Source organism: Trichechus manatus, unplaced genomic scaffold, assembly GCF_000243295.1.
Source record: "Trichechus manatus latirostris isolate Lorelei unplaced genomic scaffold, TriManLat1.0 scaffold00094, whole genome shotgun sequence".
Classification (NCBI taxonomy): domain Eukaryota; kingdom Metazoa; phylum Chordata; class Mammalia; order Sirenia; family Trichechidae; genus Trichechus; species Trichechus manatus.
In genome coordinates, this window is record NW_004444030.1 from 7,059,331 (window position 1) to 7,125,234 (window position 65,904).

Below are 65,904 nucleotides of genomic sequence, written 5' to 3' on the forward strand. Positions count from 1 at the left end.
TGGGCCAGGGCCAGGGAATGGTCATTTTTAACAAGTTCCTTCAGTGATTCTTTCACACATAACCGGTTGAGAAATTTCCATAGAGCAAAGAACAAGTGTCCAAGCCTCACACATTGCAGCCCAGGTTCTTCTCTTTACCCGAACAAAAACTTACTGAGTTATTGCTGTTGGCCCAGTGGCATTGTGTTATAAATCAAGTGGGTACAAGAAACATGTAATAAATAATTGGTGCCATTAAGCATCAAATAACCTCATGGAGAGGGAAAATATTTACATATTTAAAAAATGCAAGGCCATATAACCAAGTGCTGAATCTAAAAGATAAAAATCGAATCCTAAAGATAAGACAGGCACCATAGCCAAATGATATGAAGGCTGTAATCATGTTTACATTAAGACTATTTAAAGTGTACTTCCTGGTGTATTAGCTCATTTGATAGACACAGTAACTTGTAAGATTGATATTTATGTTATTTCCCATTTTACAAATAAAAAAGTCGAGAACAAGAGAAAGGAAGTGATTATTTCTACACTGCATAATTAATAAGTGACAGTTCCTCTGGTCCCTAATTCCATATTCTTTCCGAGGCCTTGCACTGAGAAGGGAAAGATCCATGTAGACTAGAATATTCTGTGACACATGCAAACAAAGGAAATCAAAGTATCAGAAAATATATCATGTAGAAAGAACTTCTAGGACTAGAAAAGTGCAAGCCAGATCAAGTCATGGAAGTTATCCCCAAGCATCAAATGCACACGGGTATGAATTCATCCTTACTTTCCTGTTCCCATCTTGTTACCCAACATCTCTTACTCTCATCCTCACCTCAACAACCATATACATTTGGGTAGTTAAATGAACAAAGTCCCCAAATATGACACACAGAAGCATGGTTACTTGGACTCAGGCATCTTCAAATTAGTCAATAAATTGATTTTACTGTCCACCTGCTCATGTTTCATCCTCTCAACCATTATTCTAGAATATTTATATATCTCGAGAAGGATATCGTATTTATTAATCATCCTATTTCTGTCCCTGTTGCAAATGCAACCCAATGAGCAAGAATCTTGTAGAATCACAAAGAATCCCGTTAATGATGGGCATTTGCATGGGTAATACTGAGACTACTGCTGCCTTTTCTACGAGTGCACTAGGTGACAATGAATCTAAGAAGGTCAGATTGGAAAGCCATCCATGAGACATGTTCAGAATTGGCAGCTAACAGTATGGATAATGACCAGTCAAAGCCTAACTTAAGGAGATTAGAGGTTCTGTCATGGGGTTTTATCATAAGCTTATTGGGTTAGGCCCAAAAATGACCCCCAAGAGATTCTACATCATATCCCTAGAACCTGTGAATGCTACCTTATATAGCAAAAGATGTGATTAAGTTAAGGATCTTGATAGAAGGACCTTATCCTGGATTATCCAGGTGGGCCCTAAATGCAGAGGCCTATCTATGGAAAATCGCACCAAGGGCAATTAGCTTTAAATTGCTGGATGATCTCTCACAGCTGGTGATGGAAACTTCAATGGCCAATAGAAACTGCTTGTTAGTGCCTCCTCCTCAAGCGGTGCCCAGGGCATGTGCCCTACCTGCCATATCTTAGTTACACCTCTGCCTAAATGCAGTCACACATATCCTTATCAGAGAGAGGCAGAGGAAGTTTTGAGAGAGAAAGACACACACAGCGGGGAACACAGAAGAATGTGACCCCAGAGGCAGAGATTGGAGTGATGTGACCACAGTCAAGGAATGCAGACAGCAACCAGAAGCTGGAAGTGTCAAAGAGCAGATTCTCTCTTAGAGCCTCCAGCGTAGCACAGTCCTGCTGACACCTTGATTTTAGACTTCTGGCCTCCAGAACTGTGAGAGAATACATTTCGGTTGTTTCAAGCCACCCAGTTTGTGCTAATTTGTTACAGCAACCCAAGGAAACTCATACACATGTATTATGGAAACTATGTCTCCCTGGATAAGTACCCTCCAGGAAGTAATATTTGATGCCCAAATTGCTGCTCGCCTCTGTGACAGCATCTTGGTACGTTTACACAAGGCTGTGTGGATCCATCTTTACCACATTTTCCCTGAAGAACATCTGTTTTTGATACCATGAAATGTTTTTCACATTTTTGCAGTAGGAATCTAAGGGAAAAAAAAAATTGTATTAAAAGAGACTTCCACCAAAGACTGGAAATTAAAACCACTTCCGTACATTTGAGCTATAATTCTGTTTTCACGGCTATTCTTGTGTATATTTGTTTAAATAATGGCTTTTATCTTTCCTTCTCAAATTTTTCTGTATCATTCTTCATCCCAAGACTAGATGTTCTACCAGAATATTTAAAATATGAACCATTCATCGACGTCTAGTACATATATATGTATGTATGTATATGTAGATATGTAAAAGTAGACTTTTGATGTAGGCTTATGCTTGGTTTCTTTTTTCAATTATGCTATCGAATTTCATAAGCTAATTGTTAAAATGTTTTAATAGCATTACAAAATTCAGTGAACTATTAGTTAGCTGCAGGAAGTAAAAAAAAGGAAGCAGTAAACCTAGTAGCTACAGTTTTTCAATTTTATTTTGAAAGTCAGTGAAACATTTGCAGGCTCTTGAGCTTTCTAATCAAGTTTTTCTTAAACCATCATAAAGATTCATTTAAAATCACTGAATATGCAACAGCTGGCACGAGGGAAATTTTTTTTAAATTTGCTGAATGGAAAATGGAAATCAGTTTGGAATTAAAATCGTGTGGTTGAATGGGGGGGTGCAGAGCAGTATGGGGAGACTAAGAATGAGTTTAGTAGTCAGGATTTGATGTTAAATCTATTTTGTTGGTTTATGGACATGCTAATAGTGATTCTTCTCTTTCATCAAAATGCTTCGGTGAAAAACGATAAAGAAATAGATATAAAAGTTCTTTAAGTTAATATTCTACATAAACTTAAAAAAATAAGAGAAAGTTTTGGAAGGCCTGATTCTGTTTTCAGATCTTAACTAAGGAAGATGTTGGAGGGAAATATTCCAAGTGAGAAATATATATGGATTATATCAGCCTTGAATTACGCTGTTGTTGTCGTCAGGTGCCGTCGAGTCAGTTCTAACTCGTTGTGACCCCACGCACAACAGAATGAAACACTGGCCCATCCTGCGCCATCCTCATAATCCTTGCTGTTTGAGCCCATTATTGCAGTCACTGTGTCAAACCATCTCAAGAGGGTCTTCCTCTTTTTTGCTGACCCTCTACTTTATCAAGCATGGTGTCCTTCTCCAGGCACTGGTCCTTCCTGATAACACGTCCAAAGTACTTGAGATGAAATCTCGCCATCCTTGCTTCTAAGGAGCATTCTGGCTGTACTTCTTCCAAGAAGATTTGCTCATTCTTCTGACAGTCCATGGTATATTCAATAGTCTTCGGGAGCACCATAATTCAAAGGCAACAATTCTTCTTCGGTCTTCCTTATTGATTGTCCCGCTTTCGCGTGCATGAGGCAATTGAAAATACCATGGCTTGGGTGAGGCACACTTTAGTCCTCAAAGTGACATCTTTGCTTTTTAGCAATTTAAAGAGGTCTTTTGCAGCAGATTTGCCCAGTGCAATATTCTTATTTGATTTCTTGACTGCTGCTCCCATGGGTGTTGATTGTGGAAATGAAATCCTTGACAACTTCAATCATTTCTCCATTTATCATGATGTTACTTATTGGTCCAGTTGTGAGGATTTTTGTTTTCTTTATGTTGAGATGTAATCCCTACTGAAGGCTGTAGTCTTAGATCTTCATCAGTAAGTGCTTCAAGTCCTCTTCACTTTCAGCAAGCAAAATTCTGTCATCTGCATATCTCAGGTTGTTAAGGAGTCTTCCCCGAATCCTGATGCTGTGTTCTTCTTCATATAGCCCAGCTTCTGGGAGTATTTGCTCAGCATACAGACTGAATAAGTATGGTGAAAGGATACAACCCTAATGCATGCCTTTCCTGATTTTAAACCACTCAGTACCCCCTTGTTCTATTTAAATGGTCTATGTACAGGTTCTGCATAAGCACAATTAAGTGTTCTGGAATCCCCATTCTTCATAATGTTATCCATAACTTGTTATGATCCATATAGTCGAATGTCTTTGCATAGTCAATAAAATACAGGTAAACAACTTTCTGATATTCTCTGCTTTCAGTCAAGATCTGTTTCACATCAGCAATGATAGCCCTCATTTTACCTCCTCTTGTGAATCCAGCTTGAATTTCTGGCATTTCCCTGTAGATGTACTGCTGCAACTGTATTTGAATTATCTTCAGCAAACTTTTACTTGCGTGTGATATTAATGATATTGTTCGATAACTTCCACATTCCGTTGAACTGTGCTATATATATCAAAAATTAACTATGTCCATGTAACATGACTCTTTTGTACCAACTTCAAGTGTTTGTCTTTCAAATCAAATTTACAGTTATTTACTTCTACATTTTCCTAAATCTTTACTTTTAAATTAGCTGCTAAAATCTCTACTTGAAGAACATACAGGATAAGGCCATTATTGTCTGCTGAGTTTCTTTGTTAATAATCCTTCCTAATTATTTTTGGAAGAGAAACATTGGAAGCACAGAAAGCAGCATTATAATAGTACATATTTGATGGGAAATTTTGGATGAACAGAAGGTAAATGGGTGCCAGACAGTACATTTATGGCATAGAGTAACTGAAAGTGTTTGATCTTTGTTGAGAGATGAGTAAATTCCAGCTGTGGAACAGATGTGCATTACCTAGCTCTGTCCCTAATAACTGTCTGACTTTCTACCAGGACTACTAATTGGAGGTTTGTTTAGTTACATACCCAGCTGTGTTTGGCTGCACCAGCCACTTACACACTTCAATTATCACCAAGTGTAAACATTGCGATGTCCCTATTTGTGATTTGCATTTGGATTTCTTATAAACTATTAGAAAAAGAAAACACACCAATGGAAACTGCATATTAGATCATCTCAAATTCTCAATGATTTCCCTGAAACCTTGGGAAACCCATCAGTGACATCTCTTCCAGACTAAAAGATAAACTACTCCTTCCTCAGTCTGCTTGAAGTCCTCCTTCTGCTTAAGTAGTCTTGGGCAATTCCCTTCTTGTCTCTGGGCTTCAGTGTCCTTGTCTATAAAAGTAGAGAGTTGGACCAGATCTCTAAATTCCCTCCCGTTTCAATATTCCATTTTTAATACTCAACCTTTAAAATTTATCCCATTCTTTTACCTTCTTCGTTTTTGCAATTTCTACTTCAAATTTTCCCATCTCACTGTTCAGGGTTTAAAATAGATTTGAATCTCTGAGAAGTAGCTCATACTCAACCACCAATGGCTCATATACGTGAAATATGTGATTAAAAATAAAAAGATTGCTTTTGCTCCAAATGCCAAACGAGTGATAGTGATAATCAATGAAACAAACACTATCGGGGTTGAGAGAAGGGTGAGCAAAGCGTGCACCAGGTGAGTGGAGGACTTCTTGGAGGACAGTGAGCCTTGATCTCAGCTTTGAAGGAAGAAGATAGTTTAGGTGAGCAGTGAAGAGGGTTGGAATCCAAGCAGAAACAGAAGGGGACATAGACCCAGAGTGACGGAAGGTAGCCTGTCTGTGATGCCCAGTGAAGGGACCGACTTTGCCAGTAGGGTGGAGAAATGAAAGAGAAGGGTGGGAGAAGAAGAGAAGTTCTGCCTGGATGGCCGTCCTTCAAGATTCAGGTCCAGCCTCACCTGTCAAGTCCTCCCAGACGCTCCCCTCTGCTCCCAAAGCCTCCAGCATATTTTGCTGCTAAAATGCTTACCATATCTCACTATAACTGCAACCCTTCTTAAATCTCTCCCCCAACTGGTTGTTGTCTTGCTATTTTTGTTTGTTCCTTTAGGAACCTCCAGCCCAAGAGAAATGGCCATGTGGGAGAATGGCGAGGCGCTTGCGTTTTGGAGTCAGACAAAACGAGGCTCTGACTCTGGCATGTAAAAGTTGTTATCTAACTTCTCTGGGCCTCAGTTTCTTCCCATGTAAATGGAGCTAATGATACCCACAGCATAAGATGTCATGAGAATGAAATTAGATGCTATGTATAAAGCACCTGGTACAGCACATGGCACTTTGCAAGTGCACAGTAAATAGCAGCTGCTGTGGTTTCTATAGTACCTGGCACTTGATAAACATCACAGGGAAGCTGTGCCGCTGGAAGGTGGATATGCCCAAGAGTGTAGAAGCTCGGAAAAGCAGCCTGAGGAGTTTAGATACTCCTGCCTCCATTACTAATAATTCTAATATAATGCTAAATAAGTCAAACCGTTAGACAGGTCACGGGGTGATTTTTTTTAGGCTTGAAAATTAACTCCTGGGGAGCAAATGAAACAGCAAAACAGTAGAAACAACAGTTAGCCACCTTAATTCTTCTCTGTCTCAGCAACGCAACCCTTCTTCATAGACTAATAGGACAAAACGGCTACAGTTGAAGCCCCAAGCCTATGCATTTCATTAAGATAAATTCAACGGCTGCCGTTCTGTAGTACTAAATATCCAAAGACTTAATTATTCCTGGATTACAAAGTAAGTATTGTACCTATCCATCATGGACAACTGTATATGAAAATCCAACATTAAGTGGCAGGAAGAAGGAAATACAAGTCTTAATATTTCGCTTAGGATTTGCTACCAATTTACTGACCTAACAAACAATGTTACTTTTGTTAAGCCTACATTTCCTCAATTAAAAGGACCATATAATCTGGAGAGGTGCAGATGGGAGTGGATCGGCGCTCACAAGTATTCTCAGTTTGCCCCTTTCTCCCAGCTAGGGGCAGCTCTTTCTCTTGCTGACTCAGTAGTTTTTCCCATGCCTTCCCCTCACTGGCATCCTTACCCACAACCTGCAAGGCCAGGCTGAACCCCCTCTTTATTCTGAGAAATACAAATCCCCTTTCTTCTAGTTCAACTAGGGTTTTCAGGTTGAGTCTGCAAAGAAAATAGGGAGCAGAAAAATCTCATAAAGCACAAGAACAGTTATGGGGAGTGCAAATTTCCTGACACTAACATTAATACCTGGTGAAGGCCTGGCATGGCTGCAACAGTTGAGGTGACTTCTAAAGCCAGGCCCCCTTTCATCACCTCAATGGATAAATCAGGTTCTTAATAATAATAGTTACCGTTTACTGTTAGTCTCTAATATTTTCATTTATCCACTTTAAAACATATTCCATTTATCACCAAAAAGCACAAAAGCCTTAAGAGGTTGGCACTCATCTATATTTAGTCTTCTATACGTTTTTCAGAAGAGGAAACTAAGGATCAAGTAGAAAGCAGTGGATCATAGATTTAGACCTAGGTTTGTCAGAATCCAAGGTCTTTTCTTCTACCCACAGTGCAATAGTGCCTTCTTAAATTTACATATCTAGTCCAAGGGAAGACTATCTTTGGATTGACCACTCTGCTTCAAGTCCTCCTACTAAGTCATCATCTCACCCTTCAGATTTAAGAAATGATAAAACCAGTTGCCATCGAAGTGACCCCAGATCATGGCAACGCCCTGTGTGTGACCGAGTAGAACTGTGCTCCATAGGGTTTACCATGGCTGATTTTTCAGAAGTAGATGTCAAGACCTTTCTTCTGAAGCACCTCTGGGTAGATTTGAACCTTCAGCCTTTTGGTTAGCAGCCAAGCACATTAACCATTTTCACCATCCAGGGATTCCTTAATACATGATGGTATGCCCCAATTATGACTCTTCCTCCCTCTTAACCACATGTTTATTTCCCCACTCATCCCTGCAGTGTGTCCATAGACTGCTCAGAACCCAGGCCTTACTTCTCTATGACACCCAGACATCTTAGAAGAAACTAGACACATGAAGGTCTTCATTGCCTTCTAGGACCTATCTCTAGTTCTCTCCCAGAAACTGCTTCCAGAATATAGTCTCTCTTTGTCCTTCCCACCATTCCTGGACCTCCTGATCTCTTTAGGCTCCCCATGTTCAAGAGGAAAGCATTTCCTGAACCAGAGTCCAAGCACATCACACTGACCTCTCTGCTGCTCTCCTAGAGACCCCGAGGGCCTACCTCACACCACCTACTCCTCTCTGGCATATTCCTCTTGCCTGGCAATTACCCTCCTGCTAGGCCTTTTGCTGAAGGAAGGGTGATGTCTTTTCTGACTATTGCCAAGCTGGTCTGAGAGCCTAGTACAACATGGCTCACTCCTGTGACTAGATGGAGAATGCTGTTTTCTCCCATTTGAGAAGACAAGAGACCATATGAGCTCCCTTGCACTGACTGGAAGAGATTTCAGAGCCCAGTGAAACAGAGCTTACCAGCTCAGTTTTGCTGACTTTCTCTGCTGACCCACGTCTTAGACATTCTCCCCAACCTCATGGTGTGCAAAATTCTCTCATGGTTTTACATACTGAAATGTCTTAAGCATATTCTTAATAAATATAATAGCCACTAAGGAAAGGGGCTGCCACTCATCTGTCAGTTTGTCATACTGTGGTGGCTTGCGTGTTTCTGTGATGCTGGAAGCTATGCCACCAGTATTTCAAATACCAGCAAGGTCACCCATGGTAGGCAGGTTTCAGTGGAGCTTCCAGACTAACACAGACTAGGGAGAAAATCCTGGTGATCTACTTCTGAAATTAGCCAATGAAAACTCTATGGATCACAAAATATTATCTGAGACTTCAACTTGCTTACTTTGGCCATGTCATCAGGAAAGACCAATTGCTAGAAAAGGATATCGTGTTTGGTTAAGTAGGGGGTCAGCCAAAATGAATGAAACCCTCAATGAGATGGATTGACAGAACTGTTGCAACAATGGACTCAAACATACTGTCATGAAGATAGCGCAGGACCTGGCAACGAAAGGAAAGTCGCCATGACTCAGAACCGCCGACTCAATGGCATCTAACAACAAAGGAAAGGGGAGGGAGTAATTTCCTTAGGCTCTTAAAATCAAAAACCAAACCCACTGCCGTCAAGTAGATTCCAACTTATAGCAACCCTATAGGACAAAGTAGAACTGCCCCATAGGGTTTCCAAGGCTGTAATCTTTATAGAAGCAGACTGCCATGTATTTCTCCCATAGAGGGGCTGGCAGATTTGAACCGCCAATCTTTTGGTTAGCAGCTGAGTGCTTAACCACTGCGCCAGCAGGGCATGTATTATGCCCTTACCTTCTTATAAAAATATGGAAAAAGATGTGTAGAACACAACCACAAATGCTCTCTCTTCCTAAGTACTAAGAACCAATTTTTAGTATTCCATGTTAAAGACACATGGAACGCTTTACTAGTATAGAAATCCAATTTTAATTAAGAAATTTTGATTAAGATCTACTCCCCCCAAAAGCCTGCTAAAACTTGGGCAATTTATATATTTGTGTTATTTCTCTTTGGTATTTTAATGATGGACCTGAACAACAATGAAAAAGCCAAGAAGAAAGAAGTAAAGAAGTTCACAAACTGATAACTCATGCCTTAAAAATAAGGAGATGGTCACATATAAATTCAGGGACAAAATCACAGCCACTGTAGCCATCAGCATGTCATCAAAACTAAGCATGTAGCACAAGTATGTTATATTGAATCCATGGATGGAAGAAGGTTAAGCTTTAGACCAAGCTTGAAGACATCTCAAGTTCTGAAGATCTGTCAGCAACAGAAAGTCAGCACCATTGCTACTACAGAAAAGACCCATGCTGTTCTCGGAGTTCTTAAAACTTACCATAAAATTTATTTTTCACCTCTTTGACACTCATAAACTTAACCCATCCTACAAAATGTCCTACTTCAGTAAGGTTTTCATACTTGCCTGGGCATAGTAAAATGTCATCACATGGCCCAATGTGTGTCTTTCTACTTTGCTAGTATTTTATTTTTCTTATGTTTCCTGATTTACTTGTTTTTTGTTTTTTGTCATCTTCATTAGTCTTATATTTTTATTGTGCTATGTTTTCTTTGTTCTTCTTATTCTCCTGTGCTGAATTCCTTTTGTTTGTGGATTTTTTTTTTCATTTGTTTTTGTAGGTTTTGTTTCTACTGAGACTTTATGTTTTTCCTCTTTATTTTGATGAGTAGGTTTGTTAATTTTCTTTGTGGTTACCATGAAAATTACCCTTATCTTTCTAAGTTTGAAGCAGTCTATTATTACTTGGTATCGCCTTGCCTTCCTCCCCATTAGAAGGTTCTATACGTACACCATTCATTCCCTCTTTTATTGTTCTGATGTTGTTGTCATTTATAGATTAACTGCTCTGATTCCCTGCTGCATTTCTTTTGGTTTTGGATAGTCCTTGAGAGTTCATTTTCTAGATTAGTATCTGGCTGGTACAATCCTGTGTCCTAGATTCAGCTTGTGAGCTGATGTTTGTTCTCAGATCGAAGGACTCCCTTTAATAATGCTTGTAAGTTTGGTTTGGTTTTATATATTCCCTTAATTTCTATTTATCTGGAAATGTCTTCATTTCACCATCATATTTGAACGAAAGTTTTGCAAGATATATTATTCTTGGCTGGCAATTTTTTTCTTTCAAGGTTTTATATATGTCATCCCATTGCCTTCTTGCCTGCATGGTTTCTGCCAAATAATCTGAGCTTACTCTTATTGTTTCTCCTCTGTATGTAACCTTTTGTTTTTCTCAAGCTGCTCTCAGGATTCTTTGTTTGTCTTTGGTTTTGGCGAGTGTGATTATGATATGCCTTGGTGATTTTCTTTTGGGGTCTATAACTATATGGAGTTCATTGAGCTTCTTGGATGGCCAGCTTTTCATCTTTCATGATATTGGGGAAGTTTTCTCTCAGCAGTTCTTCAATGATCCTCTCTGTGTTTTCTGTTTTCTCCCCCTGTTCTGGAACTCCCATCACTCACCAATTTTTGCTCTTGATTGTATCCCACATAATTCTCAGGGTCTCTTCATTTTTTTTTTTTTTTTCATTCTTTTCTGATTTTTCCTCAAACAGAGTTGTTTCCAAGTGTTTGTCTTCAATTTCACTGATCCTGTCTTCCACTGTTTCAAACTTCCTCCTCAGCTTTTCTATGACACTGTCCATTTCTGAAATCTTCTTGTTTATCTTTTGGATTTCTAATTGTTGTTTTTGTATGATTTCTAGTTGTGAATTTATTTTGGCATTTTGTTCATGCATTATTTTCCTGAATTCTTCCATTTTTTGCCTGTATTTTCCACGAACTTGTCTGCCTTTTCCATGAACTTGTCTACTTTTCCCTCATTTTTGTCTGCTTTTTGCTTCAACTCTTGGATAGCTCTGAATATTAGAGATTAGAATTCCCTATCAGGTAGTTCTAGTGCCTTTTCTTCTACTGGAAAGTCATCTGGTGTTTTATTTTGGAAGCCTACTAGAACCATTCTGTCCTGTTTTTGTAAATGTTTTGATATTGTCTGCTGTCTTCAGGGCATTTGGTAGTTTCCTCATGTATTGATTGTAGATTTGTTGGTTTCGTCCTGCTTTTTTGTTTTATTTGGCTATGTCTGAGCAGGGGGGCTGTGTGTTCTTTGGTGTATACTCATCTGTAAGCATGATACTTTTCACCTCCTTGTCCAATGGGCAGGGTCAGTCGCTCAGATATGGTACAGCAGGGCAGGTCTAGCTGAAGAGGAGTTGGTGGGATGGGTTGTTTGTGGCACTTACTGCAGCCACCAGGGCGGGCCAGTAATCAGTGCAGGGCAGGTTCTGGTAGGCCGTGCCTGTGCTGCTTGGTGGCGTGATGTTCAGTGCACAGTGCAGATAGGCAGGATGGAGGGGGGAGATTGTGATGTGTGGAACTAAGATGGGTACGGGAGAGAGGAGAGAGGAACAGAAGCCAAAAACATACAAACAAAAAATAGTGCTAGGGGAGCTTGCCATTGGAGTAGACAGATGAGAGACTATGAAATGGAGAAAAACAAAAAGGGGAAGAAGAAGAAAAAAAAGAAAAAAATGAATAAATAAAAATTAGAAAGAAAAAAGAAAAGAAAAGCTCCCAGGGATCCCACCAGTGCAGGTGTGAGGTCTGGGGAAGTTGTTCCCAGGCTGTGAAGTACAGCATGGCTAGAAAAGGTAGAGGAGTCACTCAGCATCGGGTATTCAGGGAACAGGAAGAGAAGGAAAGTATAGAGAGATGAGAAACTGAACAATGAAGAAAGACAAAAAGGGAAAAAGAGGGAAAAGAAAACAAAACAAATATAAAAAAAAGAACAAGAAAAACTCCCCAAAAAAAAACAGTAAAAAAGAAAACCACAAAAAAGAAATGTCCTCAGGGATCCCTCTGTTACATCTGCACAAACTGAGGTGGTAGGTCCCAAGCCGTGCAGTACTGCCTGGCTAGAACGGGCTCCCAATTCGAGAAAAGAAAAAGAAAACAAACAAACAATTCAAAACAATCCAAGAAAAAAAAGCCCCAGGCAGCACGGGCAGGGAAGCAGTTTCACATTTGAGCAGTGTTTCACAGCCTTTCAGGAAGAGGCAAAGATGGCGCACAGAGCCAGGTATTTGAGAGAAAGGAGGGGGAGGTGGTGAGAGGTAAGGAATAAATCTAAGGAAGCGGAGAAAAGCAACACCAGCAGCCAACAAATGGCACTAGGGAGCCAGCCAGTGCGGGCAGGTGGAATCCAAGTGACACCGGGGTGAAGCCAGTGCTTCCTGGCCAAGAGACTGTGGTGGCAGGAAGTGGAAGAGGCTGAGGGGGGGGTGAAGAAGGGTGGGGGGTGGGAAAGTGTATATCGCTGGTTACTGGTTGTTCTGTCTCCTGCTGGAAGCTCCATGAAGCTGCTTTCTCGTACCCCCTGTTCACTGATCTCTGATAGGAGTCCAAGATGGCGGATCCATGCTGTGTTAGCTAATAGGGGACCTCTGCATATATCTGTCCTTGCTCTGTGTTCTCTGTCAGTTTCTTATCCCATTCAGTGCTTGGCTGAGTTCTTTATCTCTTCATTTCATGCTTAGGGTTTCAGGATTGCTGTTTTCTCTGTTTGGCTTAGTCTTTTCGATCTTTACTGTAGAGGGACAGCGTGGTACTTCTGCCTATAGTGCCATGTTGCCCGGAAGTCCTAGTCTTATATTTTTAGAAGTACCTGTTGTTCTTTTTGTGTTTAATCTGATTATTGAATCTCCTAGGAAAACTGCAGTTTTCCTTTCATAAGTACATCTTTCTTCTGAACTTCCCCCAGAAGAATTCATTTCTTATTTGTAATTTTTGGTAGGTTATTGATGAAGGAGCCCTGGTGGCATAGTGGTTAAGAGCTTGGCTGCTAACCAAAAGGTCGGCAGTTCAAATCCACCAGCTGCTCCTTGGAAACCCTATCAGGCAGTTCTACTCTGTCCTATAGGGTTGCTATGAGTTCAAATCAACTCAACAGCAACAGGTTTGGTTTTTTGTTTTTCTTTGATAAAGAAAATCAATGTCTACTCTAGGCATGTCTCCCCCGCAACTTCTGCTCACTCTCATAGTAGAGTGCATTGCATATTGCAGGTTAAAGTGGCCAACTAGCCTCCTTCTTGAGCCTGGAAAGAATTAAAAAAGAAAAAAAAAATTTTTTCTGTTCAGGCAATGCCTTGTAAACCTAAAACACCAACGGTTGAATACATGGGTCCACCATGTATTCTTCACATTCATTTGAACGAATGTTATATTTTTTAATGCTTTCAAAATGGCCCATTGTCTGACATTAATTAGCCCACTGTCCTGCCCTGTTTAGAGAACTGAACCACATTTCCAGTACCTTCCATGTTCCCCACCCAACCACCTGCTCCTTCATAATCACAGAAATTAAAAAAAAAAGTGCAAACCAATTGCAAGCAACTTATTTTTTCAGCTGTTCTATTGGTTCTGAATTTTTTTTTTTTTTTTAATGTCATGAAATTTTAAATATTTCCTGGTGGCGAATTCTTTCACACAGCTTGCAAAAATAATCAGATTTTGCAGAGAAACAGCCATGCCATCCCATCTGGCATGCCTGAAATTCTGCACAAACTCTCTTCTGGCCAAAGAGTACAGGACCATTTATCAACACGCATCCCAGCGATTCCTATTGTTCTAACTTATCTGCATAAACACAAATAACATTCCAAAGGCACACCAAGACTCAGGGGTAAAAATGTGCCTCATTTTGTACATTAGGCAACAGAAATAAATTTCTCATGGAGACAGCCTGGATGTAATTTTGTGCCAAGTAGGAGAGTTTTAGCAGTAAAATTTCAAGAAATTGTCAGAAAGTTGGAATTCAGTAACCATGATAGCCTTCCAAAAGACATAAAATAGTTCATATGCCAGAAATTTAAAACACTTGGAATCATATTTTAAAAATTAGAAATTTACAATAAAGATGTAAGACCTAAAAGCTACTCATTTATTTTTATTAACTAGTTATTTTAATTGTAAAGTAATACATGGTAAAAATTGCAAACACTACAAAAGAGTGGAAGTGAAAATTAAAAGTATACTAACCTCTCCTGCCCGATCCCTTGGTTCTACTTCCCAGAAGTCACCACCCTTGAGCTTCATGTGTATTCTTCCAGAAATTTCCTAGGATATTTTATTAGAAATGAAGTTGTTGCACCAATACCTTAATGAACATCATAATCTATGTTACGTATTTACTTGTAATATTACATAAATGCAAAAATTAATATTTTCCTGGTAAATTCCCTTCCCTGAGAGAGAATTTAGCTATGGCTTTTAGTCTTCATTTTACCACTATATATCTGAAGGCCTTAAGCAGATCACATAATCCTTTTCTGGCTTAATTTTGTATCCGTAACATACAGGCATACCTCATTTTATTGCGCTTCACTTTATTGCTCTTCACAGATACTGTGTTTTTACAAATTGAAGGTTTGTGGTAACCCTGCATTGAACAAGTCTATCGGCACCATTTTTTCAACAGCATGTGCTCACTTCGTGTCTCTGTGTCACATTTTGGTAATGCTCACAATATTTCAAGCTTGTTCATTATTATTATATCTATTATGGTATTCGGAGCCCTGCTGTCGCAATGTTTAAGAGCTATGGCTGCTAACCAAAAGGTCGGCAGTTAGAATCCACCAGCTGCTCCTTGAAAATTCTATGGGCAGTTCTACTCTGTCCTATAGGGTGGCTATGAGTCGGAATTCACTCAACGGCAATGGGTTTGGTTTTAATTTTGATTTATTATGGTAATCTGTGATCAGCGATCTTTGATGTTACTATTGTAATTATTTAGGGGCGCCACACCCATATAAAACGGTGAACTTAATAAATAAATAAATGTAGTGTGTGTGCTGACTACACCACCCACCAGCTGTCGTTACCCCACCCTCCCATCTATCTCCCTCTCCTTGAGCCTCCCTATTCCCTGAGACACGACAGTATTGAAATTAGGCCAGTTAATAACCCTACAATAACCTGTAAGTGTTCTAATGAAAAGAAGAGTCACAAGTCTCTCACTTTAAATCAAAAGCTAGAAATGATTAAGCTTAGTAAGGAAGGCTTAGTAAGGAAGCCAAGATAGGCTGAAAGCTAGCCCTCTTGCACCAAACAGTTGGCCAAGTTGTGAATGCGAAGAAAAAGTTCTTGAAGGAAATTAAAAATGCTACTCCAGTGAACACACAGATGATAAGGAAATGAAACAGACTTATTGCTGATATGGAGAAAGTTTTAGTGGTCTGGATAGAAGATCAAACCGGTCACAATATTCCCTTAAGCCAAGGCCCTAAATCTCCTCAATTCTGTGAAGGCTGAGAGAGGTAAAGAAGCTGGAGAAGAAAAGTTTGAAGCTAGCAGAGGTTGGTTCATGAGGTTTAAGGAAAGGAGTCATCTCCATGATATAAAAGTGCAACGTGAAGCAGCAAGTGCTGATATAGAAGCTGTAGTAAGTTATCTAGAAGATCTAGCTAATTGATGAAGGTGGCAACACTAAACAGATTTTTAATGTAGATGAAACAGCCTTATGATGGAAGAAGATCCCATCTAAGACTTTATAGCTAGGGAGGAGAAATCAATGCCTGGCTTGAAAGCTTCAAGGGACAGCCTGATTCTCTTTTAGGGGCTAATGCAGCTGGTGATTTTAAGTTGAAGTCAATGCTCATTTATCATTCTGAAAATCCTAGGACACTTAAGAATTATGCTAAATCTACTCTGCCTGTGCTTCTGTAAATGGGACCACAAAAACTGGCTGACAGCACATCTGTTTACAACATGGTTTACATATTTTAAGCCTACTGTTAAGAACTTCTGCTCAGAAAAAAAGATTCCTTTCAAAATATTACTGCTCATTGACAATGCACCTGGTCATTCAAGAGCTCTGATGAAGATGTACAAGAAGATTAATGTTGTTTTCAAAGCCTGCTAACAACACGCATTCTGCAGTCCATGGATCAAGGACTAATTTCAACTTTCAAATCTTATTATTTAAGAAATACGTTTCATAAGGCTAAGCTGCCATGAATAGTGATTCCTCTGATGGATCTGGGCAAAGTAAATTGAAAACCTTCTAGAAAGGATTCATCATTCTAGGTGCCATTAAGAACATTTGTGATTCGTGGGAGCAGGTCAAAATATCAACATTAACAGGAGTTTGGAAGAAGCTGATTCCAACCTCATGGATGACTTTGAGGGGTTCAAGACTTCAGTGGAGAAAGTAACTGCAGATGTGGTAGAAACAGTAAGGGAACTAGAATTAGAAATGGAGCCTAAAGATGTGACTGAATTGCTGCAATCTCATGATAAAACTTTAAGAGATAAGGAGTTGCTTCTTATGGATGAGCAGAGAAAGTGGTTTCTTGAGATGGAATCTATTTCTGGTGAAGATGCTGTGAACATTGTTGAAATGACATCAAAGGATCATATTACATAAGAATATTACATAAACTTAGCTGATAAAACAGCAGCAGGATTTGAGAGGAATTGACTCCCATTTTGAAAGGAGTTCTACTGTGGGTAAAATGCTATCAAACAGCACTGCATGCTACAGAGAATCTTTCGTGAAAGGAAGAGTCCATCGATGTGGCAAACTTTACTGCTGTCTTATTTTAAGAAATTGCTACCGCCACCCAACCTTTAGCAACCACCACCCTGATCTGTCAGCAGCCATCAACATCGAGGCAAGACCCTCCACAAGGAAAAAGATTATGACTTGCTGAAGGCTCAGATAATGGTTAGCATATTTTAGCAATAAAGTATTTTTTAATTAAGGTACGTACATTTTTTTAGATGCAAGGCTGTTGCAAACCTAACAGACTACAGTACAGTGTAAATATAACTTTTTCATGCACTGTGAAACCAAAAAAATTCATGTGACTCACTTTATTGCAATATTGGCTTCATTGGGGTGGTCTGTACTGAACCCACTATGTCTCCAAGGTATGCCTATAATACCTACTGTCTCCAGAGGCCAGTGACAATGAAGACAAGGTGCACAAAACCTCAATGAGCTCTTTCTTTGTAAGATGAGTCCCCTATAACCTAGGCTTTGTAGCCATAAGCTAAATGTTTTCCATATATATGTTTCAATATATCTTCCTCAAGTAAAAATTTTATCGGTCTTAGAATTAAACCTGTACAGTATGCTATTAAATCACTTAAGAATGTAAGTTTTTTTTTTTTTCTTTGTAAATAGAATAGTCAGAACAAGGCGTGCCAGCTCCTTCTTTACACACTGTATCAGCGGGAGGGCAATAAAGAAGAAAAAAGAGAAAGAGCTTTGCTTCAGTGGAACTTCTGGGACAGGTTGCCAGCAGCCCTCAGCACCTAGGGGGCAAATATCAGCCCTTGCCAGGCCCCAGAACGATGCCAAATAGAAGTGGATATAAGTGTCACCTGCTGGCCTCCTGAAATCCCACCCACAAAGAGTACATACAGTCAGTCCCCCATCAGGGAGCCCTATTCAACTACAAGAGTGACACACCTACTCACCTTGTCTGACACTTCATTTTCAGCACCAGATTAAATTTCCTAGAGCACCACTTTCATCACATCTCAAACGGCTCGGGAAGGTCCAAAGGACAATTGCCTGCTATAGGACCAAGTCCAAACTCCCCGTATAATCTGGCCCCTGCACACCCCTTCAGCCGCTCTTCAGTCTTCTGACTTCCTGCTTGCATTTCCGTGACTTTGACATGCTGTGCCAAAAATTCCAGCCTTGGCTTTTCTCTCCGACTATAGTGCCTCTCACCCTACCTGCCTTCTGATTTCCTTTCAGCCTGCAAAACTGACTGATCACTCACATTATGATCTGTTTGGTCACATTCCCCCAAGACAGTAAGTCATGCCCCTCATCCCCTATCCCTGCTACCTGCCCTAAGTAGTGGTTGGATTAGATCTAGGTTGGCATCCAGGCAATCACTTATTAGCTTTGAGACCCTGCACCAGTCCTTTATACCATCCATTAGTGTCCTACAAATTAATGATAATAGCTTATGACAGTCATCTCATGGATTAATTGTGAGGGTTTAATAATAGAGGGCAGTGGTGATTTAGTGGTAGAATTCTCGCCTTCCACGAGGGAGACCCAGGTTTAATTCCAGGCCAATGCACCTCATGTATAGCCACCACTCATCTGTCAGTGGAGGCTTGAGTGTTGCTATGATGCTGAACAGGTTTCGGTGAAATTTACAGTCTAAGCTGGACTAGGAAGAAAAGCCTGGCAATCTACTTCTGAAAATCAGCCAATGAAAACTTTGCAGATCACAATGGTCCAGTTTGCAACTGGTCATGGGGATGGTGCAGGACTAGGTGGCATTTTATTTGGTTGTGCACGGGTCACTATGGTCGGGAGCTAACTCAACAACACCTAACAGCAATGAGATAATGTGTGTAAAGCATTTAATACAGTGCAGAGTACATAAAGCATACAAATGTTAGTTGTTATTAAAAATGATGCAATGCATAGACACATGATAACATTAGTAAAGTGCCTGACACAGAGTCTGACATGCAGTAGGTATTCAGGAAATGTTAGACTTCTAAATGCTTATTTTTATTATTGCAATAATTACATACATATTTATGCAGTTGTCTTCCCTATGAAACTGCGTGATGCCTAAGAACAGAATCATGTCGTATTCCTCTTTGTATTTCCAGAAATTACCATAATCTCGGGATCAGCCCACAATACATTTTTATTTCATCATTTCAGCCAGACTTCTGCTCTGACAAACCACTTGCTTGTTATCACAGTACTTGCAGAAGGGCTGTGCTTTCCCACCTCTGCATCTGGTTCCCAAAATTCCTCATTCCTAGGAACCTCCTTTCTCCTTCCTGCATCCTTTCATCCTTCAGCACCCAATTCAAATCCTCCACGCATTGATCACCCCTTTTCTGACTTGCAGAGTATGTGGAGCATAAGCCACTCACCTGGAAACAAGGCATGGCCTGCTCTGTACCATGAGCTCCTTTTTCCAGGCTACGTCTGTATCAGTTACTTAGTGCTTCATAAGGAACCATCCCAAACCGTAGTAGTTTCTACCAACAGTGGCTTATTTCTCACAATTTTGTGTGTTGGCTCGAAGTTCCTCTGCTGGTTTCCGAACCAGGGCTTACACATGCATTTAGCTGGAAGCTCAGTTAGCTAAGGTAGAAGGTCCAAGATGGCCTCCGTCACATGTCTGGCAGTTGGTGGCAGCCATGTCAGCAGGAGCACCTCAATTCTCTTCCACATGGTCACGCATCCTCCAGGGGGCTAGACTAGCTTTCTTATGAGGAGGTCATAGGTTAGCATGTTGAGCTGGCGAAAGTGAGAGCTGAAAATCCTTTTGAGGCTTAGATTCTAGAACTCCTACAATAGTACTTCCGCTGCGTTCTGTTGGTCAAAGCAAATTACAAGCCAGCCCAGATTCAAGGTGCAGAGAAATAGACTCTATATCTTGATGGGAGGAGCTGCAAAGAATGTGTGGCCGTATTTAATCTACCCAAGGTAGATTCTAATCCAACCCTTTGATTGCATCTTTTCTAGCACCTGCAGTGCCAAGCACCATGCCTTGCACACCAGAGGTACCCAAAACATATCTGTGATTTGACTGAGGGATTAGTGCAGAGGACTTACTTATTATGTCATTGCAAGGTGGAAGGAGCATTAATTTGGGAGTCACAGAGCCTTGGGTTTAAATCCTAGTTCTGTGATTTACCAAATGCATGACCTTGGGCATGTTACTTAACTTCTCTGATGCCTGTTGTTGTTAGCTGCTGCTGAGTCAGCCCCCAACTCATGGCAACCCCATGCACAACACAGCACGGATCATTGTGATCCACAAGTCTCTGATGCTTAGTTTCCTCTTGTATAAAACAGAGATGACAATATCTGCTTTATAATAAGATAACATTATATAAAACATCTGGCACATGGCAGATGCTCCTAACTGGAATTGCTATTCCTTATGGGGTATTTTTGTTATTTATGATTAAATTATGGAGCCCTGGTGGTTCAATGGTTAAACGCTTGGCTAATGACTGAAAGGCTGGTGGTTCAAACCCATCCAGTGGCTCTGCAGGAGGAAGACCTGGCAATCTGCTCCTGTAATGATTACAGCCTAGGAAACCCTATGAGGCAGTGCTACTCTGTCACATGAGGTCCATATGAATCAGAATCAACCTGATGGCACACAACAAAAGCAATATGATTACATTTCTATATAATTCAGACAAGTGACCCATAAATCAAAACCTATTTTAAACCTTGCAAAAATAGTAAGATGTATTAGAACATGTTTGGCACAGTTTAATCACTGAATAAAATTTCACACCAATGAGAATGTCCCTGATTCTACTACACACTTGTCACATTGCTATTAAATCATTTAAGAATCTAATTAAACCATCTAATTCTCTATGTCCATTTTCTTCTGGGGAGGAAGGTGTTCCAGCCTAACAGGAGTGCCCATTTAAAGGCTAACTGTGTAGCATTTTGGTATTAACTTTACATTCTTTTCAAAGTTAGAGAAAAATCATATGACTGATTTCGAATCTAAATTCACTTATTAAAATGTGAGGTTAGAATGTTCAATACAATATTATCAGCTCCACCTGCTCCCCAATCATAGTTAAAATGACAATGAGAAATTAAATGCATAAAGTACTATGAACTCCTTGAAGAGAGATACCAGATATTCACAAGTGGCTATAATGATTATTATTTCATCACTAATATTTTTAAGTTTAAAGAGGTACTTTCTAAACTACATAATTAGAATTAAAAAATAAATTATATAGCAATGTGTAATATCTTATGCTAATCAGAGATTTCTTCCCCAGTACATTTCAATATAGTCCTTCAGCTAGGTTGGCACCTAAAAATATTATCATAGGGTCATAAAAATGACTATGGCTGTGCTCAAGGGAAACTTCTAATCTTATCACTTTACTACCTTGGTGACCTATTAGTTCAAATTAACTCATTTTCATGGAGGGGCTTTTGGGGCAGCTGGGAGGCTGCTGTGTTAGCTACAGGAAGTTGCAGGTTGGCAAATTTCATTCAAATATAAACCTCTAAATTTGGCTACCTGGCCTTGCAGGATCCTGTTGTTTGCAGTATGCAAAATAAAATTATATACCATCTTGCTTGGTCAAAAGTTATGAGCTCTTCAACATTAATTTCAATATTATTTCTGGAGGATTCGTATGGTGAGAGGCAACTGTGTGGATATAATATCTTGAGCAAAAAAGAAAGAAATGTGAGTTTTCCCTTCATGTGGGAGATGACAGCTAGTGTGCATGGTGAAGGCTCACATTTTAGCCAGTCTGTCTCAAACTATATAATCTGGGAAAAGGATGGAGTAAATGCCAGCTCTGAAATTGGTCCAGCGAAATCCTTCCCAGTTCCAATGCAGGCACTTTAGAATTCTTCCACGTTCCGTGAGATAAGCTGAAGTGGCATTATCATTACTTTTCATATTTATCCATCCAAATATTTCCAGAGTCACCATAGAGGGGGCAGCACTAATTAGAGGAAGTCTACAGGTTGGACCATATGAAATTGCCATTTTTGTAGCCCCAAAACCAGCAAATATGATGGAAATGCTCTATATCATGATTGTGGTGGCAGGTACACAAGTATGCACAATTGTCAAAATTTATTAAATTGTACACTTAAAATTGGCAAATTTTGTCATATGTAAATTATACCTCAATAAAGCTAACAAGAAATAGAATACTCACTGAAGAATTTAGGAAGAAAAAAAAATATATATATATATATACAACCAATCGTTGTCGAGTAGATTCTGACTCATGGAGACCCCATGTGTTAGAGTAGAACTGTGATCCATAGGGTTTACAATGACTGATTCTTCAGAAATGGATCACCAGGCTTTTCTTTCAAAGCATCTCTGGGTGGACTCGAAATTCCAACCTTTTTTTAGCAGCTGAGCACGTTAACTGTTTGCACCACCCCCAGGGATACTCTCTCTCTCTATATATATATATATATATAGGTATAGACATAGATATATAGATATAGATATTGACATAGGCATATGCATAGATATAGACATAAACACAGACATAGACAAAGATAGACAGATAGATGATCGATAGATCGATAGATAGATAGATAGGGAAGTATCCCAGTCACACCTGACCCTCTTTGTGAGAGTGTATATAATTATGTAATCTCTCTGGATGTCCCCAAGTCCCCTTTATACTAAAACAATGAAATAAAAACTATGATGCTTTCCTTTTTTTTATTTTTGAGTTACTAAACTGCTTGGAAAGCAGTATGGTGTGGTGGTTAGAAATAGGCTCTGAAATCAGGAAAGCCCATGTCTGATTCCACCTGCCATCATCTCCAGCTTGCTCACCATCTGCACCACCCCAGCCAGCTCCATCCTAGGGGAGAACTTGGGTTATATACTCTGTGCTTCAGTTTCCTCATTAGTGAAATAAGAATATTACTTATCTTCTGAGGTTGTTGTGAGAATAAATGAGATAATATATATAATACATTTGACCATGTGTCTAACAGTGTGTTTATGAAAATACTATGAGGAAGTGCTTATGAAGTATTCATACGATAATTTAAATCTCCAATGCTCTCGGGTGAGGGTGACATGGGAGGTTGAGGAGAGGACTGAGCTGAAACCAAGGTATTGAATGATGAGGAGGTAAGCACACTAAAATGGAAGGCTCCTCTGAGGGCAAGTGTCAAAGGTGGCTTTATTCCTTGAGTCGTTGGAAAGCTTGGGTAGCTGAACCTAGGACTCCAGGATTAATCTGGTGAACCTGGCAGGGAGCAGGATCCCAGGAGATATAAACACAAATCCTTTGGAGAAAGGCAACCTCAAGTTAGAACCTCACATTTTCACAGATTAAGGTTAAAGAGATATGAGCTTCAATCAAAGATTACCAAATACATAAGAAAACAAATCACCATAGGTAAGAGTCAGTATAAACATTAAACTACCAGGACTTCAGATATTAGAGGTACAGATACATAACATAAAATAACTTGATGACTAATAAGCACTCAACAAGAGACTATCAAAAATTATCAAGCAGATGTTAGAAAGGATCACATGGAATTTACAGAAATTAAAAAACACAACAATTGTTGATCTAAGAAAGCACTCAACGTATGAGTTAAACAGCAAATTAACTACAGTTGAAGAAAGAACTAGTGAACTGAATGCAGATCAGAAGAAGTTGCCCAAAATTTAGAACAAAGGATCATGAAGATAGAAAAAAAATAAAGAGAGGTTAAGAGATACAGCAGATGAATTAAACTATCTGAAACACACCTATATAGAGTTCCAGGAGGAGAGAATAGATAGAATAGATGTAAGGCAATATTTGAAGAGATGATGGCTGACAATTTTCCAAAACTTATAAAAAAAAATAAGTTCATAAAGCACATCCTAAACCAAATAGGATAAATAAGAATAAATCTACCCCTCTAGATAAAATGAGATTAAATTGGAGAACTCGAAAGAAAAAGAGAGTATATTAAAACCAACCAGAGAGAAAAGAAAAATTGCCTACAAAGAATAACTATAAGATAAATTGCAGACGTCTCAACAGCAACCATGGAAGCTAAAAGACAGTGGAATAATATCTTTAATGTGCTGAGAGGAAAATAATTATAAAGCTACAATTGTGTGCTCAGAAATACCATACTTCAAGTACACAAGCAAAAGAAATTATATTTTCAAATAAATACTGAAACAGTTGACCACCAACCCCACCTACACTAAAGAAATTTTCTAAAGGATTATTTTAGAGAAGGAAAATGAATCCTGAAGGAAAAACTGAAATGAAAGAAGGAAGAGTAAGCAAAGAAAATGGTGAACAAGTAAGGAAATCTAACACATATTTACTTAATAAAATGATGATGGTGATGACGATGATGTCTAATATGTGAAATTTTAATTAAAAGAACTGAGCTAAAATATTAGAAAAGAGCATATATATGTAAATTAGGACAGAGGTCCTAAAAGTTAATGTTCTGAGGTTCTTGTCTGTCCAACAGAACATTTAAGACATTATTTGTGGACTTAGTTGAATACGCGTGGTAAAAATTTGATGGGTAACCACTAAAAAATGGAAATAGAGTATATAACTTCCAGAGCAGGTGCAGTACAGGGAAAATTGATATAGGAGAAACAAACAAGAGATTTCTCTTCATCAAATAATAAAGTAAAAGCAACTAGACTTGTAACTATGTCATCTTTGTAGAGTTGTGGGTATTCAAATCAGAAGAGTGCAGTGCTGGCAATTCTATAGTAATAATTAAACAGGGACAGAAGAAGAAGGAGGAGTATGAAAGATGCTAGGGGTTATTGTTTATATAGAAAAAAAACTTACAGCAGAGATGTCAAAATGTGAAGGGGCTGAGTCAGCCACAGTGCCATAACTAGGCTTTATCTATGCTTTGGACAGAGGCAGGAGGTAGAGCTAGGGCAGTCAATGAATGGGTGACTGACAGTTGTTGACGGGAGAATTGGGTGCTGATACTGATGTTCATCCAACTGAATATGTGTACTGTCTCTCACTGAAGTGTTGGCCAGAGGAGTCTAAGCGGAGCAGGGAGGGGAAGAAGCTGGGAAAAGAACAATGGGACATCTCCCTAGGCAGTACCCAGGAGGGCTACCAGCCTACCACACCCTACTTACACACGGAAGGAGGCTGAAGCAGAAGCCAGAGGGTACAGGTGTTGGCACAGGTCTCCAAGGAAAGACCCAGCCAGACCAGAGAGTAACGCTCAACGAGGTGGGCCCTGACAACACAAGATAATATCCCAGGCAGCCGTGCTTCTATGGTTTAAACATTGCCTCCTTTTCTTTCCACGCAAGATGTTAGGAGACCCTGATCTGCACCCACCTCTGACCTCTTCATGCACAAGAGTTACCTTCTGACACTTACAAGTGTTGATTTGTTAAATAGAAAAATACATAAATCAGACCACGTTCAGAGGAATATATCACAGATTTGAAGGGACATGAAAATATATCCTAATAACAATAGCTAACACTTATATACTCTTTACTTTGTGCCAAGAACTATTCTAGGTACTCGACACACATGATTTCATTTTGTCTTCATGGGCTCAAGATGACACAGCTAATAGAGGCAGAGCTAGGATTCAAAGACAAGCATTATCGTCCCACAGTCTTCATTTTAAACACTATGCTACTTCTGAGTGGTTGGAAGATATTTTACCTGGAGAAGATAGGATTCAAGGTTGGGAAATGATGGGTTGTCTTTAAATATTTGAAAGACTGTATGCGGAAGAAGGATTAAACTTATCCTCTATGGACCAATGAGATTATAACTAGGAAAGTGACTTTTTTCAGCTGAAGGTAAACGGAATTTTGTGAGAGTCAAGGTCCCCAAAGAAGAAATTGACTTTCTCATAGGGTGCTTAGTTCTCCATCACTGGAGGCTAAATGCACCTGTTTAATAAATGGTTAGAGAGAGGATTTAAGCATTGAATGTGTAGTTGAATGAGATGCATGTAAAACCTCTTCCAATTCTGAGAATCTATAGGACCTTAACAGTCAGAGCAAAGAACTCAGATTCAAAGAACTGGATGTTAAGGATGCTTAGCTTTAATAATGGCTACAGTTTCCATTTACTTTGCTCCTGGGCACCTTGGAGCCAGAATTTGCATTTGTGTATTTTAAGACTCTACACTCTTCCCTATTCCTCTTCACATGGATACTCCCTACCCTTCCTTCAAAGGCCAACTTAAACATCATCTCCTCCAAGGATTCCCCACCCCATCCCCTTCTAAAACCAGCCTAAGTGCCCCACATCACCCCATCCTTCCTGGTCATGCCACTTCTCACACCACAGTGAATTGTCTGTGTCCTTGTCAATCACCTCCCAACCCCTGTGCTCAGCAGACTGTGGGCTCTTTGAGGACTGTATCTTCATTCTGCATATTTTTATTGTGTCTATTACACACACTTTTCTGGGAACTGAGATCAATTCACAGTCAAGGTTGGGGAGCTGGAATTCTACAAGAAAACAGACAATACAAAAGCAATTGTTCTTCGTTGAAGTCAAATGCCAAGCATGGTGAGATAATATATATATTATCCTGTATGGACCAATGATATATACACCTTATAAAACCTAAACCAAACCCATTGCCATGGAGTCGATTTCAACTCATACATATTCGTATAAATTATATGTTTACATAATTAAATGTATGTTGTTGTTGTTATTAGATGCTGTCAAGTCAGTTCCAACTCATAGCCACCCTGTGTACAACAAAATGAAACACTGCCCTGTCCTGTACCATCCTCACAATGGTTGCTACGTTTGAGCCCACTGTTGCAGCCCCTGTGCCAATCAATCCGTCTTGTTGAGGGTCTTCCTCTTTTTCACTGACCCTCTACTTTACATTATGTCCTTCTCCAGGGACTGGTCTCTCCTGATAACATGTCCAAAGTATGTGAGACATAGTCTCACCATTCTTGCTTCTAAGGCCCATTCTGGCTGTACTTCTTGCAAGACCAATTTGTTCATTCTTTTGGCGGCCCATGGTATATTCAATATTCTTCAGAGGCATCAATTTTTCTTCTGTCTTCCTTATTCATTGTCTTAATGTATTTATGAAGTATGTATTTATATATCTATTTATATACAAATATGTGCTTATATATATAAATATATACAGGCACACTTAATTTTATTGCACTTTGCTTTAGTTCGCTTTGCAGATATTGCGATTTTTACAAATCGAAGGTTTGTGGCAACCCTGTGTTGAGCAAGTCTATCGGCACCATTTTTCCAACAGCATGCACTCACTTCATGTCTGTGTCACATTTTGGTAATTCTTGCAATATTTCAAACTTTTCATTATTATTATATCCATGATCTGTGATCAGTGATCTTTGATGTTACCAATGTAATTGTTTTGAGGTGCCACGACCCAAACCCGTATAAGAGGGTGAACTTAATCAATAAATGTTGTGTGTGTTCTGACTGCTCCGCTGACCAGCCGCTTCCCTACCTCTCTCCCTCCCCTCGGGCCTCCTTATTCCCTGAGACACGACACTATTGAAGTGAGGCCAATTAATAACCCTATAATGGCCTCTAAGTGTTCAAGTGAAAGGAAGAGTCATGTTTCTCTCGCTTTAAATCAAAAGCTAGAAATGATTAAGCTTAGTAAGGAGGGCATGGCGAAAACCAAGAAAGGCCAAAAGCTAGGCCTCTTGCACCAAACAGTTAGCCAAGATGTGAAAGCAAAGGACAAGTTCTTGAAGAAAATTAAAAGTTCTACTCCAGTGAACACACAAATGATAAGGAAGTGAAACAACCTCATTGTTGATATGGAGAAAGTTTTAGTGGTCTGGATAGAAGATCAAAACAGCCACAACGTTCCCTTAAACCAAAGCCCAGTCCTGAGCAAGGCCCTACCTCTCTTCAATTCTATGAAGTCTGAGAAAGTTAAAGAAGTTGCAGAAGAAAAGTCTGAAGTTAGCAGAGTTTGATTCATGAGGTTTAAGGAGAGAAGGCATCTCCATAACATAAAAGTGCAAGGCAAAGCAGCAAGTACTGATGTAGAAGCTGTAGCAAGTTATCCAGAATATCTAGATAAGATAATTGATGATGGTAGCTACACTAAATAACAAATTTTCAATGTAGACAAAACAGCTTTCTGTTAGAAGAAGATTCCATCTAGAACTTCCATAGCTGAAAAGGAGAAGTCAGTGCCTGGCTTCAAAGCTTCAAAGGACAGCTGAATTTCTTGTTAGGGGCTAATGCAGCTGGTGACTTTAAGTTGAAGCCAATGCTCATTTACATTCTGAAAATCCTAGGGCCCTTAAGAATTATGCCAAATCTACTCTGCCTGTGCTCTATAAAGGGATCAACAAAGCCTGGATGACAACACAGCTGTTTACAACATGGTTTTCTGCATATTTTAAGCCCACTGTTGAAAACTACTGCTCAGAAAAAAAGATTCCTTTCAAAATATTACTGCTCATTGATGATGCACCTGGTAACCTAAGAGCTCTGATGGAGATGCAGAAGAAGATTAATGTTGTTTTCAAAGCCTGCTAACACAACATCCATTCTGCAGCCCATGGATCAAGGAGTAATTTTAATTTTCAAGACTTATGAAGAAATACATTTCATAAGGCTATAGCTGCCACAGACTGTGATTCCTCTGATGGATCTAGGCAAAGTAAATTGAAAACCTCCTGGAAAGGATTCACCATTCTAGGTGCCATTAAGAACGTTTGTGATTCATGGCAGGAGGTCAACCTATCAACACTAATAGGAGTTTGGAAGAAGTTGATTCCAACCCTCATGGATGACTTTGAGGAGTTCAAGACGTCAGTGGAAGAAGTAACTGTAGATGTGGTGGAAATATGACAAGAACTGGAATTAGAAATGGAGCCTGAAGATGTGACTGAATTGCTGCAATCTCATGATAAAACTTCAGTGGATGAGGAGTTGCTTCTTATGGATTAGCAAAGAAAGTGGTTTGTTGATATGGAATCTACTCTTGGTGAAGAGGTTGTAAACATCATTGAAATGACAATGAAGGATTTAGAATATTACATAAGCTTAGTTGATAAAGCAGTGGCAGAGTTTGAGAGGACTGACTCCAGTTTTGAAAGGAGTTCTACTGTGGGTAAAATGCTATCAAACAGCATCTCATGCTACAGAGAAATCTTTCATGAAAGGAAGAGTCAATTGATGTGGCAAACTTCATTGTTGTCTTATTTTAAGAAATTGCCACCGCCACCCTGAACTTCAGCAACCACGACCCTGATCTGTCAGCAGCCATAAAAGTTTTATCATCAGCAGAGAGGCAAGACCCTCCACCAGCAAAAAGATTACGACTCACTGAAGGCTCAGATGATGGTTAGCATATTTTAGCAATAAAGTATTTTTTAATTAAGGTACATACATTTTTTGAGGCATAATGCTATTGCACAGTTAACAGACTACATATATAGTGTAAACATCACTTTTACATGCACTAGGAATCCAAAAAATTCATGTGACTCGCTTTATTGCCATATTTGCTTTATTGCAGTGGTCTGGAACAGAATCCGCAGTGTCTCCGAGGTATGCCTGCATATGTTTGATGATTAAAGCAAACAATACGTAACAATGAATAAACTCTTCAATTTCTAGCAAGTGTTTTTTGGCATATTTACCATTATCTAATAGGTTGGTGTGTCTCTGCCACTTGTAAAACTTCATTCCCTGGTATTTCAATTTCCACTCTCAGTTGACCACCCACCCCCTGCAGCCCACCACGTAATATTTCTGAGTACCAGAAAATGAAGGTTGTAAAATGTATTCCTGATTTTTTTTTTTTTTTAATTTAAACTTGCAACTGAAGAAAACACTCCCCTCTCTTTGCCTTCCAGGGCAGTGGCAGTTCTTCTCAGTCTCCATTTGTCCAGATGCCAGGTGAGTACTTTCATTCAATGAGCAATTCATTAATTCCCTTTTGAACTGAAATTGGACATTTGGGCTTCTATTCTTATACAACTTCCTTCCAGTACTAAATTAAATTTGCTCAATTGGTCGTCAAAAATATGGAAAGGGCAAATGCCACATTATCTATATTGTGACAACAATTTTAAAAATATATATGTCAAATGAAAAAAAATAATAATTTCTAAAACACAAAATCAGTGAAGACAAACCTTATCTGATCATTCTGGAATTTAGAACTCAGTCTGTCTTGAAGACAGCCTTTTTGATCCCTTGCCTAGCAGAAGCTTATTGGGCAAAGACAACAGCAATCAGGCCCCGGATATAATTTTAAAATGTTTAATGTTGTGACCCTGTGATCTGGTAGATAGGTTATACTCCTGCCTTAGAACAGAAAGGGAAAGAGAACTGAGGGCAGAGAGGGACTACCATTTCTTGGGGGCTCACTCTGTGTCAGGTACTTAGACGGTATTCTTTCAATACATATGCTCATTAAATACTCCTGTGGGAATGGAAAAATGGCATTCTTAATAATACTCCTGTACACACACACACACACACACACAATATCTTCCAGATCTCGAACTCAGAAGTGGCACAGCCCTTCTCTATAGTTTTATTACCTTCAGGAGTGGACAAGCAATGGAATAAAACCATATAAGAGCCACGTATCTGAATGTCTATAAACTGTATTTTCTGGTTGCTTCTGCTCCCTACTACAGAGGAAAATTTCTGCAACTTCTCTTTCCCCCATCTCTTCTTTTTCTCCTCTTTTTAAGAAGAAAAATACATGCTTCAGAGGGTAGAGGTCTTTTGCTCGTAGTTGTTTTTGTTTGGAAACTGGAAATATAGACTTGGGAGCCCAGAAGCCTTGTTTACATACTCTTCCTTCGGTTCTCAGCTTTAACCACTTCTGTGGATCTGAATACCTCACATAACACAGAACCTTATTCACTGATTTTCATTTCCACCTGCACAGACTTTTTCTTGGGAAGTACGCTTAGGATGAAAACTCTAACTGCAGCCTTCATATTCATGAGCAGATTAGAAGTCTGGGGCTATGGAATTTAAGATGAATGCAGAGTGAGTAGAATCATGCTATAGGTTTCTATGGGGAAGTTTGATTTCTTCTTCTGATGAGTACATTTACATGTAGTTGCTGAACACAGTATTATGCTACTGGGTTTGCTGAAAATGTATGACATAAGCTCTACCTCCATGGAATTTGCAGGTCAATTGGAAAGATGGTTATGTAACTCAGATGAAAGCATACTGAGTTAAGTATGAACTTTTACTTCGTGTGATGAGGACCAAAATCCCGAGTGTTTAGAGTTATGTATGACCGGGTCATGAAGACAAAGGAAAGGTGTCTTGACGAGTCTCCCTTCTCTCCCTGTGCAAGAGTGGGCAGGTAGGCAGGTGGGCCAAGCTCAGAGTGGTTCTCTGTGGTTGGAGGAAACATCAGGAAGACAAGCACTTTCAACTTCTTCCCACTCAGCCCTTCTGAGGCTCAGGGTGTTTTTCTCAGCTAGTTAGAACACACCTGCCACCAGTTGGAATACTTTTTGTTAAGCCACCAATTATACAGACCTTGAGTCTATGCCTCGAAGTACATTATAAATGATAATGTGTTTCCTGCTGTAACAAAATTACCAGGTCAGAAAGTGTTTAGCAAACACGTATCTTCTCTTTTGGAACCACAGCACTGGCCCTGCCTTAAATAATACTCTTATCAGTTTCAGCTTCTTTCCCTGTTTTCCACCAGGGGAAGCTTTCTGTCCTAGGCACACTCTTTCTAAGCTTTCAGTGTCCTGGTGAGATGCGGGTGGGATTCAGTACGGCCACAAGAGGGCAGCAAATAACACAACACTCTTCAAAGCCAGACAACACATTTTCTGTGGTTCTCTTGACTGTACAGAAGCCCTATCATCTCAAAGCAAGTCATTAATCTAATGTGTGCTAGGTGCTAGATACTGTTAAAGGTCAGTATACAAAGAAGTATAAGATAGTACAGCCTGCCTCTGATTTGAGATGGGGTTATAGCTATCACCTTATCTAGAGATACTGTATCTCAAACAACAAGAAAAAAAGTCTTCTGGAATGTTCTGTAGCCCAGAAGAAGCCAAGTGTTAATGATCTTGTGTATATAGAGATATAACTCAGATGCTGTAAAAGGAAAAAAAAAACAGCTTATTAGATAAAATTTAAATACCAAGGGTTTCTTTTATCTTACAAATCCAGCCTCTTACTAGCACAGTGCTTGACACAAAGTAGTTCACAATTAACGTATGTCGAATGAGAGAATGAGTGAATGATGGACCTGTTATTGTGCCATCTGAAATGAACTCTTCCCCAAAAGCAGAGTGAACTTTAAACATCTTAACTACTTGGACTGAACAGTTAAAAGAAGTAATGCAGAAATACTTTAAGCAATTTGAAACACTTAACTATTTAAATTTTAGCCTTGCTATCAGGCATGCGTAATCCCATTTCCCACGTGGAAAAACTCGGCTGCAACAGCGATGCCTTCACCTCACTATGAGAAATTTTTTGCTCATTTGTTTTTCCTTTGGCAACAGGTTCGCCGGTAACGTCGGGTTACTACGGTGTCAGAAGATCTTTCTTATCTGACTCAGACTACTACAACACTAAACAGTTTTCAAATGACGTCTACACCTCAAGTGTGGCTAAGCCCTTTTCCTGTGAGTCCTCCACAGGGCAGAGCTACCCGGGCCTCCTAGATTCCTACTTCCCGGAGCCCTACGGAGACTACCGCCCCACAGCCCTGACCCCCAACACCGGCTCCGTGTTCAGCGCCTCGCCTCTGCCGCCGCTCCTGCCGCCACCCTTTCCCGGCGACCCCACACACTTTGTGAGTATGCGGAAATTTCATTTTTAGGGAGAAACGTAAGGTCGGGGCTCACCTGGACCTAGCCTGGGCCCACGCACTTGGCAACCAGATTGAAGCCAGGCTGGCTCCCCCTGGAGGCCCCTGAGGCTACTCTGCAGCTGCCCCCACAGATGCTAGCACCACCAATCCTCCAGGATACAGGCAGGCGGGAGTCTTCCTCAAAGATCCCTGTCACAACAGCAAGAGGGTTTACCCAGTCGTTTGGAGGGGGAGCACCCACCAAAACGGGTAGCAAATGAGACTATTGAGAAGTCAGGATTTACATCCATTTTGTTAATACTCTACTGATTTTGCCAGATATTTCTCCACCCCATTAGTGCAAGGCATCATCATTTCCCTAGTGCATAAGCAAAGAGCGTTGAAGTTACATCTTAGACACATCTAGGTGGTAATCTCGCAGGACAGGCACATCTGCCCCCAATCAGGCTTCTCTTGCCCTCCCAGACCCCTGCCTCCCTCTTCCTCACAATATTTCTACCCTATTGAGCTCCAAAGAGGTCCCTTCACAAAAATCTGGAGAATGCTAATACCTTTCTTATACCAAAAAACCAAATCCATTGCCGTCAAGTCGATTCCGACTCATAGCGACCCTATAGGACAGAGTAGAACTGCCCCATAGGGTTTCCAAGGAGTGGCTGGTGGATTCATACTGGTGACCTTTTGGTTAGCAGCGGAGCTCTTAACCGCTGCACCACCAGGGCTCCACCCTTCTTATAGAGAAGTGTAAAGTCTTCACCACAAAGGAATGAATCTCTAAATATGAAATTTAAGACACAGAGTGGGGACTAATATTATCAAGTACCTACTCTGTGCCAGATTTTATGTACTTTCATTCATTTAACCCTAACAACTCAGGATTTAGTTATTAAAGCTCCATTTTACAGATGTACAAAGTGAGGTGCCCAAATATCAAGAAGATAGTAAGTGGCATGGCCATAAATTGAACCCAGATCTTTCCAGCTCCAGAAGTCTATGAGCTTCCTCCCTCTTTTTGCTCACTGTGGGCAGTTTAGTTTTTCTGACCTACTCTTGGTAGTTGGAAATCTACTTCTTCCATGAGTAAGCCAGGATCTGGCCTTCTGCACAGGGGAAATGGCACTATAGGGCCCAGAGTACTGTGAGGTTCAAAGAAGAATGCAAGACACAGTGCCCTGAAAACAGTAAAACGCTGCATAAATGTTCAGTTTTATTGTTGTCATACCAGCATTTCACTAATTTAATTTTTTTTTGGGGGGGGAAGGGGATTGTAATATATATAATACCAAAAAAACAGTTGCCGTTGAGTCAGTTCGACTCACGGCGACCCCATGTGTCAGAGTAGAACCGTGCTCCATAGGGTTTTCAATGTCTGATTTTTTGGAAGTAGATTTCCAGGCCTTTCCTTGGAGGCACCTCTGGAAGGACTCGATGTTTCCCTTCCTTTTGTTTAGCAGCTGAGCACGCTAAGTTTGCACCACCCAGGGGCTCCCTTGGTAACTACTGTTGTTGTCGTTAGGTGCCATCAAGACAGTTCCGACTCATGGCAGCCCCCTGTGTGTCAGAGTAGAATGCTCCATAGGGTTTTCAGTGACTGATTTTTTGCAAGTAGATTGTCAGGCCTTTCTTCCCAGGAGCCTCTGAGTGGATTCCAACCACCGACCTTTCAGTTCACCATCTGCACCACCCAGGGACTTCCTTAATATACATATTTTAAAAAACAAACAAAAACCGTTGGGGTGGAGTCGATTCCACCTCAATTCCGACTCACAGCGACCCTGTAAGATAGAGCAGAACTGCCCTATAGGGTTTCCCAGGAGCAGCTGGTGGATTCAAACTTTTGGTTTGCAGCTTTTGGGTTGCAGCTGAGCTCTTAACCACTGTGCCACCATAATTCTAGGGTAGAAGGGAAGTAAAGCTTTCACTGCTGGTGTCAAAATCCAGAAAGAAAGGCTCCCTGGTAAACCAGACTTTGGACAGCGGCGAGAGCACACGAAGTCTACTTACTCTGGAAGCCATGGTCCCATAGCGGCCTGCGTTGGGGAGGGAATCGCTCCACATCGGAGTATCGCCTACGAGTAACGCCAGTGACCTTTCCATTCTCCCCAGCGGGACTCGTGGGAGCAGACGGTGCCCGACGGTTTCAGCCAGCCTGACCTGGTGCCCGCAGACGCCCTGCAGACCTTGCCGCCCAGCGCCAGTTGCCTATCGCAGCTCGAACCCGGGAGCACTGCCCAGCACAGGAGCTCGAGCTGGGGGACCCCCCCGGCTGGGTCTCAGTCTTACTCGCTGCATGGGCTGGAGGAGCTGCACCACACGCCGGGGTACCCCACCCCACCCCCCTACCCTTTCACCCCTTTCATGACAGTGGCAAATGACCTAACGCCCAAGGCGGTGCCGCTCTCCACAGATGAGGGGGCAGACGCCCCTTCTCTTCACGACCCTTCTCCGTGGACGAAGGAAGATGGAGGCGTGGCGTGGGGGTCGTATGAATGCCGCTGAGTCTACTGAGGGGGTGGACAAAAGGACTTCTACTCTGCTTTCCTTTAGGTTGGGTTCTGTATTCCACAGATTATTTGAGGTGTGTCGGCACGTTGAGAACTGGATTTTCAGGATAAGCCATAATGCCACCCTTTGTTAGTGGACGATGGCGTTTATTTGTAATCCTCCCCATCAACACCCCCCTGAAATACAACAGAATGTTCATTAAATATCATGGACCATATTCTAGAAACCACCTTACAGTGAGGTCTTTTTGGAACTTTAGTAACCCATTACATTCTGAATTTTCTGTTAGCCTCAAAGTATCTTCTTTTTTTTGGGGGGGGGGACTGATATTTTTCCTGAAATTATATTAAAAAGTTTATGCAGATCATAATATATGCTGATGTTTCTGTTTGATTTTTCTAAATTATAAAATAGGTTATTCTTTAGTAAAGAGAGTGTATAGGATATAATGCTAGCTGGGGAAGGTAAAGGAAAACTCATTTTACACCATGTGACTTTAAAGAGTGAAGCGTTCTATACATTTCCCTCCTTGTGACAGCCAAGTAACAAATTATGATGTCATATAGAAATGTTTTGTTGTCATTAAAATAGAACAAAGTCAGGGGACCATCACTTCATAAATGCATAGTTTCAACTCTGCCCTAAAGAGCAGGATGCCCCCCAAATTAATCCAGTCCCAAAACAGTTGTTGTTGTTAGGTGCCGTCAAGTTGGTTCCGACTCATAACGACCCTATAGGACAGAGTAAAATTGCCCCATAGGGTTTCCAGGGAGCAGCTGGTGGATTTGAACTGACAACCTTTTGGTTAGCAGCCGAATTCTTAACCATTATGCGACTAGGGCTCCCCTAAAACAGTAGAGGCCAATTTTTTATTTTTGGATCAAGGGTGGCCTTAATTGAACTAGACATTATCTCTCTGATGCCATAAACATACAGTGATGAGAGTAGAAGAGTAAAATGGGCATTTTGTGATCAAATAAGAATGCACGTATTCTACAGAAAATATAAAACACAGGACTAGGCTGTTGGCAAGAAACAACAGTGGCGAAAGTAGCAAAGGGGCTTTGGAAGACATATCATCAGATGTGGGTCAGTAGCATGACACGCAGCATCCCTGATTATTAGAAAGAAGAACTTGCTCGTAACTCATTGGCCAGGAGTATACAGCTCTTGTTGTTGTTATTGTTAGTTGCCATCAAGTTGATTCTGACGCAGATGACCCCATGCGTGCAGAGTAGAACTGCTCCATAGAGTTTTCAAAGTTGTAACCTTTCAGAAGTAGATCCCCAGACTTGTCTTCCGAGACGCCTCTGGGTGGATTTGAACCACCAATCTTTCAGCTAGTAGTTGAGGACTTAACTCTTTGCACCACCCAGGGACTTCTGTACAACTCTTACGACGTATAAATTAAGAAACTGACATCTGAAGCATTAACCTATCTTGTGTAAGTTTTATTGGTATGGGTTCTTTTGCCAATTTAAGTTCCTAGAGTAATTCCCGGCAAGGACAGTGCAGGCCCACAGGTTACACCTGCAGCCTTCCTCCTATCTTCCGACTGCTTTCCTCCATTGCTTTACGTCTGTCTGAGCCCCTCTGCTACCTCCTAACTTGGTTCTTTCCCTCCATCTCCTGGGAGTCCAATGCTCTTCTTCTCCTCTGGGTTGCCCAAACCGCCCCCCCCCACACACACACACACACAACACTCTCCTTCACATCCTAGCCTCTGTTACAGTGTCTCACACTCTACCGCAGCTAGGTACTCGTTAAAATACCCATTGCCATACAGTGGATTCCAACTCATAGGGACCCTATAGGACAGTGTAGAACTGCTCCATGGGGTTTCCAAGGAGTAGCTGGTGAATTTGAACTGCCAACCTTTTGATTAGCAGCTGTAGCTCTTAACCAGTGTGCCACCACAGCTAGGTAAGGGTCCAGAAATTCAAGTAAGGGAATTCATTCACACTTGGAAGTGAATAATTGATATTCCTCTTCTCTCAGATTTCGAGGACATTTTCTGACTGAGCAAACTTCATATTTATGGAATGCCAGCAGAAATGCTTGCCTAGTGAGCCTTGCCTTTACCTCACACCTCTCAGCTCCCTCCTGGGAGCGCACTCACAGGGTAACAGGTGAAGAATGATCTGCTGGATGCCGCTCTCCCAGGTCTCCTGTGTCCTAAGTCTTCCTTCCCATCAGCTCCTTTTTAGCAGTCTAATCTTTAACTTTCCTACTATTTGTTTTTCAATGGACGGGGGCAATTTCCACTACAGGAAAGAGGGAAAAAAAGAAAACCAAACCAGTTGCTGTCGAGTCAATTCCAACTCATGGTGACCTCATGTGTGTAAGAGTAGAACTGTGCTCCATAGGATTTTCAAAGGCTGATTTTTTGAAGTAGATCACCAGGCCTTTCTACAGAAGCACTTTTGGGTAGACTTGAACCACCAGTCTTTTGGTCAGTAGCTGAATGCTTAACCATTTGCTCCACCCAGGAGACAGCAGCTGCTGTTTATTAAGGACAGTGTGACTGGGCACCTCTACCCTGGTTCCCAGCCTTGGCAGAGCCATCTGTCATCCAGTGGTCCCTCATGCCTGGATAGTGTGCCCCTTGGTGACTTTTGTTTGATTATAACACTAAATGTCAGGGAAGCTCATTTCTCTTAGTTGGCTGTTATCCACTCATGTATTACATTGTTCTAACAGCCTGAGGATGCACTGGATCTCAGGTAGAGCTGAGCAACCTGACCTTGGAACAGATGTGAGTTCAGTGAGGGAGGGCTACATTCTTCTTAAAGTGTCCAGTTCCTTTCATAAACCCGTTGCCATCGAGTGGATTCCGACTCCTAGCCACCCTATAGGACAGAGTAGAACTGCCTCATAGGGTTTCCAAAGAGTGGCTGGTAGATTCAAACTGCCAACCTTTTTTTTTTTTAATTGTGCTTTAGATGACGGTTTACAGAGTAAATTAGTTTCGCATTAAACAATTAATATACGTATATATATTTGTTTTGTGACACTGGTTGCCAACCCCATAACATGTCACCACTCTCCCTTTCTCGACCTTGGGTCCCCCATTGTCAGCTTTCCTGTCCCCTCCTGCCTTCTCATCCTTGCCCCTGGGCTGGTCTGCCCATTTAGTCTCAATTTTGTTTTATGGGCCTGTCTAATCTTTGGCTGAAGGGTGAACCTCAGGAGTGACTTCAGTACTGAGCTGAAAAAGTGTCCGGGGGCCATACTCTCAGGGTTTCTCCAGTCTCTGTCAGACCAGTAAGTCTGGTCTTTTCAAACTGCCGACCTTCGGTTAGCAGTCATAGCTCTTAACCACTGCACGGCCAGGGCTCCGATTCCTTTCACAGTGCTTGACAAAATAATTTATGTATTAAAAAAAGGAGAAATACACAGGCCCATGGTCTGTTTGTATCCATTTCAGTGACCTAATCTAACTGGGAGGTAGGGGGTGTGGGGGGGAGGCTAGTAATAATTTCAAAGGATAAATGATTTTTAAGAAGAATTATATTTAGCTTAAAAATACGTTTCTATGTTACATTATATTTTAATTTGGTCTTCTCTCATGGTTCTGGGAATTTATAACACTTCATTAAAAAAGTTAAATCAAGCTGCAAAATTATGACTTGGGAATTAATTATATTTTCCTATGCCATTTCCTGTTCAACCAGTTGCTGTCAAGTCAATTCGGACTCTTGGCAACCCCACGTGTGTCAGAGGAGAACTTACTCCGCAGGGTTTTCAATGGCTGATTTTTCAGAAATAATTACCAGATTTTTCTTCCAAGGCGGCCTTGGATGAACTCAAATCTCCAACCTTTCAGTTAGCAGCCGAGCACATTAACCATTTGCGGCACCTACGGACTCCTTTTCTCATTCAAATACTCCCTATTTTCTACCACGTGCGGCTTATCTTTTCATCATAACGCAGAGTACCAGCACAAACTGCACATTCTTTTCTCTCTCCCCTTCCTTAAACCTGCTCTACTTTGACTCGCAGCTTTCCTGGGAAAGCCAGAGAAAATGAAGAGTTTGGGTTCAAAAATCTACCTCTGTCAGTTTTTGCCGGGGCACAGGATGTATTTAAGATTAAAGTAAGCAGAGACCATGATGCCAAGTTCAAGCTACTTTAAAAACCTGACTAGATGATGTCAAAAAAAGCTGAAAGGAAAATTTGCCCATGCAAAAGCTGCAATGTAGATAATCGTCACGAAAGTCGCTGTAAATCGACATCATAGCATGCAGTTGAAAGTGTTTGTGCTTCTCCTACAGTGTTATTCAAACCCCAAAGAATGAGAAAAGAAAAGCTACATCTTTACCTCTTCTGTGTAATGAATGCTTTTAAAAGGTCATTATGACTTGCTACTAACCCCTCCTCCACAAAAGACACCCAGTGCTGTCCTGTCGATTTCAACTCAGAGCAACCATTTAGGACAGACTAGAACGCCCCACAGGGTTTCCAAGGCTGTAAATCTCTACCGATGCGGACACCACATTTTTCTCCCAGAGAGCCGATGGTGGGTTTGAACCACTGACCTTTCCGTTAGCAGCCAAGCACTTTTAACCACTGTGCCACTTGCTACAGCTCAGTTACATAGTACAATATGATGGTGCTATTGTGATAGGGAAAGAAAACTGAAGAATTCTATAAAGAAGTTCCACGAAAGGAAAAGAATTACTAACCCCAATAGCTTTATACACACACACACTCACACACAAAATATGAAAGCTTTCGCTGTGGTCCATTTTTCTATATGTAAATTTAAATAATACACGTTCTGGTTAATGGCTGAGTATGATTCTCCAAATATGTTATACACTAGTATTCATAAGGAATAAAAACATCAGTAACATTTTAAAGAACCAAAATAACAACTGACGTCCAAGGTTAAGCCATATTACATTATAGTGATTCTACCAGACACGTACCAAAACGATACTCCTTAGGTTCTATCAGTGGGTTCTGTCTAAAGTATTCTCTATATTCAAAACAGTACTACACTGTTCATGTTACACACCAGATTCAGTAATTATTGACTGTTGTTGGATGCTGTCAATTCCAGCTCATACTGACCCTATAGGACCCTATAGAACTGCCCCAGGAGTTTCCAAGGAGTGGCTGGTGGATTTGAACTGTCTACCTTTTGGTTAGCAGCTGAGCTCTTAACCACTACACCACCAGGGCTCCACTGCATCACTAGGGCTCCTTAAGCACCACCAGGGCTCCTTAACTATTGACTCCAGAGAAGTGCAAAACCATACACTCTAGCTAAACAGTGATTCTCTAGCTAAAGAGACTCCTCAAGGCTTCCCTTGAAGGTGACTCATGAATGGCTCACCTCTGTGTCCCCGGCACCTGGTTCAGTGCCCAGCAGGGTAAGTGTTCAGTAAATCTTTGGCAAATTGAACTAAGACTATACCACAAGATGAATAATTATTAAGACCCTGACTCTGGGGTTGACAACTCTGAGACCAGTTTATGTGAAAATCCTCACCACCTTTTGTACTTAATGTCAGTCTCTGTCTCTGCATATTCTGGCAATAGGTGGATATTGGACTTCAGCAGCAGTATATTTAAGATGATTTATTTAGTATTTGCTAAATGTCTTTTAAAAAGGTCAGTTACTGAAGGTTTGAAGTAGCACAGAGAAGAAATTCATATATTCATTTAGAATCTACCTGCACTACAATATAATTGCTAAGAGGTTTTAAAAATAAAATTTATTCAGTGTTTAGTATTATCCCTGGTGTGATTAAAACAAATATGAAATACAGATCAGGGTCTAGAATCTTCAAAGATGAGGTCAAGTAAATAATAATCAAATCTTCTAGTTATTTGTAAATGATGACATCAGGTTATATTTGATCTCCAATACAGAAGTATCCTCTAACCGTAACCCCTGATAAAGTGAGATGTGTAAGTTTGCAATTACACAATGTCATTGTCAGAGTATTACAAGCCTAAAAGAAAAGTAAAGAATTTCCCAAGTTACAAAAGGGGAAAAAAAAAAAAAATGTAGAGAAAGCAAATAATATCTAAGAATTAGCTTTTTTGTATTAGGAAAATTGATACATATTCCTGCTAACCTTTTCCCTAACCAAATATCTTAAGTGGAATATTCCAAAAGTTTTAATGCTTAATAAGTTCCTTTAATCATAAATGAAACATTACTTCAACCATATTGAAGTTTTATTTCTTAACCTGGTCATATACTCATAGATTTGCATCATGGTATTCTTTATACATTTTTTTAATGTCTTAAATATTACAAAGCAAAAAATTTTAAGTGAAAGATGTACTTTTAGAACAGTGTATGACGGTGTTTTCCTTATTTAAATGGTAAATTATTAAAGGCTGTCCCCCTGGGAATGTTTATAAGGAAAAGTTAAAACTCTGAATATATCTTATGGGAAGAGACCTACTGGTCATAAACCATTAAATAACCTTCATTTAATAGTCTTCCTGGTTATTTTCATATGGACTTGTTTCCTCCACGTATTCAGGTTTTGGAACTTGATATTTCCCACATGGGTTGGTAACAGTGTCCCAAAGTCAAGACGACAAAAGAACTTTGCATTCATAAAGAATTTAGAGCTTGTAGTCAAATTTAGAGGGAATAAGCTACTCCTTTTCCTTATATTGAAAGTCTTTACTATTCATGTGTCTATGTACAAAAAGTCTCCTACTTTCCAACTTTGGGGGAAAACTATAATGCTCTTAGGTGTCATTTACCTACAAAAGACTGCTAAAATTTCAGCTAAAACATTGATTAAAACTTTAAAAAGTATCCTATACTCATCATTCTGGTGCCGACTGACTAAAAAGTTTCTGAGCTCAGTGGCAGGGATGGTCAGAGATGTGAAAAACTGTGATATGTGACGAACTGAAGAATCTGCAGATGGTCAGCCTCAACGAGAGAAGGCTTGGGGTGTGGGGGGACAGGGAGGATGGCAGCACCTATACTGGGCCTGACTAGAGCTGCTAATCAATATATGCTGAATGAATAAATGAACCAACAAATGAACCAAACAAACCTATAATGGAAAAGCAGCAGTGTGGAAGCACAAGGAGAAGTACTCCGTGTTGCTCACCGAGCCCCTGATGGCAGAACCATGACTTATTTATCTTTGTATTCCTGGTGCTGGACACCACGCCTGGTAACATAGTTGGTGCTCAATAAATATCTAACTGGATTTTGACTCAGTCGATCATTATATTTAAAGCAATCCAATAGTGGAACCAGCTACCTCACAGATAATGAGCTCTCAATGACTCAACACACATTCTTCGGTGGGCCAGGAGCTCAGCCAAGTAATGGAGCCAGAGCTGGACCACCACCAGCAGAAATGTTGGAATGAGACTCTAAGTCCCTCTCAGCACCTCAAAGATCCCTCCCAACATCCAAACATCCAGATCCTATGTTACATTTTCAAGCAAGCGAGCCCACTATAGCCTCTGGAAACCCTACAACTTTTTTTCAGTCTTTTATTAAAACCCCAAAGAGACTGTCAGGGCTTCAGGGAAGACATCCTAGAGGTGACATTCAACGCCCCCAGCAAGGGGTAAGAGATCCCAGTCTGAGAGGCACCAAGTGCAATTAACATAATTAACCTCATCCTCACCCCTACAGCCTCCTCTTCCCCACCCTGGGGTTCCAGCCCTTACAGGACACTCTCAAGTCAGGATGCTGCCTTGTCTTAGTCTCCTCACACATACTAATAGTAAAACAAATAGCATATCAAAATACTTCCACATGCACAATGTTGAGAAGTGTGCTGGCATATCTTTTAGGTAATATTTTTCCAATGTTAGTTACAACTCAGTAGTTGTTGTTAGCTGTCGTCAGCCCGACTCACAGGGACCCTACGCACAACTGAATGAAACCCTGCCCAGTCCAGCACCACCCCCATGATTGACTGCAGATTGAACCATTGTGATCCCATAGGGTTTTCACTGGCTTATTTTGGTAAATAGATAGCCAGGTCTTTCTTCCTAGTCTATCTTAGTCTAGAAGCTCTGCTGAAACCTGTTTAGCATGATAGCAACTCACAAGCATCCACTGACAGATAGGTGGTAGCTGCACAAGGTACATTGGCTAGAAATTGAACCCAGGTCAACTGAACCTCGCGTGGAAGGTGAGAATTCTACCATTGAACCACCATTATACCCCATAACTCATTAGTCAGTCATTAAATTAACTTCGTGAATCCCAACCAACATAGATTTTTAATAAATAGAATAAATTGGAAAAGATGAAATAGAAAATATAGTATTGCACATACATCTATATATACTGTTCATGAAGTTTATTTAATAAATACATAGCTATTAAATATGGATATTGTTTTAGATATACATGTTTAGATGCATGAACATGTAGAAGGAAGTTCTTATTGTGGACTGAAGTCAAAAAGGTTTGTCAGCCTCTGTTAAAAAAGATCAGGAAGGCAGAACCCAACAATGGTTAAGAGCAAGGGCTCTGGAGTCAGACTTGTCAAAGTTTTAACCCCAATTCCGCCATTTATGGGCTTAATAATCTTGGGCAAGTTACTTAACTCCTCGAGCCTGTTTCCTTGTCTGTGAAATGGGGACACTATATGATACAGTGCCCGACATACAGCAAACACTTCATAAATGACAGCTTTAAAAATCCTCCTATAAGGCATATCCAAACCTATGGATGTCTGAGGGTCTCAGGGTAGACCTGGTTGCTCCATCCTCATCACATAAGTGGATCTGTGAGGACTCACAGGATCCATTTAGAAAGAATTCTGCCTTACTTACCCCATAAACATGGAGTATGGCTGAGGATTTGAAATTATAGAAATAGCAGAAACCAAAACTCCCTTAATGTTGCGCTAAAAACTGTGGAGCTTCCTTCTCAAAACAGGCCTCAGGCCTGGGGAGGTCCAGTTGTCTAAAGTTGCTGGCCAGCAACAGCACTGAGCAAGTGACTGTCCATCCCAGAGACAGGGGCCATACAGAAGCCCCCAGGATTGTTGCCACAGCTCAGGCAGAGGCTCCTGGAGGAAGGGACAGAGAGTTCTTTGCTGTTCCCACAGATGCCAGGACTTCCAAGGAGCTGGCCTCTCACTCAGCCCTACCTGCCTTCACAGAGTACCAAGTCAGCACCAACTGCAATGATGTTGCCAAGAGAACATGATGGCCTCCTGCCATCCCTACCCATCTCCACGTGAAAGGAGAGGTTAGGAAGGAGATGAGGCCTGAGAGAATGAGACAGCACCCCAAAGAGGGGAAAACAGAGATACGCAGTGGCCAGGGAGAAAAACAGCCACACACACCAGGAATGGAGAGAAACAGTGACAGCAAGAGAGAAAAAGTGTCTGGAAAGAAATTAAGACAAAGGGGGAAAACCAAGACAAAAGGACAATGAGGAAGATTTTTAAAAACAAAGAGAAAAATAAGAGTAAAGCAAAAAAGAGGAGAACGGAAGAGAAAAGAAGCAAGGGAAGACGCTATGGGGACCAAAAAAACCCAAAACACTACTGCCATCAAGTCAACCCCAACTCAGAGCAACCCTACAGGACAGAGCAGAACTGCCCCATAGGGTTTCCAAGGAGCAGCTAGTGGATTCAAACTGCTGACCTTTTGGTTAGCAGCCAAATGTTTAACCACTGTGCCACCAGGGCTCCTACAGGGACAAAAGGCCATCCTTAATTCCAAGCAGAGGCTCAGGCAGAGCATGGGTGGGGATGTTCAGACGCTGCTTTGCTCACTGTTCCTTCAGAAGGAGCAGTGCCCCAGGCAGGGAAGAGAGGAACTATGGGCTCTCTCCACTCCCTCCGTCCTTCCCTCTCCTCAAGATCTGGTCCTCAGGCCTGACTTCCGTCAGGGAAACCCAAGACGCAGGCTCAGGAGGCTTCAGAGGCTGAAAGACTGCAGCCGGCCTGGGACATACACACCCCATCCTGCCCTCCACGGCCAGGTATCCCCTCAGGTGTTCCTAGCCCTGACCGTCTCCCCCAAAGCCGTGGCTTCAGCAGCTGAGCAGTCCCTACCCAGCACAGATGCTTCTGTCTCATCACTCTCAGAGAGCCCCCTCCCCTCAACTCCATATGCTCCTCCCTGCACTGGACATAGTCCAGGGCATTCAGATGTTTTTCTGGGACAAAATACTTTTGTACTTTCAGAGCACTCAGGGAACAAAGAGCAGAGGCCCATACCTACCACCTGGCCTGGCATCATGGGAATATCTAGGCTTATTTGTACAGGGCACCCCACCCTGCTTCTCAGTCTTCTCCCTCTTCTAGTACTTCTGCCCTCTGGGTCTAGGAGAGGATTTGGCCTGGCACTCACTCCCTCTCTGGACCACACCTGTCTCCACAGGCTTCTAAACCACATGGAAGCAGCACAGCACACGTAGCTGGTGAGGGGTGAGGCCTGGACCAAGGGGGCAACCTGACCTCAAATCCCCTCTGGCTCTCACACCAAAGTGAGGAGCCTTGAACACAAATCCATGATCTTCTTACAGCTAAAATGAGCAAGAGCCAAGATTGTCCCCACTTCTCAACATTTACCTCTTAAGCAAAAAAGGCAGGGATAGCTCTAGGAGAAGAAAGAGGAGAGAACGAGAGGAAGCTTCACAGTGAAGAACCACCAGCCTCAGAAACTAAGAGCGGAAGGCGAGGCCTATTGGTATCCCCAGCTCCATGGGGAGGAGCAAAGGGTCTTAATGGGCTGAAACCCCAGTGTTTGGGGCCCAGGCAGAGAGCGGAGTAAATAGGGGGAGGGAAGCCTACACGTGGCCAGGTGGGGCCTGAAGGAGACCAGCCGCTGAGCAAAGGCCTCCACTGGGCCTCGGGCCTGCAACTTGGGCCCAGAGTCACTCCTGGCTGTGCCACACCCCCTGGCGGCCATGTTCACTCCCCAAAACCAGAGATTTTCCCTTAAAACGGTGACTGAGGATGTACTACTCAGTCTGGCCGGCCAGCCTGGCTGAGGTGGTCACAGAGGGCAGCCTAGGTCACTCAGGGCTCCTGCAGCTGCCTTTGAGGCAAAAACACAGAGCATCTTTGAGGACACCTGCTCTGTCTGTGGGAAGGTGGACAAAATGCTCAAAATACAATAAAAGCAAGGGCTAGGACCCAAAGGGGTCTCACTCCCTGTTTCTCTGGACTCTCTGTGGGGTGCTTGTGTGCAGGATTTCTGCAGAAGATAGTCCATTTTGTTAAGCCTTTGAATATTCAAATTGAAAGTATCGCGCAATCATTGATTGTCAAATCATGGGTTTCTAGAGGTTTTAAATACTTGGCATGAGGGGGAAAAAACTCAAACCTATACCCGAAGGTATAAAACATTAATTCTGTTTGTCTCCTGCTCCAGGGGCCCAGATGCAGCCGGATGCTTTGTGAAACTTTAAAAATGTTGCATCTCTGCTTCTCTCCCCTGCACAGGAGCCCTCCCAGGCGCCGAATCCCTGCAGCTGCAGCATCCAGCCACCGACCCAGCTTCAGCTGACCACGATGTCGGGTAACTCGACTGCTTCTCCCGGGGTAGGGTCACACGGGCCAGGGGCGTTTCAATCCCGGTGAATTTCCACAGCTTTTCCTGCATGGAACAGAGAGGCACAAAGTCAAGGCATGCAAGTCAGGGCCGGGGATCGGGAGAGGGCCACGCTGTGGCCGCTCCCACTCAGCGCCTGCTCCCCAGAACAGAGGCCCAGAGGCCGAGTTGGCCGCTCCGGACCCTTGTCCCCCGCCTGTCCTCCCACTTTTCCCCAGTTATATCTCTGGGACTTCCAGGCGCGGACTCCGCGCCCAGAAGCGGCGGCGGGGGGAGCTAGAGGCTCACGGCGAACCCTGGACGCTAGGAGGGCAAGCCGGCCCCACAGAGTTGAGCTGGGGTGGCCCCTGTGTGGACCCCGAGGCGCGCTCGCTGCCCGCGGAGCCCCGACGGGGACAAGGAAGTGGGGGGGCGGGGGCGGAGGAGACTGAACTGCCGAGAGGGCGCGGCGCCCAGGCCCTGCGGGTCGGCACGGGATTCACTGAGTCTGGGCGAGAAACAAGGCAATCTCGTTTCCTGGGGAGACCCCTAGTTTCCGGGACCTGGCCTGGGGGGCTCCCTGCTGTCCAGCTGCGATCCCCACAGTGACCAGGCGAGGCGCTGCCGGCCTAGGCACTGTCGCCTGGGGCCCAAACTGAAGGCGCGGCCGGCCAAGCCGTGGGGCCGGGCCCCTCTCCGTGCGATTCCGCCGAGCGCTCCCTCCAGGGTCGAGGTCAGGCCGCAGTCCCACTGGGGTCCTGCAGGCATCCCCGAAAGCTCTCGCGGCCTGGCTTGGCCTAGCAGCTCGGTCGGACCAACTCACTGCGGCTCAGCGGGACCTGGGGCCGCGGCGTGCGCCTCTCCCGGCGCACAGGCGCTCCCTTCCCGCGGACCCCTCGGGCGCGCGCTGGACTGCTCCCGCCAGCCCGGCAGTACAAGCCGGCCTGGCCTGGCTTGGTCCCGCCAGTCCGGATGGTGGCCTCTTACGGAGGGCGGACTCCCAGCAGAGTAGGCGATTCTGGGGAGCCTCCGGTTGGCATTCCTGGGAGCTCGCGCTGCGCGGACTCGACTCGGACCCTCAGGGCGCTGGGGCGATGCGCAGCCGAGAAAGGCCTGCCCGAGAGGGAGGGGTGGGGACGAGACGAGCAGAAGGGGACAGAAGAAGCGGGTGGACGAAGGAGGGGGAAGGAAAAGAGGGAGCAGCGCGGGACAGGCAGAGAAAATGGGCTAGAGAAACCGCCGAAGAAAAAGAGGGGAGGGAGTTCCCTGGGCTTGGCTCTCTGGCTGGCAAGCGCCTCACAGGACGATGGCCGGAGCTCGCCAAACTCTTCCTGCCTGCCGCTTACCCCAGGGCTGGCTTCCAGACCAAGGGCATATAGAGGCCGGAGCCTCCCAAGAAGCCACGCCTGGCCTGGTGGGGAAGGAAGGGACTCAGAGCTTCCACACCAGTGGGAAATTACAGTGGGGTGGGCTAGGTCAGCCTCGAGAGATCAGATCTCTAGCACTGGGCGCCTCCCCCCGCCGGTCACTGGGGCCAGAACCCCAAGTTGCCGCAGCTTAGTTAGCTAAGGTAGTGTGCTCCTCTGAGGTAGTCTCCACATTTCTGAGCAGGAAAACCTGTGTGCTATTGGTCTAGGGATGGGGCCCACCAGAGGTGGAAGGTCGCACAAATTTCCATGGGTTCTGTTTCCATGCCGGCTCTGAGATCTGCCCAGCCTCTCTTTATCTTTCCAAGTTTGAGAGATTTGGGTTTCTCTCCAGCTGTCTTCTAGCATTCTGTTTGCATTCTTCAAACCCAGAAAACTGGCTGCAGGTGCCGTATTCTATAAAGAGGACCCCATTGCCCACTCTGACACCCATACTTTGGACTTGACCAATGACTCAATTGCCTTTCCCCAGAAAAACCTAAGGTGTATCAAGGTGTCCGGGTGAAGATCACCGTGAAAGAGTTGCTGCAGCAGAGAAGGGCACACCAGGCAGCCTCAGGGGGAACTGTAAGCATAAACCCTTCACTTACTCCCCAGCCTGTCAGGCCTCACTCATCCGTGTGTCTAGGAAGCTGTCAAGGCCACCCTAGACTCCACTGTCTATCCCCAAACCTGGCCTTCCTCAGCTGTTCTTATAAATTCATCCCAGTTCACCACAGGAAGCCACAGAGAGCAGATGGGGGCATGGTGTAGGGCTCAGGATTTGAGGGAGCCCATCCCTCACTCATCAGAGTTGAATATAAGGGCTTGTTGATTCCCTGCAGGGAGAGGAGCAGCCTGAAGGTAAGTAAGTTGTTATTCTATCAGGAAAAACAATGCATGTGGCTTCACATACCCACAGAAAAGCTCTCCCAGAAATTCACTGCATTTTAGGCAGTCCTTCAAGGATAGCACCTTTTGGAGTATCCTCCCCTTCCTCATTCTTCTGGAACTCAGCTTCTGAGGTCATTTATCTGTAAATCACCAGTCACTGAAAGTCACTGAAAGTTCTGAAAGTAAAGGAGCCACATCTCTGCCTAGGAGACAGCTTGGAGTATAGAACCGTTTCCTGAAGATGTAATGAGGCCTTAAGTAGTTTGAGGTTATCACAAGATTGATCTGAGCAGTCATAAGGGTACCCTGACACTTTATATACCTTCTTAAAGCAGATAGGAGACCTGGTGATTCACGGGTTAAGAGCTTGGCTGCTAACCAAAAGGTCGGCAGTTCAAATCTACCAGCCACTCCTTGGAAACCCTATGGGGGTAGTTCTACTCAGTCGTTTAGGGTTGCTATGAGCCAGAATTGACTCAACGGCAACGGGTTTGGTTTGGTTTTCTGGACAGCAGATAAGTAGTGCCAAGGGCACAACAGCAGCAGAACCAAATAAACTAGGTAGGGTTATCCCCTGAGAGAGTAGTTCTTTGCTGAAAGCCCTGATCAAACAACTTGCTTGTGTGTTGGTTCCAACAGCTGGAGCCTGAACTGCCTGTGTTAGGATTGGTCTTGTCTGCAGCCTATTGGCATCTGTCCCACAGTGAGTTTTGTGCCTGGTGCTGTTTGTGTGCAATGCACAAATTCCATGTCTTCATGAAATGGGTCTTTGTAGGAAGAGGCAAATGATGTAGTGGCTGTGAGCACAAGTTCTAGAACTAGATAGACTGGGTTTAGATCTAAGCTCCTCCATAGTGTTTGTCCTTGAGCTAATTACTCAGTCTCTCTTGTCTTACTTTCTCATCTTTAAATTGGGAATAATAAGATTTTGTGAGAGGGCTTTCCACATGGTAAGTGCTCAATAAATGTTAGCTATTATAATTATTGGTGAAATGTGACTAACATAAAAAAGCCAATTATTCAGGAATGTTCATTGACACCCTTTTCTCAGAGTATAGAGTTCCAGTGTGACCGTTCTGGAATGTGGCACATACAGCACTACTTTAGCCTTTACTGGAGAAGTTAGCACCTCTGTGTGCAGAATTTCAGCTAACACAGTAAAACTTCCTTATATTTGTAGAAGGCTTTACAGTGTTTCTTCCTTAAAGCACTTTTGCACATACACTATTTCATTTTAATTCTTATACAACCAGGTGAGGTAAGTAGATTAGGGATCCATATACCTGTATTACAGCTAAAAAAAAAAAAAGTTTAAAATCTTAAAGTTACTAACGGCAGAGCTAAAAGTAGGAAGAAGATCTTCTTATTCTTACTGGAAAATACCCTTCCCACCTATTGGCTTTTTAAATCATCTTTCTGCAGGTTCAGGTACGCTGAGCAGGAGTCTGGTAACCTCATTCCCTTCAGCTCAGAGATGGTTCTAAAATCAATAAAACCAGATACAAGGGAACTGGGAAGTGCTTCTGGAGCAAAAAGAAAAGAAAATCAAGATGTTCATTAAAAATGCAATCTCTCATTGAGAAGTTTGGATGTACATGGTAGAATTCCATTTCAGACACACTTGAGGTAGTCGTGTTTGGCCATGACAGCTTGATTGCTGTGGTCTCTTTGGCCACTGTCCCCCCCGTTAGCCAGCTTCAGGAGCTGTAGCAAGGTAGAACACTTCACCTGTGTATCTGACCTGTACCTGATCAGTTTCTGATTCCTCAAGAAATTTGACTTTTTTTCTGAATTTCTTCCTTGAGAAATAATAAAGCAGTACATCCGAACCAATGCCTTGCAGGAACATGGCAGAAATGAGCCAGCTGCAGTTTGCTTCCTGGAAGATTATATCAGCCCATGCCCTTGCAGGCATATAGGAGGAACACATATAATTTAAATAGAAGAGCTAGATGTAAAATCCTTCACTAGGAGCCATCTAGAAGGAACAGGGTTTCTAGGAAAACTACCAGGGTGTACTCAATAGGCTAGGACGGCAGATGTTGTTGTTGTTAGTTGCTATCGAGTCAATTCCAAGTCATGGTGACCTCATGTGTGCACAGTAGAACCCTCCATATGGTTTTCAAGGCTGTAACCTTTCAGAAGCAGATCACCAGACCTGTCTTCAGGGCACCTCTGGGTAGGTTCAAACTGCCAACCTTTTAGCTAGTAGTTGAGCGCTTAACTGTTTGCGTCACCCAGGGACTCCTAGGATGGCAGATAACCAAAAACCAAAACCAAACCCATTGCTGTCTTGTTGATTCCAACTCATAGCAGAGTAGACCTGCCCCCGAGGGTTTCCAAGGAGCAGCTGGTGGATTTGAACTGCCGACCTTTTGGTTAGTAGCCGAGCTAACCTGGGGTAACTCATGCCTGTTCCCTGGCGTAGACCTTTCTGGTTTAACAGAGATGATCTCCAATTTGTTCAATTGTTGAAGGACGCCTTTGGGAAACTTTAAGCCAAGAAGTCAAATGTTACTAAGCAGGAAGTTTATCTTAATTTGTTAGAAAGTCAGAGTAGTATCCACACTTTGAAATTTCAAGAAGGCAATCGCGAATGGGAGTTCTAGATTGAGACAGATATCAGGCACTCAGCAGTGCCAGGAGAAACACGTGCGTGCCAAACTTGTAAACTTGATTACAAAAACTTACTTCAGCCAGATCAATTTGCAGACATACATACGAGAAAACACACACACAGTTCTTTCGCCTTTAGGGTAAAGGGAAACTTGAGTTAGTACTTATCAAAAGATGTAATTTACCCTTGTGTGTTTTGTTCTTTTAACCCTTAGTTTTTTTGAACAGCCTTGATGCGTTTTTATAGATTGTAGATTGTGGATTTTTTGTGCTGTTTGAAATCTTAAAGAGGTGCCTTTCTTTGTATTCTTGGAGCAGAGTAGAAAGTGAACCCATGACTAGAAAGATAATATCAAGTTGGATACTGTAAACATACCTCAGGGAGATAAAATGGGGAGGCAGAAAAACAGGCCAATCCGGGGGAGGAATGGGGTTAATGAGAGGTCTGCAGTGAAGCAGATTTTTTAAAACCTTCTCCTTCCAAGTCCTTTAGCTCAAGCTGCAGCCAAATATTTGCATAAAGAGCTGGTAACTGATTCCAGCTTCCTGGTTCATGACAGTACAGCATGGATCGTTTTCAAAATGAACACCACCTCCTGTTTCAGAACTGGCTGATGGTGCAGCTCTCCAAGTGGCTCTGTATAAGGGAGTGAGTGTATTCTGTAACCCGAGAGCGGTGTGGTGGTGATCAAGGCTTCCCAGCACAGAATCACAGAGCAATGCGAGTCCCTTTAAACTTTAAAGCCACCACCTGAAACCTACAAAAAAAAAAATCTAAATTACTTTGTTAATACAATTATCAATTCAACTGTGAAGTACAGGCTACGTTACTTTACATAGCCAAAAGGAGCAGTTGTATAAACTTCCAAGTATTTAGAGACAGTAGTGAAAAAAGCAACTTTTATAGAAAATCGTAAAAAATATACAAGGAGTTGAAATATTCCCCAGCCACTCAGTAGAATATAGATAGGTTCCTGCTCACTGAGTACAACTTTAATAAAATATTTTCTATTTTGATATTTCATAGATTATAAGAACATGTGACTATATTTAGCTATTCAGAATTAACAAAGTTAGGAATTGTTTCCTTTGGGAAAAGGAATTCCTACAGTTAAGCAGCCTGATGGTATAGGAAGATTTCTGAGGAAAATGATTGGCTAAGTGATAGACAGTTGAAGTTAAATAATTGTGAGTCTTTACTAATATTAAATTAAATAATTTAATAGAGATTCTTTGTTGAGCTTGCTCAAACTGTTAGAGTTTGGTAATACTAAAAATTGTTTACATTCATTTCTATCAAAATTAATAACCTTTAATATTTAATTTGGAGAGTCTGAATTAGGGGGATGAAAATCCCCAAGCCAACATTAAAATTAATTTAAATAAAATATTACATTGGTTGTATGTAATGAACAGCAACTCTTAGAAGAAAGAATATGGCTTTACCTTAGAGCAGAAGGAAGCATAGTTCACGTCAAAATGTCTTAGCTTTCCCTTGATAGAATTTTTATTTCACTTTGCATGATGAATCTCTTCTTGCTTTGGTAGCTGTCGGGAAGCAGCGGTATCCACCTTGCAGACCCAGTCGCACCATCTTCTGCAGGTCAGTTCAGCCAGCATTACAGTTCCCTCAAAAGCTATTTCAGAAGTCCATCTCGCAAGTCTTTCAGTGCTTGATTCAGGGGTTAAGATAGGCACCACCATTTAATTGGAATTCAACCAATCAGAAGGTGAAAAAGGCACAGTGACTCCAGATGCGAGCCCAGGGAGGAAACAAGCGCGCATTTGTGTCCTCCTTTCTGAACTGTCTATTCTGTCCAAAGGGTTTGTTCTTCACATTCACTTCCAGTTCCTCATCTCCAAGTAACTAGACTTAAAGATTAGAATTGTTTTCAGAAACTTGTTATCTTTTTTAGTGTCTTAGTAGATGGGATACAGAACATCCTGAGGTACCAGAATAATGCCTTTGCTGTTGTTCAATTGATTTCTAGCCGACAGGGGCTTCCCTCCCCCTTCTTTTCTCTCTCCCAGAAAGCAGTTCAAACAAGTGTAAGTTTTCTCAGCCCAATACGAATAACTATTACATAAACACTCCTACCTATGCCACTTAACAGCTGAGAGTTTAAGGAGGTCATATATAAGGAAACCTGTGCTTATGATAGCACCCTAGGAATGTGTCATTTAAACTTACCTTAAAGGAACCTTAGGACTCAGAAAACTGCAGTGCTCAGTAGTCCCTATTCTAAACCTGTCTTTTTTGAATTTTAAGGATAATAAGCACAAATCGGACCTGTTAATAATAAAATGGGAAAGGTATAATGTTTTCAGAATTATTCTTGTTTGGTGTTTAACGAGTTATTTTAATTGTATTATTATGTGAACATGTTCGGGAAGATAACATTGTTGCTTTATGTAATGTAAAGCAACTAGTACTAATTTGTACTCCATGTTCCTGATTTCCATTTTTAAAATTTGTATTGCCGTTTATATTACTTCTTAAAACCCTCTCCTCAAAATTTAAGTTACTAAGTAGGTGTGAAAAGTTTAGGAACACAATAATCCTCAATCAAGACAATTATTTCCCACAGTGTCTGAAGTTTTGTTAAAGCCTCAAACATCTCTTTAAGTTACCTCAGAGAGGTTTATTTGAACTGCACATAACGGCTAGATGTTGATCCTTTATAGTCCGAGGAAGTTGAGGCTTTGAGCCATTGTTCAACAATTAAACACAGGTTGGATCATCATTCTTTTATTTCTGACCCCCACCCCCACCCCAGCCATGTTTACAGCCAATTTCCACATTACTAACCAGATTTATTTCACTAGGACTCGAATTAACTAAAACAATTAAAAATTCCAAATTGCTTGCCAACTTACTTTTCTGGAACTCTTAAGCCCCCTTTCCCCTGGAGGTAGTAAATATTTAGAGTATACAATAAAACTCCATTAGAATCTGTAAGTGCAATTTTTAAACAAAAATCTCCCTTTTTCATTTCTCCTCTAGGACTGTATTTTGAGCCTGAACCGATTTCTTCCACACCCAATTATTTTCAGCCCCGAGAATTTTCCAGTTGCATTTCTTGTGACGAAAACCCAAGCTGCCTCGAACAGATTTTCGATTCCTACCTTCAGACAGAGACACATCCGGACCCTTCGCTCAATTCCATGCAAAGCACATCACACTATTTCCCAGACAGCTTCCAGGCTACCCCTTTCTGCTTTAACCAGAACCTGGTAATTTATCTCAGCTCTTCACAAAACTCAGTCGTTCCTTCCTGTGGGCTAGTAATGCTTTGTAAGAGGTTAGCATCATCTCTGCAGAAATTGTACAAATACTGTCAACAGGAAATTAACAGAGAACACAATCCCAGGGAACCATTTAAAAATCAGTGGAAGTAGAAATGGCCACACATGGCAGGCTCAAACCTTTCAATACGTACGTAATTAGCATTTCCCAAGGACTCCCAAGGAAGTTGGTATGTGGCAATAAAAAGAGATTTCCTAGCAATATTCATTTAATGTTTTTTAAACTAAGAAGTTAAGACACCTGTTAATTGGAAATCACTGATTTGCACAGTGGCCCTTACTTAGGAAACCCAACATAGGCTGATGAATGGATTTTTGAATTCTTGAAAAGAGAATGGAGGCTGTGTCTACACAGTACCAAACTGTCATTCTGATAGGGGAGTTTGGTTTGGTTTTGTCCCTGAATTGGCGCTACTGACTGGCTCTTTTGGTCTGCCATAGGCACAGGAACTCATTTGGGCTGGAAGCGGTTAGTAAAGGTGAAGCTCTAATGCTTGAAAGAATTTTGGTTAATCCCTGTGCTTGATGCGCCTCAAATGTTTGAAAATGTGTTAGCCTTTAAAATGGAGTAAGGTTTCCTTTAGTAGATACTAGTTGTTTGAGATACTTTTTAAAGGCTAACCACATAACTCTTAAGCCTTAAAAAGTAAGGTTTTTTTTAGAAATGGAAGTACTTTTCGGTTCTGATTTGTCAGAAATCCATGTAGGTATCAGACCAGATTTTAGAGGGGATTGGAAACTAGCTCCACGGAATATGCATACCATCACCTGGAAAATAGAGGGCCCCAATCACGCATTCCCTTCTAGTCTCCTACTTAGGCTTTCTCTGTAACAATTAGAGACCTGCCTAAGAAAAAGCAGAGCCCTGGTGGTGCAATGGTTAAGAGCTCAGCTGCTACCAAAAGGTTGGAAGTTTGAATCCACCAGCCATTACTTAAAAACCCTATGGAGCAGTTCTACTCTGCCCTGTAGGGTCACTATGATTTGGAATCGACTTGACGGCAACAAGTTTTTTTGATTAAGAGAAAGCAGAAGGTATCTTTCTCCTCAGAAGACTCTAGTGGTGGTTAGAACAGTTTTGCATCTTGGGGTATCCCAGACACGGGGTCATTAAGGATCCCACTTCTACCTTCCTGTGGTCACCTTGTTCTTCACAGTCAGGGTGTGGAGAAACATCCCTTGTGCCACCTGCAGCTTATATTGTACCCCACGGCAGGATTTGATGTGCAGGTGACTTGAAGCACAATGGAAATTTGTGGTTTACGAACAAAGCATCCTCTAAACTATGGTTATAACAAAGGAAGCCAGTGAAGCAAGGCAATTTATTGTTGGGAAAGAAATAGGTAAACATAGAATGTGGTATCTTGAAATCATGTAGTCAGCAACTAAAATTACTTCTGCAGACTTGGGTTTTTTTGTTTTTTTTTTTTTTTTTGGTCTAATTGTCTTTCTCTATGTTAATAAATCCACACACACTATTCAATTCTTTTGTTGCTGTCTAAGTTATCAAGTTCTTTGTCTCCTGGTTTTTATTTCTCTAGACCCCAGGATCGTCTTCAGATTCCTCCACACTCTCTGGCTCCTTAGACTACAGTTACTCGCCAGCTCAGCTGCCTTCATACGCCCCAGAGAATTACAATTCTCCCCCTTCTCTGGACACCAGAAACGGTGGGTATCCCTCAGAAGACTACTCCTGCCATCACTTGCCCTCGCACACCCAGTACAACTGCTTCTCCTCAGCCCCCGCCCCGGTCTGTTACTGTGCGTCCTGTGAGGCAGAGCACTTGGACAGCATTCGGGCATCAGAGTATTTTTCGTATCCCAGCACAGACTATGTGGACTTTGCTTCCTCTGCAGCAGCGGCCAGTGATTTCTATAAAAGGGAAACAAACTGTGACATCTGCTATAGTTAATAGAGATGACATTAATTTGGAGCATGGCAGGCATTTTCACCCAATTTTCCTACGACAGCTAGTTGACAGCTTGAAATATGCAACCCATTCACAAAATATCCCAAGTGCAGTTGACGTGCCAACATTCAATGTTCTGATGCTAACTTAGGAATTAATACAAAGTCCTCAAACCCGGTCACACTGCCGCTCCTACTTTGTACACTTAGAGTTAAAATATTTTATAGGGAACTTTCAGTTGTCTTACTTTTCTCTATAATGAACAAATTTTCATTTTTTTACTAATAAATAATTTTGTATTATTAAATGTTGTTTGTTTGTTTTCTAGTAGTAGTTCCCAGTTGGTTTGAATATCATCAATTAATTCTGGAAATCACGAATTACAATTCAGTGGTTTAATTTTACTTATTCATGAGTTTAAAATTTTTTTTCTATATTTTATTTATTTTGTTGTTGTTGACAACATGCACAGCAAAATATACACTAATTCAACAGTTTTTACATGTAAAATTTAGTGACTTTGATTACATTCTTCGAGTTGTGCAACCATTCTCACCTTCCTTTTCTGAGTTGTTCCTCCCTCATTAACAAACTCACTGCCCCCTAAGGTACCTATCTAATCTTTCTGGTTGCTGTTGTCAGTTTGATCCTGTATATATAGCTCTTAAAAGAGCATAATGCTCAAGGCAGACATTTTTTCTAGTTAAGCTAAACTATTGTTTGATTTTAAGATGACTTCAGGGAATATTTTTGCTTCAAGTTTTAAAGATTATCTCAAGGAAATAGTTTCAGGGGTTCACCTGCCCTACATAGCTCCAGAAAGTCTAGAGTACATGAGAATTTGAAATTCTGTTCTGCATTTCCCCCCTTTTGATCAGGATTCTTGTATGGAATCTTCGATCAAAATTTTCAGTAATGGTAGCTGGGCACCATTCATTCTTCTGGTCTCATGGCAAAGGAGGCAGTTGTTCATGGAGGCAATAAGCCACACATTCCATATTCTCCTCCTATTTCTGACTCTCCTTCTTCCTCTGTTGCTCTGGGTGAATAGAGAGCAATTGTTGTGACTTGGATGGCCGCTTGTAGGTTTTTAAGACCCCAGGCAGTACACAACGAACTAGGAGATCGAACAGGGCCACTAAACATGTGATTAGGCCAACTAACTGGGATGTCCTGTGAAATCATGACCCTAAACCTCCAAACCAAGGAACCACATCGCATAAGCAGCCTCAACAGCTACTCTTTTTTTTTTTTTTTTTTTGGCGTTGTTATAGATATATCTGTCATACAACTCCTACCAGTTCAACTTATTACCAGTGTATAACTTACTGATAGCAATTCCAACAATCAGCTGTGCAACTGTACCCTTAATCGATGTGATTTTTCCATCACCTTTAACATCTGTTTTCCCCCTCCTGCCACCCCTGGTAACCACTAATCAACTCTGGTCTCTGTACATTTGCCTTTTCTTGTCTTTTTATATAAGGGAGGTCATACAATATTTGTCCTTTTGTTATTGGCTTATTTTGCTCAGCATAATGTTTTCAAGCTCCATCCATGTATCAAGACTTCGTTTCTCATTCTGGCTAAGTAGTATTCCATTGTATGTATGTACAGTGTTTATCCGTTCATCTGTTGTTTCTACCTTTTGGCTATTGTGAATAGTATTGCAATGAATATTGGTGTACAGTTCTCTTTTTGAGTCTCTGCCTTCAAGTCTTTTGGGTATATACCTAGGAGTGGAATTGTTGGGTTGTATGGTAGTTCTTTTTTTAGTTTGTGTGTGTGTGTGTTTTAGTTGAGCGTTTATAGCAATCAGTTATAAATTAGTTTCTAAAAAATTTATACACAAATTGTTATGTGACATTGGTTGCAATCCCCTCAATGTGTCAGCACTTTCCTCCTTTCCTTTTATATGCCAGGTACCCAGTATCCATTTGTCCAGGTTTCCTGTCCCTTCCTGCCTTCTTGTCTTTGCTTTTGGGCAGATATTGTCCATTTGGTCTCTTATACTTGATTGAACTAAGAAGTGTGTTCCTCATGTGTGTTATTGTTTGTTTTATAGGCCTGTCTAATCTTGGACTGAAAGGTAGATTTTGGGAGTGGCTTCAGTTCTGAGTTAGCAGGGTGTCCAGGGGTCATAGTCTTGCGGATTCCTCTAGTCTCTGTTAGACCAGTAAGTCTGGTCTTGCGTGTGTGTGTGTGAATTTGAATTTTCTACATTTATTTCCCACTCTATCCAGAACCGTCTATTGTGATCCCTGTCAGAGTGGTCAGTGGTAGTAGGTGGGCACCATCTAGTTCTTCTGGGCTCAGGCTAGTAGAGGCTGTGGTTCATGTGGTCCATTAGTCCCAGTAACTCAGTCCTTTAAGGTGTTTGAATGTGTCTAGGAAGCTTCTATGGCTTTACTTTCGTCAAGTTGTAATGACTTCTCCTATATTGCGTGTTGTCTTCCCGTCATCAAAGTTAACACTTGTCTACTATCTAGTTAGTGATTTCTCCTGCCACCCCTCCCCTCCCTCGTAACCATCAAAGACTGTTTTTTTTTTTTTTTCTGTGTGTAAACCTTTTCTTGTGTTTTTATAATAGTGGTATCATACCATTTTTGTCCTTTTGTGATTACCTATTTCACTTAGCAGGATGCCCTCCAGATTCATCTATCTTGTGAGATGTTTCTCGGATTCATCATTGTTCTTTATAGCTGTGTAAGTATTCTGTTGTGTGTATGTACCATAATTCATTTGTCCATTCATCCGTTGATGGGCACTTAGGTTGTTTCCATCTTTTTGCTGTTGTGAACAATGCTGCAGTGAACATGGGTGTGTATATGTCTATTCATGTGAGGGCTCTTATTTCTCTAGGATATATTCCTAGGAGTGGAGTTGCTGGATCATATGGTATTTCTGTTTCTAGCTTTTTAAGGAGACTCCATATCGTTTTCCACAGTGGTTATACCATTTTACATTCCCACCAGCAGTGCATAAGAGTTCCAATCTCTCCAAAACCTTTCCAACATTTGTTATTTCTGTTTTCCTTATTACTGCCAGTAATGTTGGGGTAAGATGGTATCTCACTGAAGTTTTGATTTGCATTTCTCTAATGGCTCATGATCATGAGCATTTCCTCATGTGTCTGTTAGCTGCCTGAATGTCTTCTTTGGTGAAGTATCTGGTCATATGATTTGCTCATTTTTTAAGTGGATTATTTGTCGTTTTGTTATTGAGGTGTTGAAGTATTCTATAGATTTTAGAGATTAGACCCTTGTCAGATACGTCATAGCCAAAAATATTTTACCAGTCTGTATGATCTCTTTACTATTAAAGGCAAGGAAGGACATTTTTAGTTTTTTGAGGAACCACCACACTGTTTTCCACAATGGCTGTACCATTTGGCATTTCCATCAGCAATGGATAAGGGTTCTAATTTTCCCACATCCTCGACAACAATTTGTTATTTTCTGTTTTGTTTTTTTTTAATCTTAGCCATCCTAGTGGGAGTGAAATGGTATCTCATTGTGGTTTTGATTTGCATCTCTCTGATGGCTAATGATGCTGAGCATCTTTTCATGTGTTTGGGGTCATTTGAACGTCCTCTTTGATGAAATGTCTATTCAAGTCCTTTGCCCATTTTATGATTGGGTTGTCTTTTTGTTGTTAAGTTGTCGAAATTTTACATATATTTTGGTTATTAGATTCTTGTTGGATATATGGTTTCTGAAGATACTCTCCCAGTCTATAACTTGTGTTTTCACTCTTTCGGTAAAGTCTTTTGATGAACAAAAGTTCTTAATTTTTATGTGAAATTATCTTAATGTGGTGAGATACCTTGGCTCTCATGGAATGATGGGTGATAGACACAGCTCTAAAGGCAGAAAAGGAAAGATCCGCCTCAGCTCAGATGAGAATGTACGTCTTGGAGCAACATCAGAGAAAGACATTGATGAATAATTAGTTTCTCATATCTTACATTAGTCAAGGAGATGTTAATATGAACAAAAAGCATACTTGCAGCACTGTAGATCATTCTTTTTCATTTCTAAAGTTTTGTTTTGTAAACTTTCAAATACTTGATCTCCTTTCTCTTGAGACTGCCATACACTTGACGCTTCCTGAAGTTTAGGATTCATTGTTACCTAATATTTCTGATTTTCCACTCTGGGTCCTTCAATATATATTACTCATGTTTACAGATTGATTTATAGAATAGAATTGACCATGTTGTTTACAACAAAATTTCAGAGTTTACTTCCTCTGAGTAATCTGTTTGAACAAGCCCAACTGCCTTTCAAGGTGAAGTGGAGTTACTTAAGCTACCTATGCTAGATCATACTATTCTAAATTAAGTGAAGTTTAGATAATGAGATACCTTTTCTTATCTTCTTCGCTAACAGCATTAAAACTTGGGCCATAATCCCAAAGCGAAGTCTGGGGGAATTTTTCATGTCCCAAGTTTCAGTGGCAGCAATACTGGTCCCATTAGCACTAGCCACAACTTTCTGAGCCCTTCCTATGTGCCAGAATTGTGCTTAGGGTTTTCTCACACATTATTTCAGTTAATCTTCACAATAACATTGGTAGCAAAATGAGGCACTTAAGGCTCAGAGAAGTTAAGTGACCTGACCCACGCCACCCAGCCAAGAAGCACCAGAGCCCTGCTCATTACTAACCCTCCAGTGGTGAAGAGTTTGAGCCGCCATTTGTGAAAGACTATTCGGTGAACCATTAGACCTCAACATCCTCACGCACACAAAAGTGTGTCACTGTCACAACTAAGATCTCCCCAGAAAGCCAGCCTGCCTGGAGCAAACTAAGATGCCAAGCGCAAGAGCTTCTAGAACCCCACACTTTGGAAACCTAGGGGAAAAATCTGACTAACCGCCACCTCAGTGTACCGCTTCCTGCCAGAAGACGGATATGCTTTCAAAATGACACCATCTGATTTTCCTCTCCTTAGGGCCTCGACTAAGGCTTAAGCAAATAGGACAAGTTGCAACCTGCCTCATCAACAATTGTGCCAGGGAAACAGAACAATTGCTGCCTTTCTGAAATGCCAATAAAACTAAATTTTTAATAGCTTCAAACTAAATTGAAACTGGCCGTTTGTCAACAAATGTCTATTCATAGGGACCAAAGCCCCTACATAACCTCCACTCTACCCCAGCAGCTGTCCTCAAAGGACAAAGAGCAGAGAACCCAAAGATGTCCAGTGGTTGGCACCAAAATATCTTTTTCCTGGTTGCCAATCTTTTGTCTTTTACTTCTGTCCTCAGCCTTCTATAGTAGACTTTTGTTATTACAAGAGATCTGCATCAGTTATCCTGCAGCTCTAACAGAGTGTATTTTCCTACCTTTTTGTTTCTAGTTCTTTCTTCACTTCCCTTTTAGTTCTTGTGTAAATCTGATATGAAAAATAATTCATAAAGGAATGTGAGATGAGGGCAAATACAGCTTCTATGCACCACATTATTTAACTGCACCGTAAAGCCATCCCAGAAATTTGGGTTAACAGATCATCTGGCACATTGCTGAGTGGATCCTGCCCACCAGTCTCATAGCAGCTACAGTTCGCATATACAACCCTAAAAAAAAAACCATTGCTGTTGAGCCGACTCCAACTCATAATGCTGCGTATAAACATTGGCCAGCAGCACTGGGGCAATTTAGAGTGTCTCTCAACATAACCTGGGAAACTAGATAAACTACAGATGCTTATATCTTAGAGTGGAGCCTTGGTGGTGCAGTGATTAAGAGCTGGGCTGCTAACCAAAAGGTCGGCAGTTCAAATGCACCAGCTGCTCCTTGGAAACCCTGTGGAGCAGTTCTACTCTGTCCTACAGGGTCACTGTGAGTCGGAATTGACTTGATGGCAATGGATTTAGTTTTTTTGGTATGCCTTAGTGTGCGAAAGCATGACTCAGTAAGTCATTGGTAAGTCCCAGGCATCTGCATGTTTTAAATGTACCCAAGATGATTCGGATAAAGAAGGTCTTCTGTCTACACTCGAAAAACACTAACATAATCAAGTCTGAATTGTTCACTTGAAGGATGTAACCAGTTAACCACTCATGGCAACCCCACATGTGTCAGAGTAGATCTGTGCTCCATAGGATTTTCAGTGGCTGATTTTTTTTAAATTAAATTGTCAGGGCTTTCTTGCAAGACATCTGGGTGGACTCAAACTGTCTACCTTTCGGTTAGCAGCCCAATGCATTAAACATTTGCACCACCCAAGGACTCCTTGAAGGATCTAGTAACACAAGGCTAATAGATTACATGGACTGAGTTCCTTCTATGGGCCAATGGTGTGGGCACTATCTCATTTAATCCTTTTAACCACCTAAGATAAATATTGTAATTGTCCTCATTTTAATAGATGATGAAACTGAGGCTTCAGATTATCTGATGCTCTGGTCTACTCTTCCAGTCACCCCAGTATACTTTCCAAGCATTCTTCCTAGAGGAACAATCTATTTGGAATTTGGTCCTTTGCCTAAAATATCACACCTGTGTTTCTAACCAGTTCCTCATACCACAGAGTCATTTAATAAAATGATAAATGAAAGTTTGAATGAATGAATAATTTTGTTACGCAGAACGAGCAGATAAATCAAACACAAATTAAGGGCTCACCCTGAGCAAGACTGACTATATGCCTTCAAAATGCAAAGTCAAAAGTTAAAGAGGGATGTGATTTGAAATATATTAAACTGTGAGCATTTCAGTTAGAATGGACTGTTTTTCAAACTCTTGGGGAACTTAAATTGGGTCAACCCCTGCAGCAGAAAGAAGATGAGACGAAGCTAGAGGTAGTAAACATTTGGAAATTGTTACCTGAAGCAATAGCCCAGAGCAGTAATGCTTTGGCTGCCGGCCTAAGCCTGCAGGTGGACATCAAGTGAGCAAGGCATAGATAAGTGTAATTGAAATGATGCAGGAGGGGACATGCTGCCTTTTGATAGAAAATGTTTTTAAAAACCATTATTTGCTCTAGAAAATGAAGGTTAAAAAGAGTTATGATCTAAGCCAATGAAATTTTGAATAATATAGATTAAAATGAATATGGACTTACCAACATTTCCAAATTCTCAAAGCTATATAACCTTTAGCCCAACCTACTGGCAGGGCTGCTCAGGAAAGTAATGAACTCTCATATTGTCTCCCTTCCATGCCCAAGTCCCAGACCATTGAGTCACAATCTCTGGGGTGGAATTTGAGCACTAGTATTTTTTTTAAGTCTTTATTTTGAAATTACAGGAGATGTCCTTTTGAAATTAGGGAGATGGCCTGCCTAAAACATGATTGACCTATGAGGTATCTCAAAGCTTTGGGGGGTAGATTTAAGTGTGGCCAAAGGGTGGCCATTCAGGGGCAAGCGGCTCTGTGCTTTAAAAGGCAGGATAACTGGCACCATTTCTTATGTTCCAAGAGGCCTCTGGGCAAAATGGGGAAACCTGAGGATGAATAAATTTGAGAGTGACACAGTTTTGCATAATAATAAAGCTCCAAACTCACTGAGGTCAGGCATCTGTGTCTATTATGTGGTACTGCAAAACATTTCTCTTGCTTTAATATGGATAGAGAACACACTGATTGTCCTTGGGAAATGTGGAAGTGTGTGTCTATGTGCATGAGTGAATGAGAGAGATCTAGTAGTTACCAGCTGGATAATCAGGAAGGAAATAGGAGACATCTGTCCCTTAACCTGCTGGTATTGGACCTGTAGTGCCAAAGCTCACTGGGACTCCACCACCTCCCCTCCACTATTGTCTGATTCTTGGTTGGATAACTCAGATTTCAAGAAGAGCGCTGCTGTAAGTTATTGAAGTCCTAGGCATTGCCCTGAGGAGGGGGTGGGGAGTCCTAAGGATGGAACAACTTGTGGGTGGGTCATCGCTTTCCCTTCCAGTACCAGCTGCCTTCCAGTCGACTCAGACCTCATGTCTGTCACAGTAGGACTGTGCTCCAGAGGGTTTTCAATGGCTGATTTTTCACGTAGACTGCTAGGCCTTTCTTCTGAGGTACCTCTGAGTGGACTCAAACCTCCAACCTTTCAACTAATAGACAAGAGCATTAACTGTTTGTACCACCAGTGGTCATGCAAAGAAAGAGGAGTTCCCCTATGAAACTTAGACTAATTAGAGGACAAGGAAGCTTAACTAGGAATAGGGGCGTGTCCCCAAGTGGGCTCCCTATGAGAGTTTTAACTTGGCGGCGCATTTCATTTGGATGGTGAGTACAGTCCTGTTTAGCATTCTATTTGAATTTTTCCCCTCCCATGTAATAATCCTAATGGTTAACCCAACTGAAGGAGCCCCAGTGGCCCCAAGGGAGAAAGACCTGGTGATCTGCTTCCGTAAAGATTACAGCCAAGAAAACCCTATGGGGCAGTTCTAATCTGTGGCGTGAGGTCACTATGAGTCAGAATCAACTTGACGGCACCCAACAACCACCACCAATCCCAAGTGTTCAGTAAAGTCTGGCACATCGTAGAGCTCTGGGTGGAAGCACAAGATTAAAGAGAAGCATGGCCTACCCCATTCATCCCTGTCTGCTGAGACCCGTACAGAACTGGTAGCATCTTATTGCAGGCGCCTGTGGTCTGGAGCTTACAGGAGGTGATCTTTGGCCAGTGAGTGGCGGCCCCTGGGGTAGGGAGACTCACAGGAAGGGCATCAATGCTTGAGAGTAAAAGAGGCTGGAGCTTGGATCCCGCAAATAAAGGGTAACTTTAGGACAAACAAAAGAAAATGTTTATACAGTCAGTGGTAATCTTAAAAAACATGTTACCCTTACAGGTTGATCACTTAAATTGTTTCAAGAAGAGATGAGATCCAGCACAATTGGAAGAGCGTAGTCAATGTCACTGAACTGTGCATTTAGAAATTTTTGAAATAGTGTATCTTTGGCTATGTGTATTTTCACCAAAAAAAGAAGGTTGAGAAGTTAGAGGGTTGACATGTTGTGGGGTTGTTAACCAATGT

At 41.6% G+C, this 65,904-nt stretch overlaps 3 protein-coding genes across 3 annotated transcripts; 2 read left to right on the forward strand and 1 right to left on the reverse strand.

The window, feature by feature from the left end:
* The first annotated feature begins 29,857 nt into the window (after nt 1-29,857).
* On the forward strand, nt 29,858-35,280 carry POU2AF2 (POU class 2 homeobox associating factor 2). Its single transcript, XM_004382534.1, has 3 exons — nt 29,858-29,864; nt 32,471-32,763; nt 34,888-35,280. The coding sequence occupies exons 1-3, from the start codon at nt 29,858-29,860 to the stop codon at nt 35,278-35,280; spliced, it is 693 nt and encodes a 230-aa protein (XP_004382591.1).
* An 8,856-nt stretch (nt 35,281-44,136) lies between these two features.
* Nucleotides 44,137-44,476, reverse strand: LOC105756613 (colorectal cancer-associated protein 1). Its single transcript, XM_023737004.1, is given in 2 exon segments — nt 44,137-44,241; nt 44,243-44,476. Coding segments are annotated over 2 exon segments (339 nt in total).
* Nucleotides 44,477-46,861: 2,385 nt separating this feature from the next.
* Nucleotides 46,862-57,320, forward strand: POU2AF3 (POU class 2 homeobox associating factor 3). Its single transcript, XM_023737005.1, is given in 7 exon segments — nt 46,862-46,991; nt 46,994-47,315; nt 47,453-48,162; nt 48,691-48,785; nt 53,256-53,310; nt 54,712-54,941; nt 56,555-57,320. Coding segments are annotated over 7 exon segments (1,914 nt in total). The 3' UTR covers nt 56,927-57,320.
* Nucleotides 57,321-65,904: the final 8,584 nt, after the last annotated feature.

Bases quoted from the DNA above. Each gene is read 5' to 3' on its own strand.
- POU2AF2 (XM_004382534.1), top strand. The intron at 32,764-34,887 runs GTGAGTATGCGG...CATTCTCCCCAG, and splicing joins CCGGCGACCCCACACACTTT to CGGGACTCGTGGGAGCAGAC.